The sequence below is a fragment of the Equus quagga genome, chromosome 4, assembly GCF_021613505.1.
Source record: "Equus quagga isolate Etosha38 chromosome 4, UCLA_HA_Equagga_1.0, whole genome shotgun sequence".
NCBI lineage: Eukaryota > Metazoa > Chordata > Mammalia > Perissodactyla > Equidae > Equus > Equus quagga.
In genome coordinates, this window is record NC_060270.1 from 71209433 (window position 1) to 71280450 (window position 71018).

Genomic DNA, 71018 nt, shown 5'->3' on the forward strand with positions numbered 1-71018 from the left:
GTGCTTTGCAGCTGTCACCGTGCAGGGGCTTTATCTGGTTATCTGGAGGTCAGTACCAGGTCTGTGGCGGCTGTTGACCGTGCAGATTTTCGGAAGTACGCTGCATGCCGTTCCACAAAGCTGGAAGGGGAGACCATGAGCCGGCATGGAGCGGGGACTGGAGATAATGATGAAGACTTATTACTCAGTGACAAGACAGACTGGATTTTATTTCTGGGAGATAACTCTTTGTAAGCTGTGATGGCAGAAAGATAAGTCCAGCGAATTCAATAATTTAAAATAGAAATGAATCATTTTTTTCGAATGTGTTTCTCAGGTAGATTAATTTCTTTTGGAAGAGGAAAGCTCATCTGCTAGCTACTTACTTGGGCCTCTTTCTTTCCAGCAGAGCAATTCCAGGACCGTCTGCTTAGTTCCGCCCACGGGCTGGGACTGTAGTGCCCACACAGAAATATGGTAATGGGGAAAGAGAAGCTCCCAATAAAACACATGGCAGAAGTGGTTTTCAAAACCCCAGTAAGTCTTTTTCAGTGGCAATAACTAAATTGAGCACCATGGTCAAGATTCTGGATATGTTTGGGAGTAAGTAAATACCAGGGGCTTTTCTTGGTAGCTGCCAGCAGAAGGCTGCAAGGAAAAGAAGGCATGGGGCTGCCCAGGGTCTGGAGGAGGGTTCCAGCAATGTGTTACCCCACCTCGTGCCTTGAGTGAGAACTTGGGGGTTTGAACCTGCTCCTGAGGAGGCATAAATCACTCCATTCTAGTAGCAGGAATTCAAGATCTCTGCTCCCCACCCCCCATACTTCCCCTAGTGTAGGATTAGGTTTTCATCAACTGGATGATACAAATGCCCAGGAAGAAGTGGGTTCCCTCTGAGCTGTCATTAGTCGTTTATTCCTGCGTGTGAATGAGCCTATGAGACCCGTTCCTGAGAACAGGATGAGAGGGCAGAAGGTGGACAGAGACCATTTGGGCACTGAGTGTGGGGAAACAGAATAGAAAGAGGACCAAAGCGCTGAAGATGAGCTCTATCTAGTTCTGCTGTTTACAAGAGATTCTTCCCATAACCTTCAGTGGGCAAGAATGGCTTTTTAAATTTTTCCATCTGTAGATCGGCAGCTCCTTTCTTTTCTAATCGAGGTGGTCACCAAGTATCAAACGCCCACAGGGATGTCGGAGCTCGTCAGACTCTTTCTAATAATACCCTCTATTTAGATAAACCTGCCAGCTCAGGGGATCGCGTCTCCAGGGCTGGCTGATGTTCGAGGAACTGGTCAGCCGTTTTCTCCACACCCTCCCCCTTTCCTGCCTGGCTCTTGAGCACCCATCTCCCTGGGGTCACAGCACCTCTGGTGCTTTGCCTCTGCTTCCTCTGGGATCTGGCAGGAGGGCCGCTGGTTTAGTCACCAGCTCTCTTGTTCCCTTCCTCCTGTAGTCTCCCCAAATCTCCCGTCACCGAGGGCCGATTCCCCTCTCTAGCCTCAGCCCTGTGGACTCGTTTTCTCGGACTCCAGGGACGGTCTCCTGATCTCCACTCGCACATCTGCCCCTTGCAGCCCATTCTCCACACAACAGCCCGAGTGGTCTTTTTAAAACCTCAATCATAAAGCATGTGGCCCTCTTGGCTCGAACCTTCTCAGTAGCTTCCTGTCACACTTGGAATAAATTCTGATCTCCTTATCATAACCTAGAAGCCCCCACATAGTCTGGTTCCCACCCCCATCTCCACCCTCCTGTGGCCGCGCTCTCCCCTCCTGCTCATAGCACTGTCCAGCCTCCCGTCTGTTCTCAAGCATACCAAGCTTTTTTCTGCCTTAGGAATTTGCGCATGCTTCTCCTCTGCCAGGAAGACTCTCCTCTCTTTCCCCTCACTGCCAGCTTTTTCCAAGATTGACTCCTTTTCATCCTGCAGGTCCTAGCTTAAATGCTACCTCCTAAGAGAGAACTTGTTTTTTTTTTTTGAGGAAGATCAGCCCTGAGCTAACATCCATCACCAATCCTCCTCTTTTTGCTGAGGAAGATTGGCCCTTAGCTAACATCCATGCCCATCTTCCTCCATTTTATATGTGAGATGCCTGCCACAGCATGGCTTGAGAAGCGGTGCATAAGTCCGCACCTGGGGTCTGAACTGGTGAACCCTGGCCGCCGAAGTGGAGTGTGTGAACTTAACCACTACGCCGCCACAGGGGCAGCTCCAAGAGAGACCTTTTTTGACCACTCCATCTCAAGTAATTTGTAATGACACAATTTGTAATTACTGAGTTGCTTGTTTGTTCCTTGGGTTATTTTCTATTCTCTTGTCCGAGTTGTTCACCACTGTGTCCCCAGCTTGGTGCACTTGAGCCGTGTAGCAGTCAGAGCAGGCTAAGCTAGGTGGCAGAGAAGAACAACTTCCAAATCTTAGCGCCTTCAATCCACAAAGCTTTGTTTCTCAGTTGTGCTAAATGTCATCGCAGGTTGACAGGGACTCTGTGCTCATTGTAGGGTCACAGGCTGAAGCAGCGGCCACACTCCCAAACATTCCAGTGACTGTCCCATAGAGACGAGAGCTCTGGAGGGTTTCACATTAGCAAACAAGTTCTCCAGCCCAAGAATGACTCATGTGTCACTTGTGCTCACAAGTCTCTGGTTAGAACTAGTCATACAGCCTCACACAACCACAGGGAGCCAGGAAGTTCAATCCTACCCAGTGCTCAGGAGAGAGAAGTGGAAATATCTGTCAAACAGCACTACAGACTCACACAATACTCAGTACATACTTTTGAAGGGCAGAGTGTCTAGAATGTTCTTTCCACAGCTGCAGTGGGTTAGAGGGACCTTACAGAGTCCTGCTGGGGATTTTGTATTCCTGCTGCTTAGGCCCCTGGCTCTGCCGGGAGTCAGAATTCCCACAGGAGAAGCTCAGCAGACAAGAATATCCCCTGAGACCTAGTATGAGCAATCCCAGTGGCAGCCATGGCCGCTGGCCTCCCACTGCTCTTCCCCTGGTGGGGCATTCTCCTGGGCTTGTGTCCTCGGTGAGGCAGCCCCTCCTAAAGGGTCCTGGCATTCCCCTCTGCATCTGCCAGACTCACCTAGGGCCTGGCATGTCCAGGAGCTGAGTGGATGATCTTACTGGTGGAGTTCTCATAGAATCCCTCAGCGTACAGGGGCTGAGGTTTAGAGGCAGGCAGTGGGGGTTGGAGGCAGAGAATGAGTGTAGCATTTCTCAAAAAGCCCAGTGCATCCTGCGTAACATCCCGTTAACTAATACAAAGGAATGGCAGTTATACAGCCCAGGAAAGGTGAGAAAACCTCCTGTGCCTGCCGTGGGTCCTGGGGCTGTGCGGACAGGAAACCTGGTCTGTCCCTGACCCTGATCCTGTTCCCTGAACTACTCATTTCCCTTGGGTGGGCCGCTGCAGGCAGCTTTCCTGTCTAAACTTGCACTCATAAAACAGCATCACCAGAGCAGGCCCTTTCCACCAGGCTGCACACAGCACTGGTTGCACTATGGTGGTGTTGCACACTCCCAGATACAACAGGCCTTGAGAGGGCACGCTGTCCCTGGGTTGGTTATAGCACGATTGAGTGTACATCTTGGTGTCTGGTGGCAATCACAGTTTAAGCTAACATTTGTTGAGCACTCATCAAGCTCCTAGTGCTGTACTGAGAGCTTTACAGGTAATCGCATTTAAATCTTGACACCTACAGTGTGGAGGTACTGCTCCCATTGGGCGCCTGGGGAAACTGAGGCCTACAGAGGCTAAGTGACTTTCTAATTAACTGCTAGTTGTACGGCAGAGCCCTCCTTTGAAGCCATGTTTCCTGATTCCAAACCTGTGCACTTAATCCTTACTCCATAGGAAAAAAGACACTCTCTTTATTCACTAGGATATTCTTCTGGTTACATGTTTTTTGTTAAGCCAGTTACTTAAGACTAAAGTAAAGCTTCTGTGGTTTTTTGATACACCTGTTGGTGGAGGGCCTGGACCTGTTAGTTGCTAGACACAGCAATCTAATTAAGACACAAAGCCTCTCATATAATACATATGTATCCTAGTGTATAATTATCAACAAGGAAAGAATTAATTACACGGTGCTAGATGCTGTGGATAGAAAATTGAACAAGAGATAGTTTCCTTCCCTAGAGATTACAGAGGCGGACATTTAAACCATTAATTGCGATACAACGTGAGTGAGGAGGGCAACGGGGCCACAAATCCTGCGGAGGCACAGCAGCGGGCTGGGGGGAGGATTCAGTTCTAGGAAGGAGTGATTAGTTAGGAAAATCAACGCAAGGTGAAGCCCTATTTGGATACAAAATAAGTTTCTGGGCTTTGGAGGACGATGACAGGGTCAGGTTGTGGGAGAAAAACCTGTCTGTTGGCCACGAGCTTGCCTACTGCACTTTCTGCCGCAAGGCTACCGCTGGGGTTAGGATTCTGGCCATTGTATGTGACCTGGGTCAAGTTGTTTCTAGGCACTGGTCAAGTAACTCCATTACTGCTAATGGGATGTTATTAGCCAAATGAGTCGTGGCGGCAGGCGGAGCTCCCGCTTTAGGAGCTCCTGGACGGAGTCCCGATAGCCGTCTGGACCCTTCGACACCCGCGTGCTATATCGTGATTTTCCCAGGTTTCTCTATATCAGGTCTGTCCTTCCCTTTTGCTTTCCACTACTCTGGCCTCGCCCTGACCTAAATCCACCCGGGGAGCGCCCTCCGCCCGCCCACGCCCAGAGTCCCCAGCCCAGCTCCAGCCTCCTCCACTGCAGCAGCGGTCACGTGCAGCGCGTCCGGCCGAGAAAAGAAGGAAATGGAGGTGGGCGGGGCAGGCACGCCGAGCCCGCCTCTCCCACGCGAGGCGGCTTCTCATTGGCGAAGCCTCCCCCCCCCCAGCCTCCCGAGGCCAGGAAGCTCCGCTATGGATTGGCCAATAGGCTCTCGATGGGCGTGGCCTCCAGGGAAGGGCGGGAGCGGAAGAGAGGGCGCGCTCTCGAGAGGCAGGGTCGCCTAGGCGACGCCGGGGGCGCGCTCGGGGTGGGCTACTCAATGACAAATCGGCAGGGGACGGCTGGGGTCCGGCCCCGCGAGCAGGCGAAGGAGAAGGCGGGGCGGGCTTAAGAGCTGCGGGCCTGGTGCGGACGTCCAAGGCGGCGCGGGACAGGTCGCAGGTAAGGGTGTCCGCGCCCTGGCAGGGCCCCCCCGGGCGGGGTGGGGCGCGGGCTGGGGAAGTAGGGTGCGCCGCCCCGTGCTGTGGCCGGCGGCCGGACACGTCGCGCCCGAGCCTGGCGGAGGGCGACGCCGGGGCAGCGGCCCCTCCTGGCTCCGGGCGGTCCTCTGGAGAAAGCCCCCGGGCCTCCCAGACTGGCTCCGGGCTGAGGAGATGGGGGCGGCGCCCCAGCCTCTCCCTTCTCGCCGCTCCTTCCCTTTTCCCACAAATGGCCTCTGCTTCCACTTCCTGCCCTTTCGGGCCTCCAGCCCGAGGATGGTCCACTTCCTCAGTCCCTGAGTGGCCGCTGTGGGCAGGGTAAAGGCCACAAGTGTGGCAAAAACTTATTAGTACCTTAAGAACTTGGACTTGGGCTGAACTGGGGGCCGTGTTCCAAAAGTTGTTTGGTCTGATTGTTTTCGGTGCTGTCTTGCAAATGAGCGTAAAGTTTTTTGGCTCCCCGGCCCCCGTTCCTTTCTGATAGGGGCTGGTGCCGAAGGTGGCTTCTGCTGGAAAGCACCGTGGACTTGAACTCTTTGCCTGGCGCAGGCTGCAGCGCCTCTCCTCTTGCCCTCTGACGAGTCTAAAGTTGCCGTGGTTGCTTCGGAACTGCTAGTGGCAGACATAGCTGTGCCCAGACTGCTTGAGCAGTGTCCTTTCTGTGCTAATTTTCAAGAGAATACTGGAAACGTTGGAACTTTGATGTTGTTATCAGGTGAATCTTCTGGGGAGAAGTTCTTGCGTCGGTGGACTGATTGAGAATTGCCAATGGAAGAGACTTAGCTGATTGTTCAGTTGTTATCTGTGACTTGAGTGCAACCCTCTAGAACAGTGACCTTCCTGCTTTGTCCTAGTTTCCTAACCTCCTTTCCTTTTGTTAAGGTTTAGGGATAGATAGTGGGCACTGAGTATCAGAGGGGTAGTGTGTCTTTTAGATAGGTAAATGACCCACGTCCTAAGCAGCAGGATTCTTGGATGTCGCAGCTCGAAACAGGTTAAGTTAATGTTCCTTAAACCTGAAGCGATACAATTAGAATATCGAAGTTCTCAGAAATGGGGTGACCATGAAAGGTGGCATTGAATATTGGGAAGAACAGGAGGGCAGGGTGTGAAGACCCAGGTTTAATGCTGGTTCTGAAATGATCAGTGGTGATTTAGAGCGTGGCTTTTCACCTCTCTGTGCGGCGGAGTCCACAGCTGTAAAAAGGGGATAATAGTTATCCTACTTGCCAGGATTAAACTAAATAAGGAGTGTTTAAGGTGTTCTTTATAGTAGTTGGGGTGGGATGGAGGTAGGAGTGGGAATAAGGCCAGGGTTACACATCCCTGGTGTATGGTTTTAGTCGTGTCAGCTAGTCTGTTTTCTTCTGACCACATCTGCTCTTTCCTTCCTTTCCCATTGGAACAGTAAATGCTCTTATCTGAGATCTCAGCAAGATTTCCCTGTGCCTGAGGAGTGGAACCTTCCCAGGATTTTGTGGGGAAAAAAGCAGGGGTATAAGTTATTAGCTATATTTGGGGAATATGGGACCTAGACACACAAAGATGGGAAAACAAGAATGAGAGCCTTAAATGGGATCTAAATGGGTCTTGGTGGAAGGTGGAAGCAGTGGAAAAGTTCTGAATTCTTGCCTTAAATTCTCCAAGGTTCCTGCCTTGGCTGAAGATGGCTTCAGACTCTGGAAATTTTTAAACTAGAGAGTTGACATAATCCTTTGTGCCACATCACCCAATCCCACAATACCTCTTTGCATTCAGTTACTAAATTCTTATCCACTCCTGGAATTTATGTAAGCTAGAAACATCATTGGAGACCTTTTCTGAAAGCTAAATTTGGAGACAATATAACAACCCAGAACTACACTGTTGGAAGAGATCTTGGTGAACTCTTCTGAGGTTTCCAGTGTAACTTTTCTCAAGATGATGTGAAAGAGTCCCATTTTTCATTGGCTCCCGTTACTTCTAAACAAATAGCCCCTGCTGGTAGATATGCAAGACACTTGAATTTTTTTTTTAAAGTGAATACGTATTGCTGAGATGTCTGAATTAAAGAGATCAGAGTACCAGCGAAAATAGAACTCTTCCCTAATCAAGTAGAGGGAGGTGGAGTGGGTAAGGAGGTGGAGAGAAACTAACATTTATTGAGCATCAGCTGTCTGCTTGGCACAGACCTGCTGATCCAGCGAATACCAGCTAAGTATCTGGCCTTGGAGATTTGACATGAGGTGTTTCCTTTAGGTCCTCAGTTCTTTTGGCACCTAGGAATACAAATATGGGTGTATACGTGTCCATACTCTTAGATCTTCCAAAAAGTAGGCCAGTAGGCAAGAGGGTATGAGCTTTTGGATGGGTGAGAGTAGAAAGAAAGCTGAAGAGAATGTGGGAGCTGAGTGTCAAAGAGGAAAGGTATGTGTGGTTACTACAGCGACTACAAAATGCCAGCGAGTTCTCAATTTCAAGTTTATGATACTCTAAAAAAAGGGTAACTGCTTGTAATTTTCCTGAGTGTTCTCTGTTATGGTCGTAGACGTATCTTTGGGGAGTTTTTGCTTTTTTTAAAATTGAAATCTAAATGCAGGAAAAGGTGCTATTAATTGATAATTGCTAATACAGTCATGTTGCTTAATGATGGGGATGTGTTCTGAGAAGTGCTTCGTTAGGTGATTTCGTCTTTGTGCGAACATCATAGAGTGTACCTACGCAAACCTCGATGGTACTGCCTACTGCACACTAGGCTCTATGGTGCTAATCTTGTGGGACCACCGTCGTATGTGGTTTGTCATTGACTGAAATGTCATTATGCAAGGCATGACTGTGTATTGTTGCTGTTGCTTTTGTTAACGCTTTGTGAGCAATTTATATGTAGTACATTTTAGCCCCTCTAGATTGGGAAGTGACATAGAAAATATTAAGTTAGGTCTGATTCAAAATATTCTAAGCTATTTAATTTTAGTTAAGATATGGCATGAGCTGAAGGAAATATAGTAGTTTGGTCCTTTGTGGCTGGCTACCTCTAAAATTTCTCTTTTCAATGAATTTTCTACTGCTGTGCAATAAATCGCCCCAATCTTGGCATCTTAAAACAACACACATTTATTAATCGTACATTTCTGAAGTTCAGGTATCTGGGATCAGCTTGGCTGCGTGCTCCTGGTGCAGGGTCTCTCCTGAGGTTGTAGTCATCAGAAGGCTTGACTGGGTTTGGAGAATCTTCTTCCAAAATGGTGCACTCACATGGCTGTTGGCCTCAGTTCCTCACCACGTGGGCCTGTCCATACGGCTCTTCACATGGCAGCCACCTTTCTCCCAGAGCCAGTGATCTGAGAGAGACAGACAGAAAGAGGATGATCAAGATGGAAACAGTGTTATCTTGGTGACATATCATCACTTCCACCGACACATAGACCAAACCTGGTACGATGTGGGAGGGGACTATAGGAGGGGAGCTGCTTTTTAAGGTTTAGACCAGATGTTATTAAGAAAATCTTTGTTTCATATACTTACTGAAGTATGTGTAGGAGATTAAAATGCAGCTGGAGTTTTTACTTTTCTAGAACTTTTAATATTATACTTGAAACTTTATGTTCTTTCTTTTGGGTCTTCATTGTCAGATGCTAGAATTAATTAGCCAAATATGCAGTAGCTTTGGAAATTAGAAATTCAAATCTCACTGGTCTCTAAACCAAATGGAACAGCTGAGTTTTTTTTTTTTGAACCCTAAAGCAAATTGGTAAAAATTTATTGCCAAAATGATCTCCTTGATGAACAGCTTAAAAATAGTCATTAAGCATCTGTGTATTTTTGAAAAGAAAACTCATTGGCAAAGTAGCTGAAAAAATCTTGGAGGACCTAAGCCCTCCCCGCTCCCCGAATTATTTTAGGTCCTTGAACAATATTTATTTGTCTAGCAATTCCTTGTTTCTCTTTTGAAACCCTAATACACTTTAATTATCCACCTGGGTAGAAGGGCTTTATTCTCTTAGCTTCCGGATGAACTTTTTCTAAAGTGTCTATAGGTGGAGAGAAGAGTTGAGGAGTCCTGAGCCTGAGGCCTGATTAAATGACCTCTAAGTTTCCTGCCATCTCTAAAAATTCTGTGATTCTAGTATTTTCATATAACAGATAGCCTTTGAATCAAGTGTATTGATAACAAGAGATTTCATAAGTCATGTTAAATTGTAACGTCAGAAAATGAAGTCTTCTGAGAATCGCTTTTCTGCGTCCCAACCCAGTTGAAGGTTGTTAGAGTCAGCACAATTTGCATTTCCTTTCTTCCTATTTCTGGCCCTTTTCCGTTCGCTGCCCTAATCTGTGAGGTAGCCTCTTTCTTTTCTTTCATCCTACCTCTCCCATCAGCCCCCTCCTTCCTTCCACACCCCTCCGCCAATAAAAACAGGAAGGGATTGCTGGTCAGTCATTTATTGCGGGTTAGCTGCTCCTGTTATTAGGAGTGAATTTTAGCCAACATAGTACCTCTGCTCCTACTTGCATATTAAGCCTTTTTAAAATCTCAAATTATATCTGTTCATTCAGTGAGTTCTGCCATTTTTTTAAAATGCAGGTGCACTTACTTTTTAGAGCTTGTATCTACTATAGTAAATCCCACTGCATTTTTTTTAAGGTATGCTTTTTTTGGTGAGGAAGATTGGCCCTGAGCTAACACCTGTTGCTAATCTTCCTCTTTTTCTTTTTCTCTCCGAAGTCCTGGTATATAGTTGTATATCCTCGTTGTAGGTCATTCTAGTTCTTCTATGTGGGTTGCCACCACAGCATGGCTTGATGAGTGGTGTGTAGGTCTGTGCCCAGGATCCGAACCGGTGAACCTTGGGCCGCCAAAGTGGAGTGCGCGAACTTAACCACTATGCCACTGGGCTGGCCCCTCTGCCACTTTTTAACTTCTAAAAAGGTTCTACACCCAATTCCAGTGTGGGGGGTGTGTGGGGGGAGTTTTCCCCATACCACCAAATAATTCTTTGACACCAGCTGGGTGTCCTACAATTCAACTCAATTCTGGCACTGACTACCTGGAGCCAGCCTCAGATCCCCAGGTTAAGGGCTCAGTCCCACAAGACTGCCCTCCACTTTGGATGCCAATCGCAAGCCCAGGTTGTTACCCGTGATTCTGACTGACCGGCTACAGATTGGAGGTTCCCATGACCCTCTCCTTGGTTTTCAGACTCCAGTTGCAAGACCAGGTTGTTACCTGTACTTCTGACCGACAGGCTGTAAATTGGAGCTTCTCACAACCCCCTGCTTAGGTGCTTAATTTGCTGGAGCGGCTCACAGAACTCAGGAAACCTGTTTATTCACTAGATTACCGATTTATTACAAAGGATATTAAAGGATCTGCATCAACAGCCAGATGAAGAGATACGTAGGCAAGGTCCCGAACAAAAGAGCATGTGTCCTTGTGGAGTTTGGGGCCCAGCATGGGGGCACGTGGAAGTATTCTGGTTCCCCAACCTGCAAGCTCTCTGAACCTCCTCCTTTTGGGTTTTTATGGAGGCCTCATTACCTGGCCTTGATTGATTAATCATTGGCCACTGGTGATTGATTCAACCTCCAGCCTCTCTTCCCTCCCCTCCAGCCCCTCTCCCCTCCTCAGAAATCGGGGATGGGACTGAAATGTGCAAACCTCTATTCAAGGTTGGTTGCCCTGGCAGCCAGCCCCCACCCTTAGGTGCTTTCCAAAAGTCATCTCCTTAGCATAAATCCAGTTGTGGTGGAACGAGCTTGTTATGAACAACAAGACACCTATTTCACCTCTATGGTTTTGAAGTGTTTTCAGGAACTCAGGAAGAACGAAAAAAAACCCCAGGAAATTCTAAGGGTTTTGGGATCTGTGAGCCAGAAACTATAGACGAAAACCAAATATATAGGAGAAATGTATTTTGGTCATCTGTCTGACCAAATATATCTTTCTTAGAAATCACAGTATCACAACCTCCCAAATAGTTCTAAAATCTAGTCACTTTCCCCGTGTCCACTGCTGTCCCCTAAGGCCATCATTGTCTCTGGCCTGCTGCGTCTCCCACATCTGCTCTGGGCCCCTCTGTTTTTCCACACTATAGCTGGAATGATCTTTTTAACATGCAAGTCTAGTTATGTCACCCATTTGCTTCAAACGCTTTGATGGCTTTTTGGTGCTCTCGGTGAGAAAGTCCAAAATCCCTAAGCTCCTGGGCCTCCTGGGTCTTAAATGATCTGGCCCTTACTTTCCTCCCTAGTTTCATCTCATACTAGACTCCACCTCTTTCTTTCTGCTCCGGGCAGCCGCAAGGGTCTTCAGTTTGTTGACTATAGGTTGCTTCCTCTTGCTTCATGTGAGAAGAGAGTAGAGCATGTGAAAGGGATCCGAGGTAGGAAAGTGCTTGGCCTATTCGTGGGACTGAGAGAAGGCAGAGCTGCCTGGGGAAAGGGCAGCGTAGGGTCTCCTAGGCCAGGTGAATATTTGTGGTGAGCCATTAAAGGGCTTTAAGCGCACTTGACTTGCATTTTTAGAAAATTTTCAGTACTGTGTGGAAAATAGGTTGAAGAGGGGCAAAAGTGGCAATGACAAGGCAGGGAAGTCATGGCTGTGCAATGGCTGGTGGCTGGGACTAGGGTGTGGCAGAGGAGATGGAAGAGGCGGAGGGATTTGAAATGTGTTTTGGAGACAGAATTGGTGGAATTGGTCATACACTGAGTCCAGAGAGAGGCATGGGATCAAAGGTGCCTCCCAGGGTTTTGGCTTCAGTAGTAACTTGGATATGACTAGTTACTTTAGTAACTGCTAGAGGGGCAATAGTGGAGAAGGAGCAGATTTTCAGTGGGCAAGACTCAAGAGTCCTATTTTGGGAGTGTTAAGTTTGAGATTCTTGCAGGACACCCAGATGGGGAGAAGTGGCAATTAGGTAGAGGAATATGAGTCTGGAGGTCAGGAGAGTGACCTGGGCTGTGTTTTAAAAGTTTGGGAGCAGCATCGAAAGCTGCTGGAATGGATGAGCTCGCTGAGGGAGAGAGTAATAGAGGTGAGAAAGGCGTAAGCTAGAGCTCTGAGGAGTACTGACAGGTAGAAGCCAGGTGAAGGAGGAAGACCTGGCCAAGGACGCTGACAGCGAGCTGCCGGAGAAAGAACAAGCTCTGTGGGAGAGTGTGGTGCTGGGTGCCAGGAGGGACGGTATCTGGAGGGAGATGCTGGGAGTGACCTTTGAATTGGCCTACTAGGGGCCTTCCCCCTTGCAGGCAAAGTTTTATCACAGTTGCTACATTCTCATTTTTAGAAGGGGGAGGGCATGGGAGAGGAGAAAGAGAAAAGTTTTTATTGGAGCTTGCAACATGGAGTTTATTGGTGACCTTGACAAGACCAGTTTCCATGAAGTTATGCTGTGGGAGGAAGCCACATTAGAATGATTTCATAAATGAAGGCGTGAGGGAAGGAAACCCAGGGCCTCGCTACTCAGGGTGGGGTCTCTGGGCCAGGAGCATCATGTGGGAGTAGGTTGGCAGTCCAGAATCTTGGGCTCCAAGCCAGACCTACTGAATCAGAGAGTGCATTTTAACAAGATTCCCAGGTAATTTGTATCTACATTAAAGTTTGAGAAGCACCGGTGTAGATAACCACCAGAGCTATAGAGAAATTGTGTGACTAACTAGAGAGACGTATGGGCATCAAAGGGGTGTGTGTGTTTAGGATGAAGATTAAATAGAACATGTCTGTATGCTGTTGGGGATGATCCTGTAGAAAGGTAAAGTGATTAATGATGCAGGAAAAAGAAAATAGTGTTCTTGGAATGATGTTCTTGGGCTGGGGGTGTGGGTGGCGTGGAGTCCAAAGCCTGTGTGGCGGGCTTGGCCTTTGCTAAGAACAGGAGCATGCTCCCCATGTACCTGGATTCGAGGAGGAGATGGGCATGGATGCTGGTAGGTTTGTAGGTCTGGTGGAGGAGCAGTGAGGGAGTTTGTGCTTGATGGCTTCGGTTTGGGAAAATGAGGTAAGGTCATCTGTCGGAGTGAGCATAGGGAAGGCGTGGGGAGGAGCGCAGTGAGATTTCTAGGAAGTGCAGGGTGAATGCCCATTTCTAGTTTGTGATCGTGAATGCATGTAATGTGAAGTTTCATAAGGCTGGTTGCATGATTTTCTTTCCCTCTCCAGCAACATTCGCTTGCTGGGTGCAGGTGCTGAAAAGAACAGTGAAAGGAGCAAGGGGGGTGACTGTATTTGCAAGAGGGCTCTTATAATGTGGGACTGTGGGGTCCAAGCAGGTGGAGGAGGGAGTGGAGCCCAGAGGCGTCGATGCGCAGAGAGAAAGTGCTGAAGGCCTGTGCTTGCAAGTGTCCAGAAGGCAGAGCATTGCGCTAGGCAGGTGTTCGAGCAAGTGAACGAGGAGGCTGGAGGCAGAGGCTGGAAGGTTGGAGGAGATAGCTGTTTCTGAGGATGAGCAAGTTCAGGGTACGACTATAGCAGTACTAGGTGGAATGAAGGAAAAAGGTTTCAGAGAAGAGAAGGTCAGGGACTTGAGAGAGGCCAACCTCTTGGATAGATCATCCATATAAGCATCGAAGTCACTGAGGAGCACGACAGAAGATGGGATAGAAAGGAAGTCTGTGAACCAGAAGGAAGTACCATCAGTAAATGAAGGAAGTGGTGAGGAGGTCCAGAGATGATGGCAGCAAGGTGGGAGGAGGGTGTTACCCAAGCCTTAAAGATACAGGGCTTTTGCAAGAGGAGGGAGGAGATAATTGGACTGAGGGAAATGCTGGATTGAAAGTGACAGTGGCGAGGGAGGAAGGACGCTTATCTCTTCCTGGCCCTGAGGCACAGGGCATGAGTAAAAATGTGGTGCCCTCTGGGTACACTCAAGTCTCAGAGGAAGCCAGAAGGTAGAGGAACCTTCTTAGAAGAAGTGGAGTGTCTTGAAGAGTTAGCTGATGTTCGCCAGTCATTTTGGGGGATGGAGGCTGTTCTGCTGGGGTGAGATCCTAGGACTGAGGGACAAGTGGGGACGCCCGCCCTTCCGGTGGTGACTCGGTGAGGGATATTCAGCAGTATGCCGCCCTCTCTGGGAGGGGTGGATCCTGTTTTAGCGCTGTGGTTCTCAGATCTTGGCTGGGAGGTGGCAGCTTCCTGGTGCTGGTTCCTAAGGCTTCATACACTGACACAGCAGAGAAGAGAATGAAAGACCGTTTCTGTTGGAGAAAGTTCAGGAGCTGCTGGGGGAGAGTTAGGGCAGGTCCTGAAGTGCCCATTGGTAATGGCTCTGAAGGCGAGCGATGCATCTTTTTGGGTGATAGAGAAGAAAGAAGGGTCTAAAGGACCTTTCTTGATGATGATGATACTCCTACCTTTGTCTCCATGTTGAAAATGCTCTCTGAGGCTCTCTCTGAGCCTTTGGTGTGTGTTTCCCATTTGTTCCTCCCCGGTTGCTATGTGAGATAGGCTGGGCAAATATTGTCGCTGTTTTTCGGGTGGAGGATCGAGGCCCAGTGGGATGAAGGGACTTGCCTAGACATGAAGTGATCGAGTGGCTGAGCCAGGTCCCGAAGCCAGTCCTCTTCCTTCCTGATGCAGTGCTCTGGACAGGTGTCACCACGGCTGTCCCGGGGCTGAGTCTGAGCGAGGAAATCTCCCTTGCCTTATCTCTTCCTTCTTTAAGGGCTGGCAGCTCATCCTGCCTTAGCTTGGGTTTGCCTCCCAGCCCAGTTTCTTTCTCGAATATCAGAGTGATAGTCAAAAACCTGTTAAGTACTTACTGAGAGCCAGGTATGAGGACTTTTCTAGTTTAATCTTCACAATTGCCTAGAGGATATTGATGTCCTGTGGATTTTATGGATCACACTGAGGCCAAGAAAAGTAACTTACCCAAGGTCGTTAGCTTCCTAGTGGCTGACTACAGACTTCAAGTTGAATGTTTTTTCTTCTCTCCCACACTGTAGTTGGTATATAATTACTTTTTTAAAAAGTTGTGGTAAAATATAGAACATAAAATGTACCATTTTAACCATTTTTAAGCGTGCTTTTCAGTGGCATTAAGTACATTCACATTGTTGTGTCATCACCACACTATCCATCTCCAACTCTGTGCCCATTACACACTAGCTGCCTGTCCTCTGCCAACCTGGCCCCTGGCAACCGCCGTTCCTCTTTTCATCTCTATGAATTTGACCATTCCAGGTACCTCTTCTAAGTGGACTCATATAGTATTTGTCCTTTTGTGTCTGGCTTATTTCACTTAGCCTAATGTCCTCAAGGTTCATCCATGTTGGAGCTTAAATCAGAATTTCCCTCCTTTTTAGGGCTGAGTAATATTCCATTATATGGATATGTGGCATTTTGTGTGTCTGTTTGTCTATCAGCGGACACTTGGGTTGCTTCCACCTTTTGACTGTCGTGAATAATGCTGCTGTGAACATGGGTGTGCAAATATCTATTTAAGTCCCACTTTCAGTTCTTTTGGGTAGATAATAGCCGCTTTTGTTGTACATTTCCTCCCGGGTCTTTGTTTGAGGACTTGTGCTGTGGTTTCCTATGCATTTCTGTCTCTTTAATGAGCTTTCTGACCCATAGTTCTGTGTCATTGATATAAATTTCAGTATTTCACACCATATTTGAAGGTCTTCCCCACTCAAATCCCCAAGTGGAGCAGCCAAGTGTAGCGGCTCAGAGTGTGGACGCAGAAGACAGACTGCTGGGGTCCCAATCTCAGCCCTGCCAGTGACTAGTTAAGTGACCTTGCAAGTTATACAAGCTCTGTTTGAGTGTGCGCGATGTCCTAGTAGATGCTGTGGAGAAGAAATAGTAGAGGCACATCTTTAGACAGGATTTTATTTGGACAAGTCATTCAGAACAGGAACATGCGTGTTAGTTCCCAGTTTGACTTCAGCTGTCGAGAGATGCAGTAGCTCTACTGTCTCCAAGGCTGCCTTTGCAGGTCGAGGGAACTGGAGTCTGTAAGCTGGTAGACCTCTCCAAGGCCAGTGAAATCAGTGGATGCCATTGGGAGTGGAGCTATGGTGGGAAAGGACTTTATTGCAGAAATAACTATATATGTAAAAAAAAAAAATTCAGAGCTTGCAAATTACCTCCCACCATTTCTTATCGCTTTGTAGTTCAGGAAAGTCATCATAAGTGAATTAACTTTTCAGAGTTTACCAGTTACCACTCGTTCTCTTGAGGCCTCCCAACCCAAATGGAGAACTTGGTTTTTCATCCTCCAGGTTTGAGCATCTCCTGAGCACCAGGCACGCTGGGCACGCGAAGGTGCTCGGGCCACTCTCAGTGTGGTGGAAGCGACAGGCCTCATCTGGGAGGAATTCCCTGGTTTACCCCAGTGCACCAGGGACAGTGTTGACAGGCATGGGGGCCCACTTAGACTGGGCGGGTCACCTGTGGCGAGGGGATCTGGGAAGGTGGGAGAGGAAACATTGAAGGTGAGGGTTAATTACGGTGAGCCTGCATCAGGAGGAAGGGCAGTCCTGGCAGAAGAAATAACGGTGCTAGACGTACAACCAGAGGTAGGGTGCTTGCGATGAGCGACTTCAGAGCTTTCTGTCTTTTGTTTGAGATCATTTAGGTTGTTTTTGTTAATTTACTTTTTTTAGGGGGGCAGGGAATAGATAAAGATATTCGTTAGGGAACAGAAATACCTAAAACAAATTTCCTTAGGCACACGGGAGGGCTAATTTAAGTTGTTTTGCAGATCTGATTTCAGAAAAAAACAGCAAAAAGTTGGAAAGGAACTTAGATCATTTAATTCAACTTCCTTATTTTTGTAGACCTGGAAACTGAGTCATACACGTATGAGAATGTGAGAATATCCGATTCCCTGGTGCTAAGGACAATAGCAGCTGCCCGAGGAAGGGAAAACGGAGTTTCCCTCTTTGAGTTGGTGTGTGTAGGAAAGGCTGAGTGTATAGAAAGAGAAACTCGGAGAGCTGTGATGACTCAAGCTGTTTCCTGCCAGGACTGAGACTACTGGACTGCCCCATTTAATGAAAAGCAGTAAGAAAATACAGATTTACCAAATAGAGACGTCGGGCCGGAGGATCTTCACTTAGTAGATAGATTTAACAGCGGCTCAGCAGCAGCCCTAGCGAGCGTGTGTCTGTTGAGAGACTGTGAGCTAACCGATACGGAGTCGTCGCCCGGCCACCAGCAGGACCCAGAGCCACTTGCATGTTATTCCTGTCACCTGGCCATTCCATTTGCTGTCCTCTGCAAGGGCCCGTGCTCCTTTCTGAGAGTGCGAAGTCACATAGGAGATGGTCGTTCAGAAGAATCATTGCTGCTTGACTACTAACCCAATGATCATAAATCCTCTCAGAGATCCTTATTTATTTATTTTAAGATTGGCACCTGCTAACAACTGTTGCCAATCTTCTTCCTCCCCCAACCCCCTCGTGCATAGTTGTATATTTTAGTTGTGGGTCCTTCTAGTTGTGGCATGTGGGACGCCGCCTCACCATGGCCTGATGAGCAGTGCCATGTCCATGCCCAGCATCCGAACTGGTGAAACCCTGGGCCGATGAAGCAGAGCGTGCAAACTTAACCAGTCTGCCACGGGGCCAGCCCTCAGAGATCCTTACTTAAATCGGTGGGTGAAATGATGAGATTCTTATAAATACTAGGTTGCTCTAATTTTAAAAAAACATCTCTGGTATAACTGCAGGGACTTTGCATATTTTCATTGAAATACCAAACCAGGAAGGCTACAGTTTTTTGTTTACTCTGAGACCTGCTTAATAAATATACTTACTTTGCTGGTTGGTCTGGTAATGTGTGTTTTAAGGGCCTATGTCATAACTAATAACAATAACCTCACATAAGTTCAGATAAATATTAACAATTTTAAGACATTCGGATTCTTTAGTGACAAGTTTGCAAAGCTTAAAAAGTATACATTAGGGGCAGCCCCAGTGGTCTAGTGGTTAAGTTCAGCGTGCTCTGCTTCAGTGGCCTGGGTTCAGTTACCAGGCAGGGACTGACATCACTCCTCTGTCAGTGGCCATGCTGTGGTGGTGGCTCACATACAGAAAGAGGAAGATTTGCAGTGGATGTTAGCTCAGGACAAATCTTCCTCAGCAAAATATATATATACACACACATACACACACACATATGCACATGTGTATATATATAAGTATATATATAAATTAATCTTATCCAGTTGTCAGACTTTGCTTTTGAGATAAGGAAATAGTGGCTTAAACTTTTTAGGCTTTTGACCATACGTAATGGAAATAGGATATGGATGAAGCCAAGTGTTAAATTTACACTTTATTCTAGATTTTGTGGTGACCATAGTTTGGGTAAAATTCATGTTATTTAGGTTGCAGCCTGATTTATATGATAATATAGGGAAATATTCCTACAGTACAAGGATACAAGAGGGAAAAAGGCAGACCTGATAGCTGCCTCATGGAGCTTTGATTGTAGTGGAAAAAATAAGCAAAACTTCAGTAAGTAGAAAAGGAAGGAATTGCAAGGCATGATCAGCGCAGTGAAAGAAGCAGAGGTCTGGATGCAGCCACTTGAGAGGGGCCTGGTGGGGGTGCAGAGGTCCAGGAAGACCTCTCTGAAGAAGTGACCCTGCTGGCCCCATGGCGGAATGGTTAAGTTCATGCACTGTGCTTCAGCAGCCCAGGGTTTCACCAGTTCAGATCCCGGGTGCAGACCTAGCACCACTCATCAAGCCGTGCTAAGGTGGCGTCCCACATGCCACAGAGGCACTCACAACTAGAATATACAGCTATGTACTGGGGGGATTTGGGGAGGAGAAGAACAGAAAAAAAAAAAGATTGGCAACAGATGTTAGCTCAGGTGCCAATCTTTAAAAAAAAAATGAAAAAAAGAAGTGACCCTGAAGCTGAAACCCTCCAGAGAAGGAATTCAGTTTGTGAGTGTTGACTGTGAAGAGGCTTGGGGTCGGGAGGCGGCAGTGGGTGGGGAAGATGAGGTTGGAGAGGCAGAGACTAGGGATGGGGAGAGAAAACCTGCATTCGGGAGACTTCATGTGAGCCCCTGCAGCGCGCTGTATTCCTGGACATGTGGATGTGTGAGCCAATCCGTAACTTTTTTGCTTAAGCTACTACTTTCAACTGGGGTTTCTTTCATTGTGGACAAGTCCTAACCAAACAAGGGGGCAGAATATTTGAATTCCCTGGAGGCACCCTCCGCTAGAGTTGCTAGGTGTAGAGTTCATGCTTTATCCCTTCAGAATGAAGTATTTTTGTGTTATTATATTTTTTCCCCTGGCCCTGTCTTGGTCTGATTCCTGGGATGTGAATTTTGTGTGTATTTTCAAAGCCGTACGTGCAGTCACTTGGGACTCCCTTGGCTGGAAGTGATAGAAACGTAAGGTAACCAAGCTCACACCACAAAGGGGGATTTACTGGGAGGGTACCAGCGTATGTCATTGACTCAGAGGAGAAATGAGGAACCAAGCCAAGGAAGGCCAAGGATACAGTGGGGACTCAGGAGCAGCTGGAACCAGCACCCCTCAGGCTGCCAAGGCTATTGAATGTTTCTCTCCATGTGCTGGCTCTGTCTCCTCCTTGCTGTAGATCAGCTTTTACTACTTGGCAAAACACATAGCTGTCAATTTGTAAAAATGAGTGGCCTGCAGACATGCTTTGTTTGCTCACAGTGCTTTTAAAAATCGATTTAGTTCTGAACAGTTAAAAAGGGAGATTTCACATAAAAATCCGAATTTCTGGCATCTCCTAAAAAAAATCAGAAGTCTGACATGCCTAAATCCCGGCAGTCAGCTGGTGCTGAGGAGCTGCCCTTCGTTTTGGACGGGGCAGTGCGCTGTCTAAAGAGCCATGCACGGTGCTGCCGCCACGCTCTCCCCTCCGCCTGGGGCGCCCTCCCCGGCTGTAGCCCCTGGGTGGGTCCCGTGCCCTCCTTGGGACCGGTCAGTTCCCTGAGGGATGCAGCCGCATACTAACCTGGCGTGTCTTCTCTCCCGCCTCCTACCCCATCTCCTGTAATGACCATGAGGATGCCAGATGGGAGCAGTTTCTAGGAGAGGGCTGCTCGGCAGACAGTACCTTAAATTACCTATTTGGAAAAACTGTAACTTGTTATTTAGTGAAATCTTGTTTAAACTCATTTCGCTGTTATCGTTCTTAATGTCTATTACTTTCAGGAGTCTTCTGCTTTTTTCTTTTGGAGGAGAGTTGGGAGGGCTGCAGAGAAGTTTTAGTGATTTATGGCAAGAAATAAAACAGTGTATGACAATGCGTGCCCATCCTTGTACAGGGGTGACAAATAGGGTTTGACAGCATTTGATCTGGAGATACGGAATCCAGCCGTAGATACTTTCTCTCCCCACGTAATATGGAAGATTTGGAGTGTTTAAGCAAATCTTTAAAAAATTGCCCTGAATTCAGTTTCTAGGTTTTATTGAGAGAAGATGGAGCAATTAGTACTTTTTTTCTCAATGTAAAGATTGGTGACTGGACTGTCCTCAAGAAACTAAACTAATAGTTCAGTTCTGTGAGTGTATCCACAAAAAACAAGTGTTTCAGTTGGAACTTAGATGTAACATGGCTTATCCATTTCTTTTTATGGATTATTTGAGGTAGGATTGCAAAAAGTTGCTACAAATGTAGTAACAATCTCCCAAACCTGATTTAGTAAAAATTAAAATTTAGGTGTTGATAGAATTTGATAAAGTATTTTAAAAATCTGTTTCCTGGTCTTTAGAGTTTCTGTTCTCTTCTAAATTGTGAAAATCTAAGACTGCATTTTCAAATCAAAATCTTTTTTTTGTTTCTTTAAATTTATTTCATTATTTGAAGTGAGCATATCATTTTAAATCTTCATTATTTTGTCCTATCTTTGGTAAAATTCTATGCTTTTCCAAGACAACCAGTCCTTTAAAAAATTTCTTTCTCATTTACTCAGGGTTCTCCCCTATTTCTAGAGTGAAGATATGAAAATGATTGTACTTAAGTTTGAAGAACAGAAGATAAACAGAGGACTGTATGATGAATAAGTTTCTGTAGATAGGAGGGAAATGTGAAGAGGAAAAGTATTCACTTGATGGGCTGAATGAAAAATAAAGAGACCGTCTCTAGGGACGACGTCAGAGAGTTGAGTGATGATATTTCATCATCTCCATCTGGATACTAGAAAACTCACAAAAATAATTTTGAGTCAGATTATGAAAAGTGAGTCAGTTTTCATAGGATAGCAGCGTACCATGGCCCTTGCCAAAACAAAGGTGGTGACATACTGTTAACTGTGAGACTGTCAACTAGTAGTTACTAGAAAATAAGCATTCCATTTGAAGGTAGATTCATGGGCCTCTCCAGGTGAGTATTCCACTTCTTAGAGAATTAAGGTGCGAAAATGGCTCCAACCTTAGTTAATTCATTTAATTAATATTTAAGTATGTTTTATGCAATAGGTAATGGGTGGGATAGTGGTCAACAAAATACAGAATCTGTTCTCAAAGGGCTTAAAGTTTAATGGAATGGTTTTCAATCTAGTTGTGAATTGGAGTCATCTGGACAGCCTAGGAACAAGGTGCCAGGGCTCCACGCTCCTAAGTTGGAATCTCTAGGGCAGTGGGACCCAGGCACCTATATTTTTGTCTTTATTATTTTTTATAACTGTTTAGTGTGGAAATTGTCAAACATATACAGATGCACAGAGAATAGTAGGAACTACCTTATACCCATCAGTCAGCTTCAGCAACTATCGATTTATGGCTGATCTTATTTCATCTTTCTCCAAACTCACTCTCTTTCCCCGTGGTAACTTTGAAGCAGATCCCATATGTCAGTTAACTTAGTTTGTAATAAGGTTAAATGAAGTCCCTGGAAATTTTTTTTACAATAATTCCCCAGTATTATCAAATCCAGTCAATGTTTGCAGATCCTCAATTTGCTTTTTTATGTTGCGTTGTTTGTTTTCTTATTTATTCTGTGTCTCTGTTCTGCTTTTTTGTTTAGTGGGTACCTTGAGGTTTGTATGCAAAATCTTGTGGATAAGATAGTCCATTTTCTGATGGCCTCTTATTTCCTTAGACTAAACCAGTTCAGTCCCTTTCCTCCTCCCCTCCTAAGTTGTTTTTGTCACATCTTACTCCATCTTGTGTTGTGAGTTTGTGCATAAAATGACAAGATTGTCTTTGTTTTTGGTGTTTTCCTTCCCTTTATCTTTAATGCTATGTTTGAGTGTTTGCTAACCTGTTCTGATGTATAGCTACAATTTTCTGATTTTGTCTACCTATTTATTTCCTTACTCCGTGTTTTGTAACCCTTTTCTCCCTTTTTTGTTTTTCCAGGTATGAGGGCCTTCTTGAGGATTTCTTGTGGGGGGAGGTCTCATGGCTACAAACTCCCCTAGCTTTTGTTTATCTGGGAAAGTTTTTATTTCTCCATCATATCTGAAGGATGTTTTCGCAGGATAGAGTATTCTTGGCTGAAAGTTTTTGTCCTTCAAAGATTTGAATATGTCATTCCAATCTCTCCTAGCCTGTAAGGTTTCTGCAGAGAAATCCGCCGAAAGCCTGGTAGAGGTTCCTTTGTAGGTTATTTTCTTCTGCCTTGCTGACCTTAGTATTTTTTCTTTCTCATTCACTTTTGCCAGTTTCACTACTATATGCCTTGTAGTAGCTCTTTTTACATTGACATATTTAGGAGGTCTGATAGCCTCTCCTACATGGATTTCCTTCTCCTTTCCCCAGTTTGGGAAGTTCTCTGCTATTACTTCTTTGAACAAGCTTTCTGCTCCATTCTCGTTCTCTTCCCCTTCTTGAATACCTGTAATTCTTATGTTGCATTTCCTAACTGAGTTGGATATTTCTCAGAGACTTTCTTCATTTCTTTTTAGTCTTAGTTCTCTCTCCTCTATCTGGAGCATTTCATCATGTCTATCCTCGATTATGCTGATTCGCTCCTCTATGGTGTCTGCTTGAGCATTCAGTGAATCCATGTTTTATCTCTCCCATTGCATCTTTCATCTCCAATATTTCTGGTTGGTTCTTCTTTACAGTTTCAATCTCTTCTGTGAAGTTGCTCCTGAACTTGTGGAATTGTTTCTCTACATTCTCTTTTAACTTGAGTTTTTTGATGATAGCTATTTTGAATTCTCTGTCATTTAGATTACATATTTCTGTGTCCTCAGGACTGATTTCTGGGTACTTGTCATTTTCTCTCTGGTCTGGAGATTTAATATAATTTTTGATACTGCTAGAGGGCGTGGTTTGTTCTTTCACATCCTGGTGTTATTTGGTCCCAGTTACCGCCTGTCACCGCTGGGTGGAGGTCAAGAGCCATGTATTCTGAGCCCTCTGCCTTCATCCAAGATCCCAGGCACTGGAGCAGGCGTGGGTGGGTGGAGGGGAGGGGCGCTTTCTTCTGTGTGCTCTCAGGGTTTTCTTGCTCTGCCCTTACTATCTGCTCTCCTGGGGCATTGGCTTGATGAAGTCACCCCCCACCTTATCTTTCACTTCGGTAGGGGCTTTCCCCTAGGCTGCAAGGGACCTCGGGGATCTTTGATGTTCCCGCTAACAGGCACTCCCTCCCCCTTCCTTCCCTCTTGGAGGCCTCCTGCAGTCCTGGATTGTAGTCTTTTGGGGAGGGAGCGAAGTTTTCTCTTACTCCGTTCCACCTCCTCAGAGAGGGGCTCCAGCCTCTCTGCCCTCTGACGTGTGGCTGTGTGGATCTCTCAGATGTCTTTTGTGTTGTGTGATGTCCTCTGTTGGAGCATGAATGTCTTTTTTATTGTGTCGTGGAGAGGCGAGATCACCAGTATAGCTCACTCCACCATGATGCTGATGTCACTTTCCCCAATTTTCTTACGTGTGTGTGTGTTCAAATTATGATTCAAATAAGATCTGTGTGTTTCAATCAGTTGATACGTCTCTTAGGTCTCATAATTTATAGGTTTCCTCTCATTCTCTCTTGTTTCTTGCAATTTATTTGTCGAAGAAACTGGGTGGCTGATTCCATTGAGCTTCCTACAGCTTGTATATTGCTGATGGTGTGTCTCTGTGGTGACGTCCAACATACTCCTCTGTCTCCTGTATCTCTGGTAAGTTGGTAGCTAGATTTAGAAGCTGTTTGGGCAAGACTACATCATTGATGGGTATGTTTCTTTTTCAAGATGCTTAGAATGTCAGGTTGTCTTGTTTTTTGTAATGTTAGCCGCTGCTGATGCTCAGTGCCTGAATTTTTTAATTCATGAGGAGTTGCAAAATGATGATAGCCCAAATTCTATCGTTTGATTTGTCAGAATATTTTGTAAAGGGAAACTTTGCTTCATCTGTTATTTGGTTCACCCGGTGGTACAGTTTGTATTGGAGAAGCAAGATGCACTTTTAATTCTTTCCCTGTATTTACCAATTTTTGAAATAATGAGTTGTTTCACTACTCCTCCAAGGGTGACCAAGAAGGTGCTATTTTAGTATGGTTGTGAACAAATTTGATGTATTTCAATCCATGGCAGTTATCTTATTGATCTTTAATTGTCCATCTTTACCAGTCTCTTCAAATTGGCTCCTGAGCATGTGTGTGTGTGCATGTGAATTTTAAAATTATTAGTATTTTTATAGCTAATAGCGTTTATTATTAAATCATGAAAAGAACCTCTGGGGATGGCTGCTGCTTTAATGGTTTACCTTCCAGAGTCAGTGTTCACAATAGAACACCATTGATGAGAAATGTGGCGTGGTTTATGTTATGGAAAATTGTTTAAAATGTGTCCTCATTTTTATTTCTTAAAACCCTTCGTTCACTCATTCATCCTTTATTCCTTCTCTGGGCATTTCTAAGTCTCTGACACAGTGTGGGTCAGAGTTATAGGTCCAGGAGAGACGTGTGTGAATGAGACACCACCTTTTTGCCCAAGGAGTGCCTGTGAGACTATTTACAGATGACCGTGGGATTGTATTGTGTCATTAAAATGACAGTGATGTAGGGAGTCAATGCAGGAAGGGAGGTGCTGTCAACTCATGTATTCTTACAAGCACTGGCACACTCAAATATGCAGTCCCTTAGTTGGTCTATTTTGTCATATAATTATTTGGTATTGGCTAAGAAATAAGACTCCATGTCGTTTTCAGTGCTAGTGAAATGACGTATCCTCAGTAGACAGTGTCACCGCAGTTTACTTTTTCATTATTCAGCATTTTCAGTCCCTACAATCTGCTGCTTCCTGTGTTACTTCATATCTGAGAGTGCTGTTTTTTTGGGGGAGCATCCCTCATGACCCTAATTTAGGTCGGGTTGTTCCTAATATGGATTGTAACAGCAAGTGGTATGAAAATTGGGATTTGCCTTGACACTTGGTGTGGTGCTGCTTGATAAAATGCAGATTCTGATTCATAAGTAATCAATGGAGACACTTTAAGACTGTGCAAATATCCTGTTTCTGACCCAGGTCTCCTCTTTAGCATCTATTGATGATTCTTGCCTGAACCAATTTGCTAGTAAAGATAATTGCAAAATGTTGATTTTCCAAGTCAGGTGCACCTGTAAGTTTGTCAGTCTGCCTTGGGTGTTCTACGGCAAGCGAGGGCCTCCCTGCTCCCTTGTTTATTTAATATTTATTGTAGGTATGGATTCATGAATTCCTAATATTTCAATGATCTGTTTTCATTACTGTCTTTAATTATTTTGCTTGCTTAAATTGTCCCAGATTTAGGATTGCTTTCCTTTTTGATTGTTATTTAAAGGATTAAAAACATGGATAATATTTTGAGAAACTCAAATATTATGATTATGGCCTATTAGTGATAGCCTATTGGTTACCTTCGGATCATACTATCTGGAGAAAGAGTGCGAAATGCAGTTCTTTGCAGGTGCATAGAATTTGATGGTTTTCCATGTGCTTTTGTGTACCGTATTACTAGGACGCTTGAATTTTATGAGGGGACTGGAGGAGTAAGTTTTCCTCTGCATTTTCAAATTCTCGTTTGATTTTCATTACACCCCTGTGATACAGACAGAGCTGGCATTTGGACTCTACCTACCAACTCATTTTCTCCTAGCTGAAATTTGACAAAGGACTAATGGCGATATTAGCCTATGGGACTGTCGTTCAGTAGAGGCCACCTCCCTTCTCCTAACACACACTTGCATGGTTATACACGGTGATTTGCTTTCCGAATTTTACTTCTCAGATGGATATGCATTCTGGTACTTGAATTAATGCCGAGTGATAGAGAGCCCTATCTAATACTAGCGTATCATAGAATGTTACATAGAAAAAGCATTTCCCAGCTCTCTTGCCTCTCTGCCATGCCATCTAAGAAGGTTTCTTAGTTTGGAGTGTCTTGTTTTTCTGTACTGGAGGGTATATGTTTATTCTTATCCGTCCAATGCTTTCTAAGCTAAGTTGGGCTGCAGTGGCTCCCCATTTTCTCTAGGATAAGTTTCTTGAGATGGCATGTCAGGCCCATTTTTATTTGAACGTGTCTATCTTTGTGGGACTCATCACCCAGTCATTTCCCCAGCCTATACTTTTTGCTTCAATAAGATGTGATAGCTGGACCCACTGTGATGTTTCATGCGTTTGTTGCTTTGCACGTGCTCTCTGTTATGCGTGGGAAGCTCCCCTCTTTCACCCCCATCTGCTGAGTGAACTCTTATTCAACTTTAAAGCCTTTCATAATTCTCTTTTCCTAGAGTTCATTGTGCTTTTCATTATACCTTGTGCCATCATTATCATTGCATGTGAGAAATTATTTTAAAATGTTTTACTTACATATCTTTCTTTAGGAGACTGCGTTTTCTAAGGGCAGAGACCCACAGCTTGGCATGACGAAGTAGTACTTCAATATTTTTTGGACAAAAATGAATGAAACTACAGAGCGTTCCTATCAGTAGGTCGAGACATATTAAAGGGTCTGTTGGTAGGTTTCTCAAGTCCCCTGTGAAAGACTTCTGACTCTTAAGGGGAGAGCCATGCCAGGACTTGGTGTGATGGGCCCAAATTCCCCTAGTTGGAAGGTCTGTGTTGTGGCTTTCGTGATTGGCTGTGAACCCAAACAGTTCATTGAAGAGATTAGGAGGTTTGCAAGACCTTAGAGGGAGCTCTGAAATAGTTAGCAGAGGCAGTGGGGGGCGTATAGTTGATTTGTAAACAATGGATATCTGTGCCGCAGTTCAGGGTGAATATACAGATGTCTACAGCTTACATGGAGATGAACCAAAAAATAAGACGGCTTGGAGGGTAGGTAGAGGAATGCCAGATGCCAGGGTTCCTGATAAAGCGCATGGAGCAACAGGCTCCCTGTAGAATGCAGGTGGTGGCCATGTGGGCTCCCTGTATAGTTCTTTGTGCTCTTCTGAAAGTCTGAAACTCTTCATAACAAAATGTTGGGGAAAACATTTTTTTAAGAACACGTTTATTGTTATATGTGTTATTTTTTAAGAACACGTTTATGGCTAGGCATATCTATTATAAACGTTAAATCATCAACACTAACTTCCCAAGCCTTGCTGTTTGTTTTTTCTTCCTGGTATTTGTTCTCCTCTCTTTAACTAGTTAACTCCTTCAAATCTCGGTTCATATGATGCTTTCAGTACAAGTATAAACAAAAACAATAACAATGATAAATAGACTAACAGTGGCTTAAACAAGTAGGGGTTTATTATCTCCAACAATGGAAGTCTGCAGGTCTGCATTTCTAGGTTCCAGGGTTGGTTGGGGGGCGGGGACTTGGCTGGCCCTTCTGCCTGTCTCCTGTCTTTCCCTTCATCCAGTCAAGTTGATGGAAGCGGTTATGTGGATTGGAAATATCCACCGAGGCTATTTCAGTCTTTGAGCACAGATATTTAAGCAAATATCTATGGATTTGTTGAATAGTCTTCAACTCATTTATTCTGGTTTCTTCTAGAGGAATTGACTTTATTTTTTGAAAATAAGAGCTCCGAGTTAGATATTTCTACATGTGTTGGAAAGGGCTCCACCCACCTGGAAAATTATTTCTCCATTTTCATAGAACTAATAATTCATAGAAACAAGGTTGCTTCAGAGGAATTGCGTGACAGGTTGATGGTCTGGAGGTCTAACCTCGGGCACTAACCTCAGCGCTGTGGGAAAGTGTGGACCAGAAATTAGGCCAAAAGCAGTTTCACTTTCCTAAACTGAAGCCTTTTGGGGAGGCCTGCTCCTTATCCCATTTATTCTATTTTAGTCACAATTCAAATGTGCTTAATTATCTAGTTAATTGCTTAGAACACTTATTAAAAAGCAGATAATTAGAGAAGGGGGTGTGGAAAGAAAGCCTGGCAGAAGCACATAAGCTGATGGTCCCCTGTAAGCGGGGAGAGCAGGCGGACACGGGATTCCACTCACGGCAGCCCAGGGCCGTGCACAGAACTGATTTCCGTGGTGATGACACGAGAAAAGCTCTCTGCCTGCCGCCTCTCTCCCAGGAAGGGTGGCCAGTTTTTAATCCCCGGAGACAACTCCAGACACCCGTCAGCCCGGAGCCCCAGAGGAATCTGCGGAGCGAATCTTGCTAAACAGCTCTCCTCTTCCATTAGTTTACCCCATAAATCTACCTTCTCACACTTTGCCGCCCTGGAAGCTCAAAGCCCCTTTCCTCTGTCTTCTCACTTCTCGATGAAACGTATTGTTCTTTTGTTAAGAAGCTATATAAGCCCGAGTTCTAACCATTGCTTTGAGTTGCTGCTGACGGAGTTCCGTGTATATGTGAGATGCATGTGTTAATAGGCTTCCGTTGGTTTTCCTCGTGTTAATCTTTCTCTCGGTCTAATTGGCAGGGCCCCGGCCAATGAACCAACAATGGGCAGAGAAAAAACAGTGGTTCTCCGTCCCCTGTGGTTTTATTACTTTTCATTTTAAATACTTAAAGAAATAAACATTCAGAGAGTGGTTCTTGTTGAGCTTCCGGTCTTTTGATCATGTTGTTTTTCTCACATTTTGATCTGCTTTTGTTAAAAATGACCCAATAATACTTTTTATGATAGCCGTCGGGAAAGCGCCGCTCGTTGTGGATGCTGGGCTTTCCTCGGGTGTTTCATGGGGTGGCGCTGGGGGCTCCTGGGTGTGGGCTTTAACTGTGACAGCCCGAGAGGGGTTTTCTTGGGCGCTCTGCCTCGATGTGGCTAGCCGGGGACTCCATTAACATGAAAAATGTTAATTTCTTGGCTTTGGAGGAGCACTGTGGTTGCAGGTTTTCAGGGTGCACTTCCCTACAGCCGGGGCTCAGGCAGATACGCCTCCTTGTCATCGTCCTCGGTGGTAGACACATTTTTCCGGTCCATTCTGTTCCTGAAGGTGTGCTCCTCCAAGGGTCTTGGCTTCTCAGTTCTCAGTTGGTTCTAACGCCCCCCTGGCTTGGGTGCCTGCTCTCGCAGCCCTGTGTTTGTTAATCCTACGTTACCGAGCGCAGCAGCTGTCCGGAACTGCAGCAACGTCAGCTCTACTGCCCTGATTTTTTTCACCCCAGCATGGGGATTTCTCACTTTCTTTTGGGCTCAGCTGTGCATCAACCTTGGATATACACTATAATCACCTGGGAAGCTTCTAGAAGCGCTCAGCCCAGGCCGCATCCCAAACCAATTCCATCAGAATCTCTGGGGTGGGACCCAGGCGTCAGGATGTTTTTAAAGCTCCCCAGCTGACTCCATTGTGCAGCCCAGGACAGGAACCACTGAGTTAGAACAGGCCTGTTTTATTTTGCCCAATGATTTGTGTATTTATTGACCTTTCTAGTGGGGGTGTTTTCAAGTTACTTTGTCAGCAGTAATGGAAATAGGAGCCTGTCAAGTTGTAATTAGAAAAAAAATCCTTTTAAAATTTGATAGGAAGGAAACCAACCTTTATGAAGTTCTTGCCGTGTCCTAGGCACTGTGCTTAGGCCTTTCACACATGCTGTCTCATTCAGTCCATAGGAGAATCCTGCAAGCTAGGTGGTTTGCTTGTTTTTGCGGATAAGAAAACTGGCTTGGAGAAATTGAACTAGCTCTAGGCCACACAGCTCACAGGACAGAGCCAGACTCGGGCCCATGAGGCGCCCAAGCCATGTCCTTTTTCCTTACTCTGGTATATGTGACGTAGATTTTTCCATACAAATCGGTTAAAATAAAAATTGGCACCTGGGTTAGAATAAGTTCCAGGTATCTGTTAAATTTACTTATTTGTAATAATTCTCACAGTTCCAGGGTGCTCCACTCATTTTGTCTCACTTCTGATGATGTTCAACTGATTTTGACTAATAGATTGTTATTTTAGAAAAGTGTAACTCATTTTAGTTCATCACTTTAAATATTTTTGGAGTAAATAATTTAGTTCTCCTTTTAACTCTGTCAAGTGTCGTGAAGGGGTACTTATTATAAAAAACGCGTGTACTTGATGCGGGGTCGGTGAGCCGAGGAGTCAAAAGAGAGATTTCTTAGACTCTCGAGATCTGGCAGTAGTGCTCTTTTATTTAGAGAATAGTGTGGAATAGCATGGGGACAGGACCCATGGGCAGGCAGAGCTTCTGCTGCCGCCGCTTCTGCTGCCCCCGCTGGCATGGGGACAGGGCCCATGGGCAGGCAGAGCAGCTGCTGCTGCCCCCGCTGGCATGGGGACAGGACCCATGGGTAGGCAGAGCTGGTGCGTGGGGACAGGACCCACGGGCAGTCAGGGCTCTTGCTGCTGCCCCGAGTTGAGGGTTAGGGCTAATTTTATAAGGCATGGGTACGTGACTTATTTTTACTGGAGAAAAGAAAAGATGATGTAAAAAGTCATTAAATGATTTCAGTGCAGATGGGGTCTGGTTATTGTGAGGTCATATAACTTTAGATACGAATCTGGCCATATAGATCGGCATGTAGGTGAGGATGCCCTGGGCTTCTCTCCCTGGGGTGGTCCTAATTCATACCATAAAAAAAGTCCACTGGGTTGTATAGTTTGGCATGTAGGCCAGGTCACCTTGGGCTTCTCTAGCTGGGGCAGCCTTAATCCACATCATACTTAGCCTTTTTCAGATGGCCTCCATAGTCCACATGGAGGGCTGTGTGTGTGTGTGCTGGGAGGCAGAGGTACAAGGGGAGGAGAGGGGTGAGAATAGGGAGATGGAGTCCGAGGTCTTGGAGCTCCGGTGTTCTCTGTGGCACCAGATGCCGTGGGGTCTGGGTAGGAAGCTGGGACTCGGAGCTCCTTGCTCACTCCACCTCAGAGAAGCCGCATTGAGGAGGTATTGATTTTCAGTGGGGGTTGTTCTCCAGGACAGTGGGTGGGCGTTGGATGCCTGCACCCATCTCTTCTCTCTCGTCTTGCCTTCGCTCTGGCTCTGCTGTGGTCAGTGACTTCGGAGTTGTTGGAGGGCTTTGATCTCTGCCTGGAGCCTAGAAGAATTCCTTCTCTCTTGGAATGTCTGGGTTAGGCTTTTCTGGAGCATGAGGAGTGCATTTGATTTCACTTGGGTAGAAAGCAAACTCCTTCTAAGTGTGTCTTTTTCGTTGGCAGCTCTTCAACTGGGTCTTCGTCTGTGGGTCACAGTCTCAGAAAACCAGCAGGATGGCTACAAACAAGAGTAAGAGCCAGAGCTCCTTGGCCCTGCACAAGGTGATCATGGTCGGCAGTGGAGGGGTCGGCAAGTCGGCCCTGACGCTTCAGTTCATGTATGATGAGGTAAGACACGCCGGGCACAGGCTGCCTTCAGCCTCGAGTCTGTGGCAGCAGTGTCCCTTCCCCAGCTGTGTTCACGTGCCCATTCCCCCATGTGCATAGAGCATCACGGGACTAATTTATGTTAAGGTGGTTTCTGAAGAGCTTTATAGGGTTCTAACCAGCATAAGATTTGGATTGCTGATCTTCAATAAGTAATTTCAACTCCGACAGCGTGTGAGGTGTCCCTGCTTGCATTATCTCCATTGTTAAACAATCATGTGCTGCATAACAACGTTTCTGTCAACAAGGGGCTGCATATATGACTGTGGTCCCATAAGATTAGTACCGTGTAGCCTAGGAGTATAGTAGGATATCCCGTCTAAGTTTGTGTAAGTACACGCTGGGATGTTTGCGTAACGACGAAATGGCCTAGTGATGCATTTCTCAGAACATATCCCCATCGTTAAGTGACACATGACTGTACTTAGAGCTTTCTTTCTGAAAGGAGCAGGGGAGGAGGGAGGGACCTTTATACAGACATTTCTAAAAAACAAGTCAGATACTTAGCTTTGTGACAGTCAATTTTGGGAGATATTGAAAGGGAGCGCTAAGTTGTCATGAGACTTAATCTTTTCTAAAGTGATAGACATGTGGTTCTCTGTAGCTCTCCCATGCAGCAAGGTAAAGCTTGCACCATCCTTGCTCAAAATTTACATCACTTAATGTGGATAATGCAGCGGTGCCGAGTCCATTGTGACAACACAGTCTTGATTCCTGTGCCAACAAGTGTCCTGCGTGGTGGCCATTTGCTGGTATGGCCATGGCTGGCCGAGTGTTCCGACTGGAGCTTAAACTTCAGGGCCCCTTACTTACATCATGCTCCCGTGGGCACATGCCTTACAAAATTTTCGAAAGAAAGATATGGTAACCACAACTGGTTAAGATTGTTATCTCTTTTCACTAGACTTTCCCTCTGCCCAACTTCTTCTTATGTTGGGTGGTGGTGGGGTGGCCATGGGCATGTTTGGGATCTGGCTGAGGGAAGTTGAATTAAGGATGTGTTCAGCTGGGGATTAGTGGTATGTATTTATGTAGTTTGGAGTTAGTCTGGCGTATGGTTAAGTTATTACCAGCTGTCCCAGTGTAGGAATGGCTTCCAGGAATAGTCCTACTGCCCATTGTGCTGACTCACCTGGCACTGTGATGTGAAATGTAGGGCCAGGGGTGCATCCTGGTCTGAACGTGGCCTTTGGCACCTGGCACTGAAAGTGTGCAGGCAGTGGAGGAGAAGCAAGGGTTAAAACATATGGACTATAGACGGATCTGGAAAGTTCTTCCAGATTTTACAGCTTCTTACAGGGAAGCTCAATAGAAGTTTCCTAAATTTGCCAATAGTCCTAAAAGTTTCTTTACTAGTAATGTCAAGTAGTTGTGAAGCTGAAAAAACTTTTCTGTCAATAAAGAGAAATTTAGATCAACTATGCTTGAAGAAACACAATTTTTTAAAATTCTCTGTAGGAAATATTTGAAAATCATTTGGCATATCACAAGATAATCAAAAAGTATACAGCAGACCGACAAAGGTAGGACGCTATTCTCGAGTGATACCAGGTAGTTAATTAATAAAAATATGTTATTTTGCTGGATTTTGTGCTGTTAAATGGTTATTTGTATTAGTTTTCTATTGCTGTGTAACAAATTACTATAAATTTAGCAGCTTAAAACAACGCTCATTTGTCATCTGCAGTTTCCAGGGGTCAGGAGTCTGGCACGGCTTAGCTGGGCTCCTGCTCAGGGTCTCACGAGGTTGCAGGCAGGGTGTCGCTGTGGCTGCAAGGTCAGCGGGGGCTCGGGTCCTCTTCCAGGCTCCCTGGTTGCTGGCAGAGTTGAGTTCCTTGCGGGTGGAGGATGGAGGCCCACAGCTCCTAGAGCTCACCCGCAGGCCTCTGCTCCTGGCCCTCTCCCCAGGCAGTTCATGCTGTGGGAGCCTGCTTCTTCAAGGCAGCAGGAGAGTCTCTCTGGTTAGCTAAGACAGATTCTTTCGCAAGGAAATGTCATCATGTGGTCATCTCCTCACTGTTGCCATATTCTGTTGGTTAGAACCAGTCACAGGTTCCTCTGCATTCAAGGGGAGGGCACTGTACAAGCGCATGACTGAGGTCACCTGAAGGTGTGTTCGCCACAGTATTTGTCCATTTAAAAAAATTATGGGGGCTGGCCCCAGTGGTTCAGTTCACTCGCTCTGCTTCAGTGGCCCAGGGTTTCCCCGGTTCGAGGTGGTGTCCCACATAGCACAACCAGAAGGACCTACAACTAGAATATACAACTATGTACTGGGGGGCTTTGGGGAGAGAAGAAGAAGAAGAAGAAAAAGATTGGCAACAGATGTTAGCTCACGTGCAAATCTTTAAAAAAAAAATTTATGGGGCTGGCCTGGTGGCATAGTGGTTAAGTTCTCGTGCTCTGCTTTGGCAGTCCAGGATTCGCAGGTTTGGATCCCGGGCACAATTCTAGCACCACTTATCAGGCCCCGCTGTGGTGGCATGCCACATAAAGTAGAGGGAGGCTGGCACAGATGTTAGCTCAGTGACAATCTTCCTCAAGCAAAAAGAGGAGGATTGGCAACCAGTGTTAGTTCAGGGCTAATCTTCCTCACACTCACACAAAATTTATAATGGGCTATGATTTCTTTTCTCATTAAGGATATTCGTTTTTTTTAAGATTGGCACCTGAGCTAACATCTGTTATCAATCTTCCTTTTTTTGCTGCTTCTCCCCAAACACCGCTCCCTGGCCCCCCGCACGTACATAGTTGTATATTCTAGTTGTAAGTGCTTCTGGTTGTGCTGTGTGGGACACTGCCTCATTATAGCCTGATAAGCAGTGCTAGGTCTGTGCCCAGGATCTGAACGGGGGGAACCCTGGCCCGCCGAAGCGGAGTGCATGAACTTAATCACTCGGCCACGGGGCCGGCCCCCAAGATGTTCGCTTTTATATCCAATATTATATGGGTAATTTTGTGTTCTTTTCTTAAAGAGGGACCCCAAGATGAGCAAGCTCCACACCAAAACCTTGATCTCCTCCTGGGTCATACCCCTATATCTTATAATGAGAAGCTTTTGTTTTTGATGCTTGCTTTTCTTTATCTTACACTAGGAGCCGGAGTGGGGAAATTGAGCAGAATCTGCTTAATTTACCCAAAACATTTTTTATAAAAGAAGAGAGGCAAGTTTTGTAATCTGTTTTGCAAGTCTGTTTGTTTTTATTTAATAACATGTACTTACTAACAATTCCTTATTTTTCTTGTATAAAGAGGCTGGGGAAGAACAGAGGGTGAGGAGAGGGATTGAGATGGAGGAGATAGGACTGGAGGGGCAGTTTGTTAGTGGAGACGGGCAACGGCATTTTGTCCTCCAGGGAATGGTTGTCAATGTCTGAGGTATTTTTGTTTGTCACAGCTTTGGGGGCAGATGCTACCAGCCCCTAGTGGGTAGAGGCCAGGAGTGCTGCTAAACATCCTAGAGCGCCTAGGAGAGACCCCAAAACAGAGAGTCATCCAGAGCAAAATGTCAGCAGTACTGCTGTCGAGAAGCCCTGGACTGCAGGCAGAGCTTTGAGACTGGGATCCGTCCTGCTCAGCACAGCTGCTGGCACCGCGAGAGACTCGGCGAGTCCAGTCGGGAGTTTTCATTTTTATTGTGCGTGTTTGTTATGTGTGTGTATGACAAGAGGGAGGGGAGAGAGATGCATGCAGAAGAATCTAGAGTTTTTTCTCTTCTTCTTAGTTCCTTCAGAGCTGCAAGGGAAAACTCTGCTTGATCTTAGTCTGTTTTTCTCGTGAGCTGATATATTTGAGGACGAGAGAGCAGCAGTTCCTGAAGAAAGGGTACGGTAAAATCAGAGCAAGGAGAGAGTGGCGCTGAGCGATGTGTGTTTGTGGAAGTGTTTGACTGATTTTCTAAAACAACGCTGACTGATAGAACCTTCTGTGATGATGACAGTGTTCCCTGTCTATACTGGCCAATATCTGCGGCTACCGACCGCTTGAAGCGTGGCTGCCGTATTGGACAGTATAGTTCCAGAGTCATCATTCTGGAGCTTGAAGAGCCCTTAGCAGTGGTTTCCAAACCTAGCTGATTGTAGGATCTCCTGGGGAATCTTTTAAAAAACCCTTTCTGAATAAGGTTCCTGGAGTTGAGAACTGGGAATCTCATTTTCTGAAGCTCCCCCAGCAATTCTGACGATTCTGACGTGTGGCCAGGTGTGGTAACTCCTGCCTCACAGGGCGGCTGGTCCGGCCGGATTCAAGGACAAGGAGATGAGTCCTGTCCGTGGGTGCCGGTGCCTCAAGTCTCACAGGCCACTCACACTGTCCCTGGTCCAAGGCTTTACCCTTAGTTAAAACAGATTAGCTTATATGGTAGAATTGTCATGAAAATTGGATTATGAAGCAGCCATGGTCTCAAAAGTCTCTATTTTTGTCAAAGTTCTGATGTGGGGAAAAATCAGAGGGAGATTTTAACCTTTTTGTTCTTGGCGTAAAACACTTGACTTTTTAAGCTGTTTGCCATTTCTGGGAAAGTGAAGCTGGTGATGGGGAGACTGGCAGCAAGGCTTCAGACGGGCGGCGCGGCGGAGTCAGCGTGGGCGGGGCTCGGTGAGAAGGGGCTGCAGAAGCCCATCTTGGACTGGTGTGTCTTGAGCATCTGAAACTGAATCGCGCCAGCCCTGCGAGGCTGGGAGAACGGTTCATCCTAACAGATACCAAGACTTTGGGGATCTCGTGTTTTTAGTGGAAAAATGTCAGCATCAGGGTTGTAATCTAATGTTCTGATAATAAGCACGCTGTTCACTGCACCGACAGATGCTCGGATCAGGACGTTCTGACTTCTGGTGTCAAAGGAGACGGTGGAACTCTTGCTGGTTTTAACCTTGAAAGCTCAGACATGTGCAATTGAGATGTTGTTTGGTGGTATTCAGAGACTGGCACTTGGTGGTGGGGTATTTTAGTCGTATATTTGTCTCTTTGAGGAGTTAAAAGGACACTTGTGAAGCATAAGCAAATTTTCACATTTTCTCTATTTTAAGTCTATTATCACTACAAATTTATGAGGATCTAATACTAAAAATCTTTTAGTATTTTTATTTTTAGATTTAAAATCATTTGAACTAGAAGCTGTTCATTGGCAATACAAAGCTCTTTTTCAGAGTATTCTTCAAAGGGCCCATATTTTCAATTCAATTTTAAAAAATTTATATTACAGTTTTATTAAGATGTAAGTCACATACCATGAAATTCACCCTTTTAAAGTGTATAATTCAAGGATTTTTAGTGGATCCACACAGATGTGCAACCATCACCATTATATAATTTTAGTATATTTTCATCACTCCGAAAGAAACCCAAACCCTACATATTAGTGTCATTCCTCCAATCTGCTTCCCCCGCTCCCACCCCTCGTCCCTGATAACCACTTTCTGTTTGTATAGATTTGCCTGTTCTGGACATTTCCTGTAAATGGAATCATGCAATATGTGACCTTTGTATCTGGCTTCTTTCTGCTGGGTCATATGATAACTCTATGCATAATGTTTTGAAAGTTCATCCATGTGGTAGCGTGAATCAGTACCTCATTCTTTTTTTAAAAAAAAATTGAGATATAATTCGTATGCCATAAAATCTACCCTTGTAAAGTATACAATTCAGTGGTTTTCAGTGTATTCACAAAGTTGTACAACCATCACCTCTATCTAATTCCAGAACATTTTCATCACCCAAAAAGAAACCCCATACCTGTCAGCAGTCACTCTCCATTGCCCCTCCCCCAGTCACGGTAACTACAAATCTGCTTTGTATTTCCATAGATTTGTCTGTTCTGGACATTTGGTATAAATAGGCTCATGTAATATGTGACCTTTTGTGTCCGGCTTCTTTTATGGACCATAATTGGTCACGGTTCATCCATGTTGTAGCATCAATCAGTACTTCATTCCCTTTTATGACTGAATAATATCCCGTTGTCTGGACATGCCATGTTTTATTTGTCCATTCATCAATTGACAGATGTTCAGATTGTTTCTGCTTTTTGGCTATTATGAATAATGTTGCTATCAACATTCGTGTACAAGTTTTTGTGTAGACACATATGTCCTTCAAGTTTCTTGGGTATATATCTAGGCATAAAATTTGCTGGGTCACATGATAACTCTATGTATAACTTTTTGGGACTTGCAAAACTGTTTTCCATAGCAGCTCCCCCATTTTACAAACCCACTAGCAAAGTATGAGGGTTCTAGTTTCTCCACATCCTCAATAACACTTGTTATTGTCCATCTTTGATTAGAGCACCCTAGTGGGTGTGAAGTGGTATCTGATTATGGTTTTGATTTGCATTTCCCTAATGACAAATGATGTCAAGCATCTTTTCATATGCTCATTGGCTATTTGTGTGTCTGCTTTGGAAAAATGTCTGTTCAGATCCTTTGCCTATTTTTTAGTTGGGTTATTTGTCTTTTTATTGTTGAGTTTTAAGTGTTCTTTATATATTCTGGGTACAAGTCCCTTATTAGATATATGATTTACAAATATTTTCTCCCATTCCGTGGCTTGTCTTTTCACTTTCTTGATGGTGTCCTTTGAAGCGTGAAAGGTTTAACTTTTGATGAAGTCTAGTTGATCTATTTTTTCTTTTGTTGCTTCTGCTTTTGATGTTATATCTGATAATGCATTGCCAAATCCAAGATCATAAAGATTTATACCTATGTTTTCTTCTAAGAGTTTATAGTTTTAGTTCTTACATTTAGGTTTTTGATACATTTTGAGTTAATTTTTCTTTTTAATTGAGTTCGTAATAGTTTACAACATTGTGAAATTTCAGTTGTACATTATTACTTGCCTGTCACCATATAAGTGCTCCCCTCCCCCCGCTGTGCCCACCTCCTAGCCTCATTCCCCTGGTAACCACTCAACTATTCTCTTTGTCTGTCTGTTTGTTTATCTTCCACATATGAGTGAAATCATACAGTGTTTGTTTTTCTCTGTTTGGCTTATTTCGCTTAACATAATACCCTCCAGGTGCATCCATGTTGTTACGAATGGGACGATTTTGTCTTTTTTTGATGGCTGAGTAGTATTCTATTGTATGTGTATATCACATCTTCTTTATCCGATCAGCAGTCGATGGGCACTTGCATTGATTCCATGTCTTGGCTATTGTGAATAGTGCTGCAATGAACATAGGGGTGCATAAGTCTCTTTGTATTGTTGATTTCAAGTTCTTTGGGTAGATACCAGTAGCAGGATAGCTGGGTCATATGGTATTTCTGTTTTCAGTTTTCTGAGAAGTCTCCATACTGTTTTCCGTAGTGGCTGCATCAGTTTGCATTCCCACCAGCAGTGCATGAGGGTTCCCTTCTCTCCACACCCTCTCCACCCTTTGTTATTTTTTGTCTTAGTGATTATAGCCATTTTAACTGGCGTAATGTGGTATCTTTTTTTGAGTTAATTTTTGTATGTGATGTGAATTAGGGGTTCAACTTCATTCTTTAGCATGTGGATATCAACTTATACTAGCACCTATTCAATTTTAACAGTACATTGCTGTCGTTACTTTGCTTTTTTCCTGAACATCTTGACTTCTTGTATCAAGATATTACTTATTTGATGTTTGATACAATATAAAGAAAATAGCTTTATAGAAAGAAAGAAAATACAATATAAAGAAATATTAATATCATTATTACTAAATAATATAAACACTGAGGGAAGTTTAGGATTTCTTTGAAATTGTTTTGTCCTTAGTCTCTTTTAGTGGGATGCATTCTATCAAAATATTCTGTTCTCTTAAATTAATCCTTTCTCCATGTGGCTACATTGCCAATTTAATATTCATTTAGGTTCATTTGCTTCAGTTTTTCTGTTTAACAGCTTTTAAATTTGTTTTGTTTGTCTTTTCAGGGTATGTTTTGGCAAATGCATACATACGTGTATATACACACATATACACGTTACATATGTATGAAGATATATATATATATTTATGCAGTAAAAAAAAATATATCTCATTCTTTATTTTCCCTACCTTCCTTGTGTAAAAGGTAGTCTATTTTATTCTGAAGATCTTTACATATCTGTACATAGTTCTCGTCTTCATTTTTTATAGCTGCATAGTATTCTGTTATGTGGAGCCCTCTCCTGGGCATTTGGGTGGTTTTTAGTCTTTTCCTAATACCCACAGTGCCACAGTGAATAACCATGTATGTTCTCGTGCAGGTGTTTCTGTAGCTTAGGTTCCTAGAAGCGGGATGGCTGGGACAGAGGAAGAGAGCTTCTCTAGTCCTGTTAGATGTTGCTGTGTTCCTCTGCATAAGGACTGTGCTGTTCCCTGCTCCCACTAGCAATGTACAAGAGTGCCTTTTCCCCAGAGTGTGTTGTCAGACTTTGGGATTTTTGCCAGTCTGGTAGGTGAAAATGGTATCAGTTACAATTTTCATTTTCTTTATTAGTGAGGGTGAACATCTTTTCATATGTTTTACATCATATGTGTTTATTTTTCTGTGAATTGTTTATGTCTCTTGCCGATTCTTCCCATTGGATTGTTGATCTTTTTTTCCTCACTGTTTTTAGGAACTGTTTATATATAGCTCTGTGTGACATGAGTTCAGCTACTTCTTCCCTGTTTGTCATTTGTCTTTGTTTATAGTGTATTGTGCCAAACAGAAGTTTTTTATTTTTTATGTAGTCTAATTTATCAATTTTTTCTTACATGGCTTCTGGATTTTGAGTCATAGTTAAAAAGGCCTTCCCTACTTCAAGGTAATGAAGGAATTTCACCCACATTTTCTTCTAGTCCTTGAGGGGTTTATTTTTTACATTTAATCTTTAACCCATTTGGAGTTTATCATGTTGTAGTTATTTGAGCCTCTTGGTATGTCTTCCCAAATTACTTTTCTGATGAATTTTGTACTTCTGTTGACTATGAATAAGAGCTCCTGTTTCTCACCCCTGCTGGTGTTTGTATTAAATTTTATACTGACAATAATCTTGCCAGGTGTTCTGCTCTGTGCTTGGGCTCCTCATCTGTAAAATGGGAATATCTGCTCTTGTTGTTTAAAAACACCATAAAAAGTAGTAGAACCGAGAGCAGTAAAGAACAGAAGTATTATATAAGGAGTTGTTTTTATTTTATAGTGCCTTACACACAGTGTGATAATTATAGGCACTCAATAAATAATCAGTTGATGATAGGCAAAGTACCCATATGTTGAAATTTATTTTTTGGCAGATTTTATTCCCCTTGAAAGTGCGTTAATTGCCGACAATGTTCTTTACTTCCTCAGTTTGTAGAAGACTATGAACCTACCAAAGCCGACAGTTACAGGAAGAAAGTGGTTCTCGATGGAGAGGAAGTGCAGATAGACATTCTGGACACGGCGGGACAGGAGGACTACGCAGCCATTCGCGACAACTACTTCCGGAGTGGTGAAGGCTTCCTCCTCGTGTTCTCCATCACGGAGCACGAGTCCTTCACAGCAACTGCCGAATTCAGGTGCGTCTGGAGGGAGAGGGCCTCCAGCCCCCGCCAGGTGTTTTGCCTTCCTGTCCTGTGTCTCAGGCTTGGCGGGAGTTGGGGGCTGAGCATAGCAGTAGAGGGTTGTGTTTGTTATTAGGAAGAATTCTGTCTAAAGAAGTTTCTGGGGCTTTTTGAATCTTGGCACATTATAACAGCATTTGTTATAATCTCTTAGGGCTTCCCTGTTTTGTAATTTCTGGATATAGATTATCTTAAGAGTCTGTTGTCCCTCATAAGAGAATGAAGCCATTCCATATACTCAGGAATCTGTAATTTAGTTTTTGTGTAAATCCTGAGAGACAGTGATTGAGTTAACTGTCTTTATCTTTTTTATAATTTTGCTGGAAAAGTAACAATTTTGATCTGTTTTGAGGTTTATGAAACGTTGTCAGGAGATTCAAAGATGTGAGTCAGAGGGACCACTGGCTGCTCCTGTAAGGACTGTGGCATAGTTGAGTGGAGAGAGGCAGCTTTAGAATCAGACAGGCTGGGTCTGAATGCCTGTCCTGCCACTTAGCAGTTTTGTAACCCTGGGCAAGTTTACTTAGCTTTGGAGATTCTGTTTCTTTATCTGAAAATGCGCTTGTCAGTTGATGAAATGAAATAAAATGATGCTTTAGGCTGTAAATTCTGTAAGGGCAGGAACGTGGCTACCCATAGTGTCGTGTCCCCAGGCCTTCTCACAGTGTAGGCACAAGGTGATTACTTAGCGAGTAGATAATAACTGCTATAATTCATTTTAAAATGCGATACTTAAAGATACCTTGAGTTCATCTTGTTATAAAGAAAGAGCCGTTAGGCATCCTTCTCATGGGAGTTCTAATGGGAAGGGTGTCTGTCTTTTTACCCCGTGCCCGGATCATTTCTCTTACACAGTTTTCTTTCTTCATCCACTCTCCTTATAAACATATCTATCCAGATGACTTTTTCACTTTAAGAACCAGATGTAGGGTCTAACAGGGAACTAAAAAGGAAAAAAACCAGTCATTCTTTTTCATTCTTTAGCAAGTTCTGGTCAGAATTTAAGATGATCAACCAAAGGTGAAGATGAAGAAGGTAAATACCCGCCGAGGTGTGGAAGGAGGCGGCAGTGAGCCACGGAAGCCCAGGGCTGGACTCGGCTGGCTGAGCGAGTGGAAGGGAGCGAGGCGATGCTCAGCTGTTATGCTTCATAGTGTCAGGCCTTCGATGGTTGGAGGTCGAAATTCTCTGGCTCGATCGTGTGTGTGTCGATCAGTTAAATGACTAGGACTCCTTATGAGAAGCCCTGTGGGTTTTCAGACTTTTCTGACATACACAGAGTGTCCTGTATGTGGCTAGAGCCTGTGCATCATAACTGTGTTTGCATCTACACCACCCTGTTTCTGTGCCTCCTTGCGCGTAGGGGAGGACAGATGGACACACGACCTTCTTTTCCTCTCTGTCCTGAGCCTTTGATTTCCCATCGCCCATGACTCACCGAGAAAGGAAATGTTGGGCAGGGGAACAGTCGTCTGCAGAGACGAGACAAGGCCACCTCGTCCGTTCGCCCCGGCTCACCACGTGCCCACAGATGATGTTCATGTGTTCTCAGGGAGTGTCATGGCAGCGGAGTCTCATCTCATTTTCGGAGGACGGTTTTGGTTGTTACGTGAGAACAGGGATGCTTAGAAGCAAAGGGGCAGATGACTGCCTGAAAGGGGCAGCGAGGGCGGTTCGTTGTTGAACTCTGGACATTTGGACGAAAGCCCAGAGCTGGCCAGGTTTCTCATGTCACTGGGACCAGAAGCAAGGAGGTGGGTGATCTGAGCCTTGGTGGTTAAACTCAGTCACTTTACTTTGTGCCCATTAACAGTTTTGAAACAGCATTTCTGTATTTATGGAAAGGCCCCAACATAACGCCGAGCGTTAATACACTCTATCTTCCTTGAAACTTTTCCTGGACAATATTCCATAAACTAGAGACGTAGTTTTGTTACAAGAGACCGGAACTCGCTACTCCATTTTGTGTCAATATGTTTGTTAATGAGGTAATTTTACGTGCCTCTGCAAGAGTAATGAGGCAGAAAGCTCTGTTTTTCTTGTTCATAGCTTCTACTGATCACATAACTTCAAGATCTTTGACCCCTGTTGAAATGCAGGGTATAGCAAAGCTACTTAGAGGCTGTTTCCAAGCAGCTACTTTCTTTTCTTCTTATTAATTTTTCTGGAAATATTTGACATCTGGTACTTAAATTGACTGTATGGAAAAATTTTAAAATATTTTTATTTTTATGGAACGTTACCCTGTATCGTAAAAATCAATGCAGATCTCCACAAAATTCACTTTTGAAGGGGTCTCTTTTTGGAATATATTGGAATGTAGCAGTAGAAATGTTCCCACTGGACCAAAATAATGGAAGTGGAATATTTAATTTTTTTAATATTTGGTTTTGAGTAATAATTTTAGATAGCTGATTATTTTTAGTAGAGGTAAAATTTAATGTGCTACAGGTAATGGTTTGTTTCAGAGAATATGTTTTTGAAGTACTTTTCCATAGGCCTTGGATTTTTTTTCACTATGTAGTAGAAAAATAATGCACGTTAAAATGCGATTACTGCTGAACGTAAGTGAGCCCAGTCTGTTGCGCGTCACACCTGCTGCATCTAAATGGAAACTGTGTTTGGGAGGCGGGTGCATACACACAGACAGAGATAATCGAAACGGAAGTCTCACAAAACCATACCTACCTTTACCACTTGAGATTCCCTCTAATGTTTCTGTAATCTATTGATCATTCTGTAATATTCTATTTCACTGAGGAAAAAAAATTACTGGTTGTGAGTCACTGAATCGATTTCATTGTCTGCTGCTAGACTGCCACCTTCCATATGAAAAATACTGGATTTCATAGCTTTTATTCTTACAAAGAAGTCATCCCACGATGAAGCATTTTGTGTATGGAGATACTTCTTTTAGCTTGTTTTTGTCTCAGAGGTTTCCAGGTGGTTCCTGTTCTTTTCTTTTGTGCCTAAGCATAAATTGGGGACCCTGTTGAAATGCAGAATCCTGGGCTCCTATCCAGACATTCACTTCTGTAGGGCTGCTCTGGCCCAGAAATTTGCGTTTGTAACGAGCGCCCCAGGTCATTCTGATGCGGGAAGCCGAGAACCAGACTTTGAAAAGACTGGTCTAGTTTATGCTTCCTTGGAACATACCCTAAGTGTAGCAGTTTCTTCTTCTGCCTTAGGAAAGCCTTATATTTTAGATGAGTCAACCAAATTGCGTTCTTATTCCTGCTTTCTTAGCTGCTTTATTTTTGACGTTATGCCTCAGGGAACAGATCCTCCGCGTTAAGGCTGAAGAAGATAAAATTCCATTGCTCGTCGTGGGAAACAAGTCTGACTTAGAGGAGCGGAGGCAGGTGCCCATCGAGGAGGCTAGGAGTAAAGCGGAGGAGTGGGGCGTACAGTACGTGGAGACGTCGGCTAAAACACGGGCCAACGTGGACAAGGTGGGCATGTGCTCTCTGTGAGTTTCCATGGAGAATGTAGACAGGCCTCGTCTATTTGGTTTTGAGGGAACCATTTATGGAAACAAGGGGAGGACTGATTTTCCCAGATGTCTAAGCCATTGTACTGAGAAGCAGTGTATGACCCTGGATTAAAACAACCCAGGATCCTTTCACTCTGTGTCGTGAGCCTTTGTCAGAGCATGCTTAATGTTGGCCTGGCCCTTGGAAGTACGGCAGGATGAGGCCATTGGCTTGTGAAGGCTGAGCTAGAAGGATGGAGGTAAGTACTTCCCTGTGCTCGCTCATCTTCCATAGCCTGTTGCTCTGCAGGAGCAGGCCTGGCCGGATCGGGCTGGTCCTTAGGAGGTTCCCCAAAGAAACATGGTGTTTCTTGATTTTGCTCTCACTGAATTATTGGTTCGATTATTTCTTTTCACCTTAGTGTCCACTGGCAGAGCCAAGGTGTTCTGTCTTTATAACTTAGTCTCTAAATAGTGTTACCTCTCTGGAATCAACTCTAGGGATCTCTTTTCTCTCTCTTACCATCCCCAGCATACTTTCTCATTCAAATCTCTGAAGCTAAGGAAAAGATGACCTTGACAATGATGAACATAGACAATTTGGAAATGCACCTACAAGTGATTGCTATTGTTAGGCCTTTTTTAAAAATATTAAGGTTCAGAGTGGTTGCCACACAGCTAAAATAGACACCCTTAAAGATGAGGCTTCCCCTCTGGCTTTCCCTCGTTCATTATCTCTCACCTCATCATCCATGCTCTGGTAAGATCTAGACACACCTCGCTCTGGCCACTGTGCACTGGATATGTCTGCTTTGTGTTACGCAGCGTCAGCATCTGAGTCCCCCAAATTGTTGCTTATGTTTCCCTTTCTTATGGAGAAATAATTCTCCGTTACTTCTTACCCGAAGAGGGAGAGATTTGTAACCAAGCTTTACTCCAGCCTGACGTGATGCTGGAAGGACGTCACGTTTGGACTGTTGGTATAGAAGGGCTTTGTTTTAGAAGCCCCAAGGCCACGTCTGCGGCAGCATTGGTCTGTTTAGTTGTAGTCTGCAACACGAAGTGGGTTCACGTGTTAGCTATTTTTTCTTCATATTCTTTCTCAACCTTTCTATTGATTCCTGTGCTATTCCAAATCTCTCTCTTTCTATCACATTATTCCTAGCTGTAGAAAACACAGGAAATCCAGACATGCTTCTTGTGAAAACATCAGGAAGGCTTTCTGGGCATGGCGCTGTCGAGGTGTATTTTTGGTGGGCTGGAGTGGGGCTGGGGGGCTGCACACAGCTTGTCCTCTCCCCTTCCTCCACTGGACCAGCCTGACCGGCCAAACAGGAGCCAGCAGAATCTTATGACTGGCAGCATTGTATTCCTTGTAAACAATTTACACGAACAGCAGCTGTTGGTAAGATCAGCTGATGGACAACTTTGTCATCATTTGAAGTTGGACACACTCCATTCTTCCCCTCCTGCCTTTTGCGTTAGAAGAAAAATGAAAACCTGTTACATTTGAAGCTGTTCACTGTTGCTGTTGTGGGTGGGGTGCTGAGGTCAGTTTGAGCGGCTTCCTTCTCTGTGCCTGGAACTGGTGGTAAATGCGTGTGGAATCCCACATTCAGAAAGCTTGATCTTGCTTTTCGTCAGGAAAAAGGTGAATCTATGAAAATAAAAGGAGCTTGTGGTTTCGTGGGAACATCCAAAGATAAAGCTTGCACTCAGTCTCACGCTGTCCATCTCCGTCATCCCTAGGAGAAATCTGAAGTGCTCCCTTGTGGGAGGCATATTTTGTCTGCTTGGGCATAATCAGTACTTTGGCATGATTGCTGGTGGTAGAGGGCAAAACCCAAACTATTGTGACAAATGATAATCCCTATCTAAATAACACACTGGCATTCAAAGGACAAGTCTTACCAGCTCTTGATAAAGTTCCTTTCAGCTAACATCGCAAGGAAGGGAGGAGTGGTAGTTCCTGAGAATCAGAGTGGGGGTGTACATGGGGAGGGGTGGCGTGACAGGGCGTCTCTCCTCCATTTCCCCAATTTCATAGTGCAGGAGCCTTAGTTTATGCTCTGTTATGCTTAGTTTATGCCCCTCTTCTCCCCACCCCGCTTCGTTCCCAAGTCCACTGTTGTGGAGTGATGCTGGGCAAGCTGTCGTGCAGAATGCTGTTCCTACCTTTACAGGTCTATAGGAGAGTTAAGTAAGGTACAGTGGTACACAATAAAGCACGCAGTAGCAGATACTCATATCATCCTCAACCTTTTCTTGTGGTTGGAAGCACTAGAAAGTCTGATTACTATTGTCAGTATCAACATTTGCAAATTTCACACACCTAGAGATCTGTTCTATGATGTTTTAGCCTTCATCATACTTATCATAGCGAGAGATTTTATCATTCTGAAATAAGCTGTTGAATGGCAGTAACTGTGTGATGCTTCTGTCCTCAGCTTGACCTGACAACAGTGTGATGTGAGCAGAGATGTTTACTTTGCATAATTAGAATATTTGTTTGTTTGTTTGTTTTTTGGTGAAGAAGATTGGCCCAGAGCTAACATCTGTTGCCAATCTTCTGCTTTGGTTTTTTTTCTTCTCCCTAAAGCCCAGGATGTAGCTGTATATCTAGTTGTAGGTCATCCTAGTTCTTCTATGTGGGACGCTGCCACAGCATGGCTTGATGAGCAGTGTGTAGGTCCATGCCCAGGATCCAAACCAGCAAATCCTGGGCTGCCACAGCAGAGCACACAAACTCAACCATTTGGCCACAGGGCTGGCCCTGATAATATGTTTTTAATGTTGATTATTTTTATTTGCTCTACACCTTTTGTTTTTGATGGCACTTGGTTTAGAAAAATTTTGGCACATGGTTAATACAGATATGTTGGGCTTTATACTTTAAAATGTAACTACATGTCCTACTTTGATGAATTGCTTCATCAGATCATTAAATGGCTTTTTCCTCCCTGTGTTTTTCACTCCTTCCTTCCCACCCCAGGTGTTCTTTGACCTAATGAGAGAAATCAGAGCAAAGAAGATGTCAGAAAACAAGGACAAGAATGGCAAGAAAAGCAGCAAGAACAAGAAAAGTTTTAAAGAGAGATGCTGCTTACTGTGAATGCCAAGGCGGTGGATGAGGTCGTCTCCACTAAGGACATAGGGCGGGCTCCTTCCAAGGAGACCACAGACAACTCCTTGGTGTGTCCCCTGCTCTCCCCAGCTTCCTTCACGCGTTCTTCTTTAAATGGGGACAGTGTTTGTGAATCAGCGGCTGGCAGAAGAAAGAAGCCCTTGTCCTTGCAGTGGCCCAGCTGCCCCGTGGGGAGGCTTCAGCGTTTCCTCCTCCCTCCCGCCTCCCTCTGTCCCTGCCAGAAATTCACTCACGCTTCCAGTGCTGTAGGTGGGAAATGGTCAAGTGCTCATTAAAAAGGAAAAGGACTGTCATAACATGCTATTTTTTCCCCGGTTTTCTAACATTACCATCTTTTGTTTTGAAATACAAAATGACTTATTTTATTAGGTTTTGGGAGAAGGGGGTGGGGTTAGGCCCTCCCAGCCTTTATCCAGTTTAACAGTGGAACTCAGAAAAACCCATTAAGCTCCAATGACACTGAGAAATTCAGAGATTTTTTTTTTTTGATAAGTTTCTTGGCAACACCCTGTGGATTTGAAGCACAGCTAATAAAATAAATTTGAATTGGGCCGGATAGGTCAATAACCAGCTCATCAATCCCTCCTCACATATGAAAGATGAAAGTTGTATTCTTCATATTTAAGTATTGGCCAATTTTAGTCTTTGTTGGCTATTTTTCTCCTGTAGCATCCTGATTTTTGTGTAGGAGTGTCTTTTTAGTAGATTAAGTGAAGACTCGAGTAGTATACTATATAAGTGACAAGCTTTTCTAATCAAATTTTTAAAGAAAAACTCTTTGGCTAAATCCTCTGCTAGCTGTCCCTCAGGTGGGTAGGCCCTCCTTCTCCACTAGAAATCAGGGTCCCGTCAGCCCCTCTCCGCACCTGGAGCTTGAGAGGGCCTCTTCTCTGTTTGTTTCAGTGTGACATGGGTTCTTCTGAAGAATGTGATGAGTAACAGTTGTGTTCCAAAGTCTTGAAGCCAGAGCCTGCGCCAGACATCTGCTACCTCTCGTAGGATTGCCCCGTAATTCTAAATTTAGGGTTAGGAGTGGGGAAGGATGCGATAAGCCGTTGCCCCTTTACCTCCGAGAATTGGTTGCTGTTTCGAATATAATTTTTTCCTGAGACAGCCATATAGTTAATTGGTAAAAGACTTTTATTGATGAGATATTGTTACTATTTCTTGTATCAATATTCTAAATTCAGCAATCAGATAATTTTTCATCAGGAAAGGAGTTCTGTGATAAAAACCCAGTATTCAGCACATGTCCCACCCCATTTTTCAGAAGTGACATTTCACTTATAGGTGCCAAAAGTGAACTGGGGTGGGGAGAGCAGGAACCTTTCGAATTTATGGTTATTACAGAAATTGCAGAAATTATGGTCTGACTGGAAAGCAATCTTGTATCTCCTCCCAAAGAATCATGGGCTTTTTTGAATAAAAAAAGCAGACAAATACACTTTTTCAGGATTTCAGCCTTTTTATTTTATCCTTTTGTCATACATGTGAAATGCAGGGATTAAAGAAATTGACAGTAAATTATTCATTTCTTGTTAGATGTTCTGCAATAGCAGACAAACTTTATTTCAGTTAATCCTTTGAACTGGGCTGTGGGCAATAAAGTTATAAGTACAAATGGTAATTTTAACTTCGTCTATCCTTTGGGAGAGATGACTTCTCTTTCTTCTTAAAAATGAAAAAGTTGAAGGTAACCATGCTCCTGAAATTTTTGGAACAACCTTTTTCTTTTCACTTTGGTTTGCCACCTGTTTGATATCAGTTCCAGTCGAGAACAGGTGCATTTGGAATATGCACAAATAAATTAAAGGTGGTATGACTTGTTTCATGCTATGGAAATTATCTTGGTATATGCTATTAGTATATTTCTAAAATTATGTTAGCTGGATAGCAATCAGAAATGGACCTTCCTAACAAAGCAATTTATACATATAAGGTTCTTTTCCATAGAAAAATAACAAAGCAATGTTATTTATAAATTTGAAACATATTTAACTTGCTAAGTGATTAGATATTGTGTCCCTCGGCCCAGGGTTCTTTTTCTAAAGTACCTGTTCTAGAAACATTCGAGTACCTCCTGTGTCAGGCTGTGTTCCAGGTGCTGGGGTGTGTGCTGAACATGAGGGGCCAGAGCTCCTCTCTCCTGGTGCTTGTGCTTGAGTGAGGAAACAGACAACTCCATGACGATGTCAGGGTTAAGTGCTGTGATGAAAATAAAACTGGGGAATGTGGTAGGAAATGTTGCTGGGCGGTAGAGCTTGTTTCAGTTCGGTAGTCAACAAGCTTCTCCAAGGGAGTGACGTGAAGCTGGACTGCGTGACCTGAGGGAGCCAGCCACGTGGGGAGCCAGTAGGTGGCCGCCGGGAGCTTTCTAGGCTAGAGGACAGCTAGTCCAGAGGCCCGAAGGTGTTCAGGAAAAGACCCCAAAGACCAGCATATGGCTGGAGTATAAGGAGAGAGGGGTAGAGTAAGAGAAAAAGATGTGACAATCTGTGATTTCATAAAGTGACATGGGGAGAAAATACCTAGATGTATAATTTCCTACAAGCATCCTATTTCATCAAATCTGAGATACCATTGATTGTAGGACACCATAGTTTATGTACTACTAGGAAAAAAAACCCTGCCAAATAAGTGAATCCATCCTGATTTCAATGACATAAAAATGTGGGAAAAACTGAATGTCTTAGATTAGGTGAAATAAGATATATAAATTAAGTGACTACTGAAATAAAAAATTCACCTGTGTTGGTCTAGAAGCTACATTATGATAAAATACCACAGAAGCTTAATGGTAGGTAAGTATTAATAGTGGGGAAATACTAATGTATCCAGTTAATGTTATAGTAGTAATCTTGACTTTGATATTTTTATTTTAAAAATTCATTACGATTATTTAATTGAAAGGGTAACTGCATGTGCTTTACAATTCTAATGGTCTAGAATTGCTTGTAATGGAAGCTCTTTAGTCTTGCTCTTCCCCAGCCCGGGTTCTGTTCCTCAAAAGTCCTGGTTAACCATTCTCTCAGATCCAGCTGCTCTCAGATCATTTGTATTTCTAAATACTATCTTTTTTTTTTTTTTTTAAAGATTTTATTTTTTCCTTTTTCTCCCCAAAGCCCCCCAGTACATAGTTGTATATTTCTCGTTGTGGGTTCTTCTAGTTGTGGCATGTGGGACGCTGCCTCAGCATGGTCTGACGAGCAGTGCCATGTCCGCGCCCAGGATTCGAACCAACGAAACACTGGGACGCCTGCAGCGGAGCGCGCGAACTTAACCACTCGGCCACGGGGCCAGCCCCTCTAAATACTATTCTTACGCCGTTATTTCTTGATTTTCAACTTCTGACAATCCCAGTGATGCCTTGCTGTAGTAGATGAGGATTTGCCTCACTTGTTCCCCTCACCCCATCCCCATTTTCGACAGTAATATCACTGTTTTAGTCCTCTCTTGGTGACTGTTGCACCTTGTAAAACTATGCATGTAAACTTCTGCTTATTATTCGATTGACTCTTGATAGCGTCTCTCAGCTCCCCACTCTGAAAGGCGAGCATATTAACACGCCTGCCCTTCATCTTGACCCCCTTCTGCCAACTCTCCCTCCTGTTACACCTGTTACTTTTACATTATCAAGGTGGATGGCATGACTGTGCCATCTGTGACCATAATTCCAGCTTTCCTGCTTTATCTATAGATTAGTTCTAAAAGTTGACTACCAGTTTGCAGCGATTGGATTCTAGTGACTTAGGTAAACATGGCCCATTGCACCGTGCGGTGGGCCCTGTCTCTCTCTCCACAGTCCTGGCGTCCCCACACACAGGAGCGCGAGGTGTCCGGGCTGCAGGCTCTTCCACCGGTCGCCTGAAGCACACTCGCTTCCCCTCGCTTCGGCTTCGGACTCGTCCCCGTGTGGTATCCCCCGCGTCTTCCCGGTTTTCCTGAGGTTTAGTTGGTTTTTTCTCATGGAGAGAATAATTGTGTGCTCTCTTGTCCCTGATGCCACTCTCTCTTTCATCTGTTGCTTGGGATCTGCGTCCATCCTTCTTCCGAAGATGCTCTCCTCGCTGCTGCCGGCTGCTTCCTGGGGCTGCTGCGCTGCTGCGACCTGTGTGTTGTTTCCTGGGACACTTGGGCTAATTCCGGTTTCCTGAGTCGTGCATCTTCCTGTCTTGGTTTTCACCCTCATTTTTCTAGAGTAGATTTTCAGAAAGGCTGCACTAGAGGGAGACTTTGACAGTCTCTTAGTATGTACGAAAGTATTGTTACTTTTGGCCTTTGTTTAGTTCTAGTTTGACTTGGAATAGAATTATGGGTTCGAAATGGTTTTCCTTAGAGCTTGGGAGGCTTTGTCTTCCGGCATCTGTTGTTGCTGATAAGGGTGGCGTTATTCTGACTGTCAGCCCTCTGTGCTGGGGGCTCTGCTTTCCCCCTCGCTCTGGAGTCGGGAGGACCTTCTCTTTCTCTGTGGTGTCTCAAGTGACGGGGCGATGGATCTGAATGTGGGTCTCTCATAGTCATCCTGCCTGGCTCTCAGTAGAGTCTGTAGTGAAGACACATCTCTTCAGCTCTAGAAACAGATTTCCGAAATTTCTTTGATTAATTCTTCTCTTCTGTTTTCTGTTCTTTCTTCGCAGAACTCCTGTTGCCAGCTTTTGGCCCTCCAGCTTCATACCTGCCTCATCTTTTCCGTCTTTATTTTCTCTCACAGTCGTCCTCCCCACCACCCTTTTCGTCCCCTGTGGTTTGCCACGCTCTAGTGTAGGGTCTGAAGATACAGCAGTGACCAAAACAGACGAAATTCTTTGCCCTCGTGAAGCTTACGCTAGTGGAATCAGTTGTATTTTCTAGCTTATTATTTATGTGTGTGTGTGAACAAAAGCTTCCTTTGTCTCCAGTTGTTCCTTTTTCGTGGCAACTCTTCTTGGCCTTACGGGCTCAATATCTTGACTTTCAAAAGATATTAGATCTTTTTAAGGTTCTAGTCCCACAGTGACCTTTATTTAATTTTCGTTCAGTTTTCCTCTTTATTCTGTCCTGTATTCTTTTCTAAGCTGCACTTTCCCCCAAACCTCTCGTGATCCCTGGCTGTCCAGCCATATACTTAGGAGGAAATAGAGAGATGGTCCAGGAGCTCCCTGTCCGTGAGTGGGGCTTGTACAGCATCAGATTTGACTGTAGAGTGAATGTGGAAAACCAGCTATGGCGCTGGGGTGCCCTAACGCCTAAACCAGAGGTGTGCTCTGGGGGCACCTGCCAGGCTGGCCTCCTTGGTTCTCCCCAGGCACTCCATTTCTTTAGAGAGAGGAGCCCTGGTGACAGATGCAGTGCTGCCCACAGGAGTGGGGTCACGGCACCTGAGTTGACTTGCCTGTGCTGTGAGTGAGTTTATAAACTTTTCTGTTAGCGGGTTTAGGAGTATCCTACTTGCCAATTGTAGCCAGTCTGTTGCCTTGCTCCCTGGCGATGCTGCTTTTTAAAATGCATCTTGCTGATACAGGCTACTTCTCTTTACGAGTTCCTACGTAAGTTTCACTTTTTGAATACTTTTGGAAAGGAAGAAATAAAAATTTTAAAACTGATGTGGGCCCTTGGGTTTATGGCTAGTCTTCTCTGTGAAGAAGGATACTTCCTCCAATACCACCCCTCCCGCATCTTTGTCTAATTTAAACGCCAGGGCGTGTTCTGACCTAGTGTAGCTAACTAGTAATTTCCGCTCATTCCGCCGTGTACCGCCAAACTCGATGTTCTCAGTTACACTGACAGTGTTGTCGGAAGTATTGCTGGGTGATTTACTGCCACACATGGAATTCCTTACGGTGGAACGTGGCCTTTGACTGTGTCTCAGATGCTCAGCAGCGTGGCAGAGCTGAGGACTGATCTCGCCCCCAGGCTGCGAAGGTGCTGCCAGCCCCGTGCTCAGCCCCGACAGGGAGTGAAGCCCTGCCTGGGCGGAGTTGCTTTTCCATGGTCCAGCCCTTCTCTCGTTCTCTGACTGCAGCACCAGTCTCCTCGTGTGGCATTTAGGAGGGCCAGGTATCTGGCCATTTTTGAGTTTCAACATCCTTAGGAAAGTTGGCTTCTATCAACTTTATATTTTAAAACAAACTTAATTACTTTTAGTAGTTAAACCAAATGCATCTCAAGGTGAGTGTCGCACGGGAAGCAAAAGGATAAATTGATGAACTTCTTACGGGCCAAGTCGCCCAGTAATGTTGAATAAAGGTTGGAGTGAAACATGGATTTGAGCTGGTGCAGCGGTCATCTTGAGCTTGGGGACTGTGGCAATCCCTGTTCTGCAGGAGTGCAGACCTCATCATTTGGGCCAGACCTGGCTCTGGCCAGGTGTCTTCTGCCATCGACTTTAACGTTGAGGGAGTCATGGATTTTCCCTCAGCCTGTTTTGATCCCATTCGTATTTTCATCTTTTATCTCTTGGGGGATGGGTTTACCACCTGCTATGTGAAGCAGTAGTTTCTTGTCTGTCCTGCCTTTTGAAATGTGCTTGCCTCTGGAGTGGGGTGGACTATTTCCTGGACAGACCTCTAGTTAATCTCACTGTTTCCAGCCACGCTCCATACTCCTGCTGCTCAATCTGCCGATTCGGGGATCCTTTGAGGCACATCAGTCATTGGAGGGTCTTAAGGGTTTGCTAAACTGAATTAAATAGTTCCAATGTAAAGTCATGTAGCCTTGATGGAGCCCTGAAAGTGTTTTTTTAAAGTGGTGGCTCTTTTAAGGACCAGCAGCAAGAGGCGGAGTGAAACAAGAGCTAGAGCGTGGGTCTTGGCAAGTCTGGCCGGGGTGTGTTTCTCCAGTATCCGCAGCTTATCCTCGCACCTTAGCTTCTGTCTTGATGCGCTAGCCGTCCCTCTTCTTAATGTTTGCTGCCTCTCTGTCCTCCTCCCCGGAAGCCTCCAAAGTGTACAGGTTTTCAATTTTTACTTTTAACTTTCCTCTCCTCCGTCACTTCTGTTTTTTTTCCTGACCTCCCGCACTTTGGGGATAGCCAGTCATCCATCGGTGGTCCGGTGGTCATAGCGGTGTTCCCACTCAGGTCTCTCCCCGTTCCAGTCCACTGGATGCACCCTGCCTTAGCAGCTTGCTTAAAGCCCCCAGACCGTGTCCCTGCTCATTGTCTGCAGAAGTAAGTACAAATGATTTAGCCAGCGTTCAAAATAATTGATGGAACAGCCTCAAATAAGCATGCAACCTGAGTTACAGTCCTGGTGCGTCAGTGCTACGCAAATGCACCTTTAAGGTAAGTCCCTTACTGCCCCCCCCCCCCCAGCAGTAGGAATTCTGGAACTGCTCCTGGCCAGCCCCCCCCCCCCCCCGTGACCTCACCCCATCTCGACCTTGGATGTCCTCTCATCATGTGCCCTGGCCCACCAGCACTCTTGTTCTTCCCAGGCAGTCCCCGTGCTTGGTGTAGGGGAGATTGACCCAGCCTTGGAATCAGCCATACCTATGTGTGAATTTTGGCTCTGCCCCGTGTTAGCTTTGTGACTGGGCACATCTCTAAAATGGAGATGGTTACAGCACCCTCACAAGGTGATTGTAAAAATCAAAACTTTGCAAAGCGCGTTCCCCCCATCACTCTATGCCTTTTCTCATGTAGTTCATCCTGTCTGCAATATTCTTCTCCTCCAACTTCTGATAACATTCTACTCGTGCTCTCCGGGCCACCACCCTACAGAGATGCTCCCGTGTGGATGCCCACACGGGGCGCGGCAGCCCTGGGCCCATCATGACCGCCCCGAGTGCCAGCCTCAGAGGCTTTTCATGTTCCCCTGCTCTGGATATTGTCTCTCTTTCCTCAGCGTCTCTGTCTTGCCTTTCTTCGAACCCTCATTGTCATCTGGCTTCGCTGTCTGTGCTCCTCTTTCCCACCGACCACCCTCTTGGGCAGGGTTAGGGTCTCCGTGGGGCTTCCTTGGGGCCTGTGGCTCAGCGCGTTCTACAGAGAAGCCCCATTAGGGCTTTGTCTTTGGAAGAGGACACCAATGCCACAGGTCCCTTTACAGGAAACTGACTAAAGTGGTGACAGAGAGCCCTGGGTTCCATATCCTGGCTGGGTTTATAACAACTTTCTAGCAATCTTTCCCTTTTATGGGATGAAGGAACTTTATATATCAGAGACGTAAGAGATCACTCAACTGTGACTGGAAAGAAGTTTTAAAAATTGACGTTTCTTTCTAAGTCCTTTCTTGAAATGTGTGCGTAATGTACATGTACCGTAAGAGTTAACTAGCAGAGTGCCTGCCCATATAAGGTGTGCAAGAAAGATGGTTGGATATGTGAAACTCACATCTTGGTGAACCTGAAACTCATAACAGTTATTGGTGGGCGTGGCATGCTATACTGCTTTTACATTGATTATGTAGACTTTGTAGGTGTCTAATCTAGAGGGAGGTAGGGCTTGCTCTGCTGTGCCTTGATTGCACTCGAAGGCTCAGAGCAGCTTCCCTAAGGTATTACGTATGGCGCGTCCAGGATTGAATTGTGGGCTGAGTGTGTGGTAGAGCCGCTCTGCCCAGGTCGCACTGAGCACGTTAGTTACCTGAAAGAGAGTCTCTAGGTTGTGGTGAAGAGAACATTCAGTATATTTCAGAGGGCCTGGGGTTTATAACCACACAGTTCAGCAAACACCTAGAGGAAATTGGCTTACATTTTAATGTTGCCGTGCAAGTTCATCATGAACTTTGTTTCTGAGCTTAATCAGGGAGAAAATAATTTTGGTAGAAACTTCTGTTTAACAAAAGGATCTAAAGGGGTTTTTTTGCTCCACCTGTTCATCAAAAGAACAAGTGCGGGGTCCGCCCCGTGGCCGAGTGGTTGGGTTCTCGCGCTCTGCTGCGGTGGCCCAGGGTTTTGCCGGATCGGATCGTGGGCGCGGACATGGCACCGCTCATCAGGCCATGCTGAGGCGGCATCCCACATGCCACAACTAGAAGACCCACAGCTAACAGTACACAACTGTGTATTGGGGGGCTTTGGGGAGAAAAAGGAAGGAAAAAAACCAACAGAAAAAACAAGTGCCATCCTCCTTCCACCAAAAAAACCCACAAAGACAGTCAAATCAGAAAATAAGCCAAATAAGACTGATTCGATCACTTCTGAACTTCCAGTATAACAAATTGCTTTGGGGAAAATGGCAGGTTGGGATAAGCCAAGCGTTCATATTTGGAGAGTGTATGTGCTGATATGTACAGTTCATCTGCAGGGTTTTTGTAGAATTGGAGCCCTGGTTTTAACAGACATTTCTTTCAAATTCTCTTAGTGCAGAATAATGGTTCTTCGGAGGGAGGATTTTTTTTAAAGAAAAGAGTCATTTTAAAATATATCTTTTAAGAAATATACACTGTGATGTGCCTGCTGTCTGTATTTATGTTATTTGGGATGTTCATCAGAGCTTCTTAAAGCATTTTTCAAATTGAAAATGTCATAGAGTTTAAAAAAACCTTTATAAAATACTTACTATTCACTGCTACACTAGGTGGGTATTACCAATAATAAAGAGGTATATTTAATATTTACCGTGCAGTTCTGTGGCTGTTTATTCTGTTGTGATTGCCAGAATCCTCATATACCATTACGTGCTCTTCTAGTCAGTAGCGTCTTTGAATTGTTGCATCTTTTCCCACTGAAAATACTCTTCTGTGTTCCAGTGCTTCCTGGACCAACAAAGCCGGCGAGGACCACTAGAGGTCATTCTTCCACCTCTGTCAGGTGTGCTCCAAATGCTCCCAGATATGCTTGTTTGTATCCAGAGGCTTCTAGATGTCCTCTAGGCGCATTTACAGTAAATGTACATGGGGGTGAACGGGGCTGTCAGAGACGATTGTGGACTTTCCTCCCTGGTAGGAGGACGTGAGCCTAGCAAGCTCCTGGGTAGGTAAAGGAGAGTCAGTTATGTGACAGATATTTATCCAGTAGGTATTTGTGGAAATTCCTGTGCTGGGTGGGTGCGGAAGTGGGTAATGATAGGGCTTTAATGATAAATAACATGAGCCTTGGCTCTCATCAGCTTACAAACTCCCAGTGCTGTGGCGATGAGTGCTCTTGCTGCTGCTGGTTAGTTCATGGGCAGAAGGTATCACTTCAACCAACATCCTACTCTGTCCCAAGCTCACAGCTAAGCACTGGGGATACAAAATGGAACACAGCCCTGAGGGAGGACCAACACGTACACTGACAAGAGTCATATCGTGTCATAACATGCTATGCTAGCATCGCCGTGCAGTATCATGCAATAAGATGCTGCGTGAGCTGTACGCATTTGGTGTTATGCAGAATGGTGGAGAAATAAATAACCCTGTCTGGAAAGGAACGAAGCCTTCTTGGAGGAGGTGATAATGAGATTTCTTGAAGGAAGAAAAAGGAAAGAACTAGGCAAAGAAAAGAGGAAGTTTGTTCAAGACAAAGAGAGAATCTGAGTGAAATGAGGAGGAGCAGTGAAGCAGCTAGCTGTGTCTAGGGAACTACAAAAGGTTCCATCTTCCTGATGGGAGAATGGGGAGGCCAGGGGTGGCGAGCCCTTGGAGGTCACATCGTGGAGCGGGGCCTCAATTCAGTTCTTGAAGCGCCTTTGGGGAGTGGCCTGTCAGATCAGGTTTGGAGTAGATGGCACCGGGGGCCGTGGCTGTGCCTGGTATGGTGCAAGGAGGTCCAAGAAACCTCTGGTCAGATCCCTCCTTCGCCCCCTGCTGCCTGCAGGGCCTCATCCTTAGGGCAGGACCACAGAACCCGCCAGGCCGAGTTATCGGGATTGTTTGTATGTAGGGGGCAGCTTGAGGAAAGAAGGTGGGTTTTGAGTAGAGCGGCCTCAAGTCTTGGCTTAGCAACAAAGCTCTGTGCCCTTTGATGAATTCCTAAATCTCTCTGAGCATCATTTTTTCATCTCTAAAATGGGGATAATGACACTTTCCTTTTTAGGGTCTTTAATGAGCATGTGTGTGTATAAATATAGGTACAGTATTGGCTTATAGTAGATGCTGAGTAAAATGGTGCACAATAATATCCCCATTAGCAATATTTTAAAAGGAGTATAAGACTGGAGGAAGTGAGATCATAATTGACTAGTTGAGACATTTGAAGGTGAAAGTTTGAACTACGGCAGTGGCCGAGGAGAAACAGAGAAACTTTTGGAGTTGAGATACTTTTAAGAGGTAAAACCAGAAAGTCTTTGTGATGGATAGGGGTGAAGGAGGAGGAATCCATGATGATTTCCAGGTTTCTGCTGTGGGTGATTGGAAGGCTGATGGCACACCATCTGAGACAGAGACCAGAGGGAGATGAGCAGGTTTCAGGGGAAGATGGAAGTCAATGGGGGTGGGGGTGGGGGGATGAGGGGAAAGCCAGCCCTGTGTAGAACTGGAATCTTGTCCAGAATGCCTCATGACTATGGTGAACAAGCTGTCATGAGTCCCCTCAGGGCCAGACACCACATGCTCCCTTCCCTGCTACCAGCTCCTCTCTGTGACTCAGTCCCTCTGTGCCCGCGTCTGCTGCATCTGCTCTGCTGCTGCCAGCACTGACTGGTTCTTTGTGCATCTCAGGTTCAGCCTCTAACATTGGACACCCTTGATTGGTAGGTATATTAGTTATCTATTGCTGCACAAACTTAGTGGCTTAAAAAACGTACTTTTGTTATCCCACAAATTCTGCGTTTCAGGGTCTGGGTGCAGCATAACCGAGTCAAGTGTCCGCTGGGCTGTGTTCTCATCTGGAGGCTCAACAGTGGAAGAATCCACTTCTGAGCTTCCTTGGGTTGTTGGCAGAATTTATTTCCTTGCAGCTATAGAAGTGAAAAGTTCCAGCTTTTTGTTGGCTGTTGGCTGAAGGCTGCCCTCAGTTCCCAGGGCCTCTCCTGGTTCCCTGCCATGTGGACCTCTCCATGGGCAGTTCACGACATGACAGCTGGCTCCTTCGAGGCCAGCAAGTTGTAATGGAATGTAAATTGCCACATAGTGTATCACAGGCGTGACATCCCATCACACCGATGGTATTCTATGGGTCAGAAGCAAGTCACAGGTGCTGTCCACACTCAAGGAGAGGGGACCACACAAAAGTAGATGTGAACACCAGGAGACGGTCACTGAGGCCACCTTAGGCTCTGTCACCACAGTGGGCTAGTCACCCTCCAGAGTAGGACAGGCCTCATGGGCCAGGATGGCTTCCTTTGGGTCAGTTCTCAACCAGGTTGCTCTAGCCAGAAGTGGGCAAGGTCACCCAGCTTAGAGCATGGTGGCCTCTATAGCTAAGTGCCTCTGGACACTTGCTCCAAAGGGTCCCTGGCATTCCAGAGTCAAAGCATCACGGCCTGTAACCTGAGACTCAGAGAAGGGTAGGAATTTGCTCAAGCTCACACAGCGGCAAAAATCATAGCAGTAAAATCTGTAAGCTCCTCATAGGATTCCCTTCCTCTAGCAAGTCGATACTTCGGTTTGTTTAATGATTTAAATTGACATTCTTTGGATGCTCTTTAAGCTTTTCTCATGTTTCATCTCTTCAAGACTGGAAACAGTACACTTACTGACTTTTCTATATGAGTTTTAACACTTAAATCCACTTTTCAGTATCTTGCTGCTTTCTCTTTCCATCTCCTCTTAAAACAGCATTCTCAGTTTCCTGAAGCTCCAAAAAGTTTTGACGTACATAATTAACAGTAGTTTGGCAAAAATAGTGAACACATTACATAAGAACTTTGTATCTCTAGTTTAAAGAGAAAAATCCCTTCATTTTTTGCGCTTCAGTTTCCTCAGCTGGAAAACAAGGGCAGCGGTAAGCCTGTTTCTGGGGCTCTGAACTCCGCCCTGCGCATCTCCAGGCTTGTGGTGAGGATCAAAGACTGAAGCGTGCGAAGGCGCTGGCTGCCCGAACACACACAGGGCTGCAGCCACACTGCAAAGAGTTTCACTGTGGAGCTGCAGCTCTTTTCAGTAGAGTTTCCTCTCCACTGTGCTAGACACGTTTGTTTATAACGCTTCACTCCAGGACTTTTCAGAAACCTATTACGTAAAGCGAGAGTCAAATGTAAATCCTAGATCAGACGTCTAGCTAGGTCATTAAAAATGTTTTGTGATGTTGATTATATATATATGCAATGTTACCACATTTACAAATGTTATAAAGTTCGGGTCTTTGCACTCGGGACTGTATACTTTGGATGGAACATTCGTGCACCTTCCCTCTTCTCCATCACAACTTTGACTTGTGCTACTGTTTCAACCAAACTCTAGTGGGTGTTTTTACCCAAGTGCCAGGACGTCTTTGGTACCAGCCTGACTTCCAGCTGACATCGGCCTGATTATTCCATTCAGTTGGGATAGTATTGCTGAAAAAATATTGCACAAAATACCGTTCTCGGATATGCTCATTGGCTTTTCAGCGAAGAAGGCTTCTGTGACCGAACATGTCCATCAAACGCTGCACGTTAGCATCCACCTTTTGGAGGTTTAAAGTGCTCATTAGCACACTTTATTTTCAATCCAGTATTTTCTGGACTTATTGGAACAGGAAGAACTATTTTTTTAAATTAAAAAAGTTTAAAGGTGAAACACTTATTAACATCCTATATATCAGAACCATAGTTTTGCAAATGCTATCAATTTGCACAGAAACGCTTTCTTTTGAACATTTACCTTAATTCTGGAAGACACTGGAGCTGGAGGCTATTGCCCAAATCCATTGATCTGATTCCTGGAAAATTACACTGCTTGTAAAAAATATCTATGCTGCTTTCATAAGCCTCATTTCTCACGTTTTCATGGCTTGTTTGGAACTTAACTAGCTTTCCTCTTTCAGTTCGTGAGTGCCACAAACTGAGCCAGAGATTCCTAAACTGGAGGCTGTTTTGAGGTCATCTAGCCTTTCCTCTTGCCCAGCAGCAGACAGAAACCCCTCGGCTGCTTCTGCCCTGGCGCCGGCCCTGCCCCGACCCTGGGACACAGGCTTTCACCTTGTGGACTTGATTACCACATACGCCTCTTGCCATGGTTTATTTTTTAAAGTTATCTCAGAAATGTATTGGATCATTCTTTCGTATGTTAAAAAGCATCAGATAGCCTAAAAATAACTCATCTTGCACAGCCAGTGCCTTATGTCCCCCTCTTCAGCTTATCCGTCTGCTTTCTGATAACGAATAAAATCATATTATATGTTTGAAGAATGTTTTATCTTTCCAGAATACTTTCACGTTCACTGGCTTGTCGGATCCTCCCAGCAACCCTATAGGGAGGCAGGGCCATCGTCAGCAGCATTTCTGGGTACGTGGCTACCGGGCACGGTGACCCCGCAAAGCCAGCCAGTGAAGTTAGCGGTGGAGCTGGAACTGGGATGGGCCTCCCGAGTCCCAGAAACGCTCAGGTCCGGAGAAGGGCAGAGGGCGACCCGGGACCCACACGCAGGGGAGGGTCTGGAAGGCCCCCCTGCCTCCCGTCTCCTCAAATAAAGTGAGAGATGGATTCCTTGCTGACCACATTTGGGGGGCTTCCCCCGGTACAACACTGCCCGGTGCTTCTCATCATATAGTCGCCCACCTCCCGTTTATATTTCTGTGCACAGAGGACTGACGTTCTACTATGTCCTGAGCTGCACCAAGGCCCAAACTGCCCTTTTTAATAAACAGTTAGCTCCACCTAGTGGCCACAGGAAAGCCCGTTTTACCAAGAAAGCCCGCGCCTGCTCTTGCCGCGGCTGAGCGGAGGGCAGCCTCCGACGCTCGCGGTAAACCGACTCCCCGCGGAGAGCGCTACCTGGATCGCTCCCTTGAAAAAGGTCCAAGTGCCCTTGTTAGTTTAATGACCTGCGTTATTAGAGGCTTTGGATTTTGTGTGTGTGCCAAGAAAAGGGTGAACAATACACAAACTCTTAAGGGAAACGATCCTTTAGAGAGCGGAGCAGACAACATAAGCCCCACTGTTTGTAAGGGCTGGTGGTTTCAATCGCATTTTTACGGCATTAATCAATTTGTATTGTAATTTATAGGAATCCTGTTCCCACACTGAGTTTTGTTTACTGAGAAAAAGACTTGCAAAGGGAAGGGGAGCCCTCACCCCTCACCAGGATCTCAGTAAAGTCTTCCTCCATGTGACATGGGCACGGTAGCATCCCAGCCGCGGGAGCAGGAAGGCCTGCCCCGTCCTGCTCTCTCGCCTTTCCCCAAACAGCAGACAGACCTTGAGGCTGAGAAACCTCCTGGGGCGTAAGAGCAGCCTTGCTGAGTGGCGGCCCGGCGGGCAGTGTTGGCCGTACTCACATGCCACGGCCTTTACTTCAAGGACTGCTTCTCTCAGCCCAAACACAGTGACCTCAGAGGTCGGAGGCAGCCGGGCGGTGGACACATTACTGCCGTGCGCGGCAGTCAGAGGGAGTTCTGACCCCACGTGCTTTCTGAACATGCTGCTTGGTTGGGTGGGAGGTCACAGGAAACCATCCCGCGCGTGTGCATTTTGTTCTTGTGCAATGTTAGGGCCCCGTGTGTGACTCAGAGCTGCGAGGTGGGAGGCCACCCCTGAAAGTAGTGGGGGGTTCGCCCTGGGAAATGGGCTGACCTTCCAGACCCAGCCGGTCAGCCTTGCCTTTGGCTGTCCAGGACTGAGCAGGCAGAGGAAATCCACTTGCACATAACGAAGTTGGGACCATATGCTGCTTTAAATTTCAAAGCAGACTTTTAATAGCAGTCTCTTGTTACCTAGCTAAAAGTAGCTGTGTGCTTCTTGCCATACACTTTCACACCTCTTCTCCCTTGCTCCAGGACCACTCCTTCTGTGCACCCTAAATTACAGATCCTTGCCGGGTTTGAGCATCAAAAGACATCTTTTGGCTGATCCTGTTCATTAGAGTACGTGCTTATGTCAGCCGGATTGCCTGCTCCAGCCTTCCGAGGCCCCCCCGGCCCCCCAATCATCTTCCCAGTCCTCCTCTTTCCCCACCTGTGTGCGATGGTTCCCTGGACTAGCTCCAAAGCACTTTCTTTCATCTCTTGATTGGGGTTTTATTTTTAAGAAGAAAGCCAAGCACATTTTTAACAGCCACAACCAGATGGAGCGAGCTCTTCTGAGGCAACGTAAAGGTAATAAAGCAGAGTGAGCTGGTGTGGCTAACCTAACGAGAGTTCCCGGGGCTCTGGGCAGCTCGCACCAACCTTGGAGAATACCTCTGTTGTGTAGGAGGCAAATAACCCAGGCAGTGTTTTCCCAACTTTTTTTCTGTCCTTAAACAACTGACCAAAGTCTGTGCCTGTCATTGTCCTCAAGCCTTTTCCATCTCTGTCTTGAGCGTTCTTCACTCCTCATGCTTCATGGTAATTCTTTCTTCTTGGTACCCCTCTTGGTTGGTACTTGCTTCCTGCCCCCATAACACACACACACACACACACACACACACACACACGGAATAACAGAGCTTGGTTCTCCATCATTATGTCATTTCCTTTGAACCATAGGAACCAAAGGAAAGGTTCCTTTCCTTGCTGTCCTCCAGCCCGGCTTCTGGAATGGACTCTCTCCCTGCCTCGCCGCCCCCACCCCTCCCCCCCAGCTATCTTGGAGCAGCCTCCAGCCCTGATAGCACCACAGGATCAAACCTACACACGCTCCATGGCTTCCCTGACCCTGGGTCCATCAGCGGTTGTGGAAGCCCAGGGCATTGGCCAGGTCATGGCAGCAGGTGGGGAGGGGCGCACAGCAAGGGGCCTGAGCAGGGGGCAAGGCCGGGGCCGGAAGCTCACGGTGGGCTCACCTGCCTGCTCTCCCCACTCGTCCTTTCCAATGGAAACTGTCCTTTTCCTTTTCAAAAAGCCCAAGCATGTGGCCTTCCTCTAGCTAACTCAGCTGACCTACAGGGGCTCCCTCTACGGGGGGCAGCTGCAAAGGGCCCTCCCTACCGGCATCTTCTCCCTGACACAGCCCTCGCCCTTTCCTCCCCTAGCCCTCGAGCAGGGGCTCTGGCTCTTCTCTCTACATCCCACAGCGCCCAGCGCTGCACAGATGCCTTACTCGCCCCTCGCTGGCTTGATTCAGTGCTTCCTGGACCCCACTGTCAGAAACACGAGCTTTGCCGCTCGCTCTTCTCTGCTCACCACGGGCTGGGAGGGTGGGATGCGCCACCTTCCCTTTCTCCAAACCAGGAGCTGGCAAACTTTTTCTGTAAATGGCCAGAGAGTAAATAATTTGGTGTTTTGGGACCATACAGTCTCCGTCACAACTTCTCAAAGTACAAAAGCAGCCCTAGACAGTATATAAAGGAACAAGTGTCACTATGTTTCAATAAGACTTTATTAAGACAAACAGGTGGTGGGCCAGGTTTGGCCCATAGGTTGTAGCTTGCTGACCTTGCTCTAGACCATTCCTCACCCTCATGCTAGTTAATAACCAAACTTTCCAGGACCAACGAGGCAGGCAGTGGGAAGTCGGGGAGGGAGTGGGGGAGGGGAGAGGGAAGGGATAGCCTCACTCCTTCTCTTTTCTTAGAGAGCCAGCATGGCGCCCTCCTCCCTCACGGTGTTGTTCCTCATCCAGAGCTCCGTTAGTCCCACAGCAGGCATTCGCTTCCCCTTGAACTGAAAATTGTTCTCTCTAGCTCCATTATTCTTACCCCTCTCCCTTCATATGAATTCAACATGAATTCGACATTCTTTTCCAGGGTCCGCCTTGAACAAAGCATGAGATGGTGCCGTCTCTCATCCTCCTCTACCAAGAAAGCAGTCTTAAGTTACAGGAGGAGGTTGGGAAAGACGGCTTGCTTCCATAAGTCAGTAAATATGTGGTGAGTGCCCCTGTGAGCCAGGTGCAGGCTGGGCACTGGCGGGGCCACGATGACTGTCACCCAGCCCTGCCCTCAGGTGATGAGTGGAGGCCACTTTTCTAGACTCTGGGCTCTGAGCCCCAAGCTTGGCAACTCCCATCAGCAGCTCTCATTTCTTTCACCTTCCCTGTGTTTTAAATTAAACGTATGCGGCCCCAGTTCTTTCCTCTTCTCTAGGGCTAACCCCTGACCTACCACCCAGAGCCTTTGAGCCTTTAATAGGCCCCACCTGCCTGGCAGGTGACCACTTCCATGGGGGGTGAAGGGTCCCTCTCAGCCCAGTACTGGAATATCTTCCCCTATTGACCCTAACAAGGGTATTGAAATTTCCTCTCCTTCATCAATGCAATTAAAGCTTATCTCCGGATGGCTCCTGATAAACGCAGCAAAAATAGCAACCATTTACTAAATACCTACTCAGTGTCAACCACTGGAGAAGCGTCACCTGCTGATTTCTTGCACAATCTCTGTGAAGATGAGATGATGAGAAATCGAAGCTCAAGGTGTTAAATGGTTTGCACAAGGAAAGGCACCGGGACGGGATTTGAATGCAGGTCTATTTGAGTCCTAGAACACTCCTCCAATGCCCTGACATTGATTCCGCCCACGCAGTGTGGCCTGCCATATGGGGTTCCATAGCGACACCCCTCAGAAGCAGAAATGGGACTGCAAGTTAGGTGGGTCTGTCGGGTGGGATGGTGTGTGTGTGTGTGCGGTGGGGGTGAAGCGGGGGTGGATAAAAACTTCAGTGCACCTGCAGCGGTTAGGCTTAGGAACCCGGGAGCATCCCAGGTTGGGGCTCCTGGGAGCTGGGGAGGAGGGTCATGACCTGTGGGGAGCCGGGTGGGGGAAGAACGGGGGAGACATCCGGCTCCTTGGCCTCCTCCTCTGCCATCTCTCTGACCTCTCGCCCAGTAACCTGGGCCGAAAGGGATGGGCTTCGTGCCAAGCCCCAGTCTTGGCACATACCCTCCACTCCACCCCGGGGGAGCTTATTGTTATTGTGCTTAAAAGTAGGCTGAGAAATCAGTGCAAAGATGGGAAACTTTGTTTTCAAATATAATGGGAGGGGTGTGTGGAAACAGAAGTGGCCAAACAAAGGCTGATTGATTTTCTGTTGATCGTGGAAGCGGAGCGATGGGAGGCCAGCAGGTCTGTGGGGAGTTCGGGGGATGGGCATTGGTTTCTTAAAGGGGGCGGAATGACCGCAGTTCGGGAGCCAGTTCCAGTGTGACACAGGGTTGTGCAGTGCCTCTGGGGCCTTCCGCCCTCTGGGAGAGGTTTCTCCACCCTCTCGTGCCTGTGGACATGTGCTGCCTGCTCTTGTTGAGCCCTTCCAGGCCAGGAATTGTCCTGCTCAGACCTGTATTCTGGTGGCCGGGGCGTGGCAGGAGAGGGCTGGGGTAGAGAATGGCGAGGCAAAAGGACTGGACAGTAAGAACAGTGGCTTAGACTTGGTCTGCTTCTCCGACGTTACCGTGTCACTTGGCTTCACTAGGATGGTGACCAGCAGCTCTGGCGCTTCGGGCATTTTACATACGTTTGCATCTCATTGGGTCCTAGTTATTGTTTCCAATTTGGAGAGGAGAGACTGAACCATAGAAAAGTAAGTTTCCTAGAGTCACAGAGACAGTGAGTGGCGAAGCCAGACTGGGGCCTGGTGACCATACAGCCCAGCTGGACCTGCCTCCTGCAGCGTGTGACCTCTGAGGGGATGCGGGCTCAACCTGGCGTGGTGTCCAGCTCTTGCTGGGTGCTGAGTGAATGTTGGCCAACTGTGACAATGCCATCAGGACCAGAAGCGTTTCCTACAGTCTTTATTGACCACAATGAAGAAACGTGTTCATGTTCCAGGTCTATGTGACTGCTTCTGAGTAGGTCCAAAGAGTTCAAAGCCGTCAGGGTGGTTAGCAGTTTCCTGCACACCTCCGGCCTGCTGTTTACAGCCTCATTAGATCCCCTGGGCCTGCCAAAACTCAGGCTGCGTGACTGCAGCTCTGACCCAGCCTCTTCCATTTCCCCTTGGTGAGCTTCTGCTTGGGCTGCAGGAATGATGGGTGGTGGCTGTTTTTGGTTGAACTTTGCAGACCAATGTCAGAGACTGCTGAAATGTGGCAGCGAGTAGGGGCTCTTGGAGTGTCTCCAGGATCCTGCCTTCTCTGTCCAGGGCAATGGTGCCGGCGCCAAAAGGGGTCTGCTCTAGAGCCCTCCGCTCCTTGACCCTTCCTGGGCAGGAGTCAACTCCAGGCAACTGAAGGAAAAGAGTTAGGCTTTGGGGCAAATCAGGAATGAATGAGCTTCTGTTCTCTAACCTGACCACAGGTGTTGGAGGCAAGTAGACACCTCGCTCTCCTTCTGTAAACACACCTTGTGCAGGTAGATGCTTGTCTGCTCACCTCTCTTGCCTGAGAGAGATGCCCTTCTCATGCCCTGGCATTGCCGGATCTTTGCTGCTCAAAGGACACTGCAACCCTGAACCAGCTCCCTGTGTTCCTTCCAGCAGGGATGAAATGCGCCATCAGCAGGGCTTGATCCTTTACCAGAGCCTGGCAAGGCCCCTGGGAAGGCAGGTCACCGTTGAGCAACACCCAGACACAGTCTAGCATTCATTTCCAGATGCCTCTGGGCCTCAATTGTTTTCTTGCTCTCTCTCTCCCCTGCTCTCCCCATAGTTACAGATTTTGCAAGATCTGTACAACACATGTGCGTGGGTCCATCTCTCCTGGATCATCCAGATCTTTCAGTCCAGTGTGTCTTTTGCTTTCTTTAACGCTGATGGTTTTCAACAGCTGTGTATGACAAAGCTTCTAGATGAAAGTAACAGGTTATTAACAGCATTCACATGGCCAGCCTTGTGGGCAAACAGGCACTTATGTTTTCCCAGAGTGGGATAGGATGGAGCTGCACAAACTTCTCGGAACAGGCCTGGGAAGCTCTCTCTTTTTTTTTTTTTTAATGGAGGACAACGTCCTTGCTTGTAATGAAAGGAAGATGTGGGGAACTTAGGGTTCCTATTGAAAAAGCCAATTCCTAGAACAAGAATCAAAGGAAAAATATTGAGATCTCGCTGAGATATATTGATCTTCAGAAGACCTTCTTTACACACGTATCTTTCTGAGCTGTTTTGGCTGTGATGGGCCAGCAGGACTTCTCTTGATATGTCTGGTGGGGTGAAGATGGGGTGATGCCCAGCAATGACTATGGAACTCCAGGCTTAGAAGGAACATCTGAAATGCCATCCTTAGGGCTTCGTTCTTTTGAATCATGAAAGACATTTTGCTGCATATACTGCACATTTTCAGTGCCGATCAACAACCAACTGGAGCTGTGGAGCCGTCCCGTGGCACAGGTGTATGGAAAGGGCTTTGTGTCCACATGTTAGAAGTATAGGACAGGCCAGGGAGAATGATACACTCAATATCTTCAGAGTTTTTACAAAAGATCTGCTGAGAAGACCCAAGCATGAGGGGCAGCTCATTTCCCATCACCTACAGCTAGCATGCATGAACCCGGATCATTGGAATCTTTTCTTCTTTATTGGAGCCCTCTCTTGTGGCAGAAATGGCTATGTTTCCATCAAAACCTGTTTCCTTTTCCTCCTGGAACCCAGCTAGACTACTTTTTCTAGCTTCCTGTTGGGTGTGCCTATGCAACTGGGCCTGACCAATGAAATGCGGGTGGAAGTGTTGGGCATGACTTCCAGGCCTGCCCATGAAGCTGCCCACACAACTCCCCATATGCTCACTCTTCCCCAGAGGATGGAGCAGACACCAGAGAGGAGGAGCCTGGGTCCTTGAATGACTGTGTGGAATAGCAACATGGCCTTGGACTTTGAATGAGTGAGAAATAACCTTTCATTGGGTTAAGGCCCTGGGTTAATGACCAAAATCTATTTTTTTTCTATTGACAATCTATTTTTTGTCAATGTCAGAATTGACAAAAGAGGTTTGAGGGGTTGCTTGTTACTGCAGCTCAGCAGCAGCATGGCTCACGCTAACTGATACAGACTGACCGGATCTCTCACCCCTGCCCAGGCCTTGCCTTCTGCAGGTGCCCTTGTTTCTTGCTTTCTGGGGTTGTTCAGTGTCATCTATGCGAGTTTCAGCCCCTTCACCTTAGTATTTCTGCATTTCCAGCTCCCCTTTTTGCCCATCTTAGAGGATAAAGTGTCTTTTCCTTTCAAATCTAACGTCATCTGCTTGTGCCCTCCATTCTGACCCCACCTCCCCCCAGTTCCTCTTTAACTTTGCCCTGTGAATACTTTTTCTCGCCTATAGTTTGTTATCTTTCACTGGCTCCATTCCTTCTTGTCTGTGAATGTGTTCAAATAGTCCCTATCTTAGGGAAAAAAGGCCCATCCCAATCTTGTTCCTCATTTATCTATTTTTTGTCAATGTCAGAATTTGTGAAGTCTTGTCCATTTGTGCTTCCTCGCTTTCTCCTCCTCCTCCTCGCTCAGCGGTGGCAATCTGACTTCTGTTCCCACTGCCTTTGGTTCATGACCAGCTGGGGCCCCGGTTGCTACTTTGCCTGTGTCTTCACAGTGCCCACACCTTATCCTTTCTGTGGCTTCGATCCCTTTCGCCAGGCCCTCTGTCTCAGGCTGGCTGGCCTTTATCCTCTGCTCTCCCGGTTCTCTGATAGCGCCGCCCCCTCCACCCTGCTGGTCTCCGTGCTAGGGCAGAAGGGAAAGGTGTTCCCAGGGCTCTGGCCTGGGCCTCGTCCCTTCTCTGTGGTCTCTCCTTTCATAATCTGTCTAATTGACTCCCTTAGCTTCCGCTGCCAGCTTCATGCAAGGTGACGCCTGTCCTGACCCTCCTTCAGGACAGCACGACACCCTCCACCTCAATCATGGGCCTCTCCCAGGACCTCACGCTGCACACACACAAGGCACGCCCCACAACAACGCCCACTTCTCCCTTGTCACCTAGCTCTGTTCATGTACCCCTGCCCCAGCCTGCTATTTTGGGGGGTGCCAGGGATGACAGCTCTAAGTCAACTAGCTGCCCAGCCCTGTCAGTTCTGAGAGCACCCTCCTCCTGTTTATAGATCCTCACCCATGGTTCCAGTCGTTGTCTTTGTTTAATTAAGACTTCTCTAGTGGCCAACCCACCGCCTCCCTGTTCCTCCCCGCCCCTCCACCCTGTCTCTATTTCCTGCCGAATGGCCCGGGTGGTGAGCCATGTGGGTGTGTGGCGCTGCTGGACGCAGAGCCCAGAGTGGGAAGAGTGTGGGCTATG

At 45.8% G+C, this 71018-nt stretch overlaps 1 protein-coding gene across 2 annotated transcripts; it reads left to right on the plus strand.

Annotated features, from left to right (window-relative positions):
• The first annotated feature begins 5002 nt into the window (after nt 1-5002).
• RALB (RAS like proto-oncogene B) lies at nt 5003-49411 on the plus strand. Of its 2 annotated transcripts, none has more exons than XM_046659164.1 (5): nt 5003-5154; nt 31615-31779; nt 41097-41305; nt 44625-44802; nt 47815-49411. In XM_046659164.1, exons 2-5 carry the CDS (start codon nt 31666-31668, stop codon nt 47932-47934), a joined length of 621 nt encoding a protein of 206 aa, XP_046515120.1. In that variant the 5' UTR covers nt 5003-5154; nt 31615-31665; the 3' UTR covers nt 47935-49411. The 2 variants fall into 2 exon arrangements, with proteins under 2 accessions (XP_046515120.1, XP_046515119.1); XM_046659163.1 differs by lacking the exon at nt 5003-5154 and adding an exon at nt 24151-24219.
• Nucleotides 49412-71018: the final 21607 nt, after the last annotated feature.

Coding starts and splice junctions, on each gene's coding strand:
- RALB (XM_046659163.1), top strand. CDS start 24,166: ATGGTGTGTCTCTGTGGTGACGTCCAACATACTCCTCTGTCTCCTGTA. Junction 24,220..31,614: donor CTCTGTCTCCTGTATCTCTG/GTAAGTTGGTAG, acceptor TTTCGTTGGCAG/CTCTTCAACTGGGTCTTCGT. Junction 41,306..44,624: donor ACAGCAACTGCCGAATTCAG/GTGCGTCTGGAG, acceptor GTTATGCCTCAG/GGAACAGATCCTCCGCGTTA.